Raw genomic sequence first — 52,623 nt, 5'->3', positions numbered from 1 at the left:
AGAGACATGTGGCACTCTGTAGGGAAAACAGTCGTACCGCTTTTCCATTGGTGAGTGGATGGCATGTTGAGCTGGGTGATTCACACTGAATACGGCACAGGAAACCTTCTCCTAGGAGACCTGGCTTAACTCTTGAAGTTGGAATCTTTCATTACAAATATGTATGCTTGTTTATCATCACTTCCACAAATGGAAATATCAGCTCTGGTTATGAACAATTCTCATAAGAATTGAGCCATTTCTTTTCATATTCACCAGAAGTTTTCTTGATATTATTGTAAAATAGTGACAACTATGATCATGTTTTAATGTTTGCTAGTGGAATTTATAACAAAGTATTTATTTGAATGTGATGATCACATAAGTAAATTTTAATCATTTTTATATATTGCAATTCTTCTTTGATTAACTGTTGTGCCATCTTGTGAAACTGAAGTTTTTGTTATTTTTATTTGAGATGATATTCACTTTGTTATTTTCTTATAGGTCGGACTTTTCTGAGTTTGGCTAGGATGATGTATAACTATTATGGAAGAACTCTGAGGAACAGAGGGCTTCGCAATAATCGGATTCAAAGATTTGCTTGTGACATTTGTTCGTATTCTTCTAACGTTAGCAGTAATCTGCGTAGGCATAAACTAAGCCACTATGGTGAATTGCCATTCAGTTGTGAACATTGCGGTAGAGGTTTCAGGCAAACTTCTCATTTGAAAAAACATATGTTGATGCATGCAAGAAAATCTTTGAAATCTTAGTCTTATTGCGTGCACCCAAAGAGATGTAAATTTGTTAATATATTGGTAAATGTAATAACATTTCTGTAATGTGTCTGGTGTGCACGTTCTGTCTTCATGTTCAAACATATGTGCATATGATCTTTCTTTCGAATTGAGCACAACTCAGGTTTAACACCATCTATGGGCAATTTACTACCTAGTGAGTTGTACTGGAAGTGTAACTGCGGGTGTACCTAACAGTCTGAGTGTGTATGTAGTGTTGTGTTTGATTTATCAGTGGTGTGAATATGATCACAATCTTGAAAGTTTGAGGTGATCTGTTGTGTCTATGTTCAAAATACAATTACAGTAGCCACATTTAGACAAAAATAAAGATGGCTTAGAACAAAATGGTTAAATATATACTTTGTGGGGGACAAAAAAAACTGTGGGAACATATTAAGTGATGTGCACGAAATAATCTACTTTCTCTGATGTTATGTCATTCATTTGTGAATTAAGATTTTGGTTGCTGCTAAAAGTAACCCATTACTAATTTGCAGCTTACATATTGACTCATGTATAGGTTGCCATTTTTGAATAGCATGTTTCCCCTCCCCATTTTTAATTCCTTATTCATGTTTTTCTTTATTATTCAGAACTTTTGATATTATATTTTCTAGTTTTAAAATTAATGGTTTTCCTACTGTTTTAGAAAAGTTGGGAACATAAAAATACAGATACAATAGAAGACAAATGCAGTAGTCTATTACAAGTGTAAGAATTATTAATAAGGTAATGCAGAGTTGAGTACGGACATCAGTAAGGGTTTGTAAAAACTAACACAGACTGTATTCTATTATGAAAATTTGTAATGGACAGTTAACTAAAATTACTGGTTGATTTCCTATTTCCCCCCCCCCTCTAGTTAAATGCACTGGGGGAGCACTGCTTGTGTATGGATTCACATGTTTCTGTCTCCAAAGTACTTACCCATTATGCCATGATGATTTCTTTGTCAATGTATTATCATGCGTTCTGTCATTCAAGTCTAATTTCAAGGTATCTGATTCATGATTCAAAGTTATAGTTATTTTAAGTTTGTCTAACTTAGCAGAAAGCAGTGCTGCGCCATTGTCTGCAGGGGCATTGCGGAAAATAAGTATGCAGACCTGGATGTTAATCTTTCCACACATAACTAGTGTACCTGGAGGCTCCTTTGGAGCTGAAGACCCTGTTTTCAAATTGTTGAAATTTTTTTTTGCAGTGATGTGTTAATCAAGTACTGCCCAAAATTTGAATACAAGTCTTTTTTGTGAAACACCAAGGAACTCTATAAAAAAAGACAAAACTGAAAGAAGACTTAAAATGAACAGCTTCAAAATTGGGTAAATGAAAACTTACAGGAAGCTGAGGTACTGAAGATTTTACACTGTGTACTCAGCCAACCTAGTTGAGTTCATAGGTGATTCCATTTGTGATTTGGTCAGCTCATTTATGTTTCTTATACTTGAAAATAAGCTCCTAGTGTCCAGATTGTTCAGCTTGATGCTAAGAATCTTTCTCTGAAAGAAAGCTTGCTCTGAAAACAGGCCCCCTTTCTTTTCAATGCATTTTCTATCTGCAGAATCTTCGATATTTCATGAAATATTTCAAATAATTTAAGAAGTACAAGTGAAGGTACATGTGGAAAAAGATTCTGAGGTAAACATTAGTTAATTGGGCTCGAGTGAAAATAATAATGGTGATGATTAGTGTTAAAATTCAGTTCATTACGTGACAGTTTTATGTAAGCACATGCATTCATATCAACAAAAATGTTCAGAAACTCTGCTTGGATGCCTAGTTATAGCATATTGACACATATTCCAACACACTTCATTTTTTGTACCAATTTTCAAGTTACTCTTTTTTTATTTGTGTGCTACATATTTGCATAATTGTGTGTGTATTCTTTGTGAACATAGAATAAATTAGAATGGTTTATAAAGGCATTGTATATATTAAGAAGTCACTCATATTTTGTTTTTAAGTGGATCTGTTGAAACTGATTAAATTCGTTGCAGTGTAAAATGATCAACTTTTTCCCTTTCAGTGATTTGAAAGTTTTTAAACAAGTACAAATTACAAAGTAAATTTACTTTGTAACATTGTCACTGTTTTCATTCTTTTATTATATTAAATGAGAAATATCTTGCAAGATTTAGTCTAGATTCTGCAATGAAGGTATGTTGAAAAAAAAATTTTTTTAGTTAAATATTTATTGAACATTCAAATTTTATCGTGCTGAATACATTTAATGACTTTAATTTTCTCATGTCTGAAGTTTGTTTCATTTGGAAAGTGCTTTGTGGAAGAGTTATAGAAACATTGGGAGGCGCCAATTTCAGGTGAGTTTCATGTGATGTACATGTGTAGCAAAATCGAGTACTATAAAATGTGTTCATGATTTAAGTATTTAAGATTGTATCTAGATGCAAGTATTTATGATTGCTCTATTTTATTTTATTTAAAATGCATTGTTGATTTTTTTTTTTTAACTTTTGTGTTTTCTTTCTATTTTTTCTCAAGCACATTATTTTCATTTCTTTACAGATAGCTCTATGAGGGGCAAGTAGTTCCATTGATGTACAATTTCTATACAATATCAATTTGTTATTTACTTTAATGAAAAGTTGTGAAGAAAAAATTTCTCTGACTCTTGGGGAATTTTGTTCACATGCACTTGACTTGAATGTTAGACCACACATATAAGACTGTAGTTTGAAGCATGACAGTTTTTAGAATTTACTTAAGACCTTTAATTTTTTTTCACCAATATCATGACTGGGTTTAGTTCCACAAATGTCAAAATTTCAATTTGAGAACAATTTGGCAACCTCTTTTTATAATAAAAACAAAAAAATTTTTAAAATGAAATGGTCCTTCTTCTTCTCTTTTTTGTGCCGCACTTTCTACCATATTGAAAGCTTAATTTTCTGGATTTTTCTAAATTTCCTCTATTTGCTGCTTGAAATTATTAAATTTTGTATGTTATTTGTGCATATAAATAGGCCAATTTCTTAAGTGTGATATTAATTGCTATGTTTTATCTATATATATATATATAATTGATTTTCTGTCTGTATGTGTGTGTTCTCTATACAAATCTACAATTTTTTATCGATCGTCAAATTTTGCATATATACCAAACAGGATCTGACTTGAATAATATATATATATGCTACTTTAAAATTTTGTCAGCAGAGCAAATGCTCCAAATGGGCAAAAAAATGTTGGGCAACAATGGTTTCTGAGCTTCAACAATTACTTTCGGAGGGTTTATTTTGGTTACCATGGTTTCCTAGCAATGCGTTTCAAACATTCGTACGCCTTTACAATGGTTTGTCACTTCTAACTATTGAAAGGTTGAACTATGGACAAAATCATTTGTTGTTTTGAAATTTGGAATTCAAGATCCTTTTGCATGCCTATACACAGATCAACTTTGAAATTTGAAGAAAAAAATGTTTTCTTTATTTTCCATGGTGTTCCATAAATGGAACATTGGCACTTGGGGGCAGGTGGAAGCGGAAACTGGTATCTCCTATATTTTCACGATTTTTTTATTTCTAAAGTACAGTTATCACACGAAATTTTCTACTACAAATTCAAATTTGCAACACATACCAATTTTTTTTACATAAAAAAATGTGTGTAGAAAATTCAATTTTTTTCCAGTGTCCGTGATAAGAGGAAAGCATCTTTGGACCCATTTGTCACATTGGTAGCATTTAGCGGTTTTCGGCAAACCACACCCCATCCTTGCATTGCAGACACAATATATTGGCCATCAGATGACCTGGCATCTTTTTCAGTTGACAACGTGGTCCTGGATGAATAATTAACTCCTCCTTTATTTGTAAAAGGTTCATTGTCACTTCTTTTCGGAATTCTAACTGTGAAATACGAACTGCTTCTCACAACTCTGAATGAATTATCCAAAGTGTTATGGTCATATGGCAGATCTTTTCCAATGATTGGATTCTAGAAAGCATTTTTTTATCCCATTCAATTGGTTTTTTTTGGGGGGGGGGCATTGTTAAAAACTGTTCACGTGCATGTTTCACTTTTTCTGCCGTACATCTTTTGAACCCGTTTAGGGAGTTTCTAATACGTCATCCTCGTTGTTACAAAATATATCTGGCATTCCACATTCATCAGTTGGAAATGTTGTCACTAGATCATTTTCAACAATAACATCTTCATCCGTGATGTTCCCATTTTCATTAGCAAGTAATTGGCATATATCTGTGAGTTATAAATATCCTACTAGTTATAGCCCATGTATCTAAAACTTTCTAAATATTCTACAGTTTCTGATGTGAGATATCTTTTGGGCATGGTTAAATACAGCTGAACATAACATTGCTGCAATTTTAATCAAATGGGGGAAAAAGCCTAAAAAATGTCATTTCAAAATTCTGTCAAAAAGTTTATATTAATCGGAAGTTTCCAAATTTATTTCAAAAATACTTTGAATTCTTTTCTACATACGATAAAAAACCAGAAATGTTTGAATCAGTTTTTATCTAATATTTTTGTAAATAAAAACTATGTTCCATTTATGGAAAATTGGCCTTTAAATGGTTAATGCTGTATGTATTTTGTATGATAGTTTATTCTTTTGTAATGGTTTGTCACTTTTCCAATCATTCCAGTAATTGAAGAAAACCTGGGCAGCGCCAGGAATTGAAGCTAATTTCCTATAAATTTCAAGTTTATCCCATGACATCCCTAACTAAAGTGTTTCAAATATATCTCAGAAATTCTACCATTAATAATTCTACTGAACAAGAAAAATATTAGTATATGATATACTGATAATATCATATGATAGGCCTCTGATATCTATTCAAGATGAATCTACTTTTAATTTTTTAGGGGATTTAAAAACTAATTGCTTTGGTTAAGGGGGTTTTTTTTTTTTAGTGACAAAAATGAAAGCAATGTCAAATTTTGGGAAGAGAATTTTAGTAATTTCAGATTTATTTATTTGTTATTGTATGCAAACTCTTGTGTCTTTAATAAAATGTTTTCAATATGAAATTCTGGAATAAAATTTTAATGTGACTGAAAATTTTAGTTTGGCAAAAACAAAGAGTATTATTTGAATGCATTTATATTTTATTGTATAAATTTTACATCTTTTTGATTTAAAAACATGTTTCATGTAAATACTGTGTCAATTTTCTAGTTTTAAATTCTTTACAAAATTCTGATTTTACATTAATTTTCATGATGTATTAATGGATTAGTAGATTTTTGTTGTGTCATTGATCAATCGTTTATCTGTTCTTATTTCATGTGAAGTTCATGTTGTGTTTCTTCCTTTTATTTATGGTTTGAAATTATTCCGTTTTGTATGTTATTAATGTATAAATGTGCCAACTTTTTTTAAGTATCATATTAATTATTATGTTTGAGTTTTATTTCATTTTTTGTTGAAGTAATTGGTATAATCATATCAAAGACAGAATTTTTTACCTTGTTCATATGCTTGTATTTTTTTCAACTGAGTGTTTATCACCTGCCAGAATAAATTGATGTAATTAATATCCAGAAAATGTTCAGTCGAACCCTGTTATAACAGACTTTATAGGACCGAAAATTTTGCTCAGCATATCTGATCTATCAAAAGGAACATCCAGTGGGGCTGAACCAAAATTTTCATTTGTTATAGTGGAATTCGACTGTAGGTGTTACTTTGCAGTTGATATTTATGTTTATCGCTTTGTTCTTCTATGTTTGCAATGGGAAATAAACTTTGTGTTGTCCTCATTCCAGATTGGGAAGGTTATTTCCATAGTGAATCGATTCATGGATCTGCAGACAAAAATCTTTTTCGTTGTGATGTGTGCACGTATGTAACAGCTGTTAAATGTAATTTGCAACGCCATAAACTGCGCCATACTGGTGAGACTCCATTCAAGTGCCATAAATGCAATAAAGGTTTTCGTCAAAGAACACACTTGAAGCTTCATCTTGCAGTTCATGATAAGTACCAGATCCCATGTGATATTTGTGATAATCTGTTCAAGACAAACAAGGAATTACATTGGCATAAATTCCAAGCCCATGGGATCTTGCTCAAGTTGTGTTAATTTCTTTTTTGACATGATCATTTCAAATGTAAAAGTTTGAAATTGTATTATTCAATCACACAAAGTAGGCTACTGTCTGCATTATTCATTATCTCTGAAATGTTATTTAAAAAACACTATATGTCTGTTATTCGTGGGTTTTTTTAATAAGAATAAACAAGAAATAGACTTCAATTTTAAAGCTTATGCCTTTTTCAAAACCTGTGTGCACTATATTGCAGGACGTGCCAAATTACAGAAATCACCGGATTACTTGAAGTTTGTTTAAAAAGCCCATAAGTATTCAAAAAGTGGCATTGAGGGAACTTGCAATATACAAGGTGTTCTGTTAATGGACAGACAAAGTCAGAGGGTTGTTAGTAGGTATCAAGAGAAAGAAAAATTGCAAAGGAACATGGTATTGCAATCCATGTTGAGAGGGTGAAAATCGCAAAAAATATATGCAGGCTTTTAGTCCAGACAGAGGAGACGAAAGGTGGATGTCAGTTGATCGCTGAATGCGTTCTTGGGTTTGTGCACCATATCTGACTTAAGCAGCAATGCGAAATGCATGCGCTGGGGTAGGGTCACGTGCTGCAGACAACGTAAATTAACGCTATTGTAGTAGTAAGCACGTGTAGCAGTTAGTTGTCTGTTTCAATGAGTATCGTGATGGCTGACTACACAACCAAAGAATACGCTGATATGCATCTAATTTACGGTCGAGCAGATGGCAATGGGCACTTAGCGCAGTGTATGTACCAACAGCAATATCTGGTGAATCGTCCGCACCATTTTACCATACCCAAGGAGGTGGATTGGACATGTGCAAGACCTGTTGCTTGGCCTCCACGTTCGCAAGATCTCAATCCGTATGACTTTTCCTATGGGGTCATCTTAAATCACTCATTTATGCAATGCCGGTGTACATGGACATGGAATCCTTTTCACATCGTTGTAGACTATGCAATGACGTCAGTGGCTGCCACTTTCAACAACTCTTTGAATAATTAAATCAAGTAAATATTTTTGTAGTTATTATTGTACTCTTTGTCGTTCCAGCGTGATGTCAAAACCTGCATGCATTTGTTGTGATTTTACCCCTCTCAACGTTGTTTGCAACACCATGTTCCATTGCAATTTTTGTTCCTCTTGATGCCTACTAACAACCCTCTGAGTTTGTCTGTCCATTAACAGAACACCCTGTAAGTGTTTGAAGGCTTTTCACATTTGTCTTTTATTTGGAATATAGAACCCATCCTTACACATACAGTAGAATCTCACTAATCCAGCACATATCAGACCAGCATATGCCAGATTTCTGGTAGTTTTTTTAAACTACCATAATTTTAAACTGCCCATTTAAATATTAAAAATTTCTTCTTGCAAACAAACAGTGATACATTTTTCTCTTCTATGCTTGAAGAAAACCCACGTAAAAAAACACGATCACTGGATGAACCAAAAGCACAGCCAGATTATCTAGAGTCTACTGTATTTTATTATATCTCTAAAATGTGTGTTCTATCAATCTGGAACTTATAATAGGCAAAAGTTTAAGGGGAAAAATATTCAATTGCATGAGTAAGAAGAAGCTAGGTGACACATTGCATACTTCCTTAAACTACTTCTGTTTTTTGGCTTTGAGCAAATTTTTGCCACTTTTTGAACATCTTGAGTTGGGTTGTCATTTCTGTCTTCAAGTTTTGACTTAGAAAATTTTAATTTCCGGTGCCACTTAGATTTTAGGAAAAAACTAGAGGAATACAAAATTGCTCTCTCTCTCTCTCTCTCTGATGGAGGAGGAGAAAGGCTGAGAACAGACTTTTCATCAGCCATACAAATTACTCTACCTGAAGTACATTTTGACCCTGATCATCGGTATGATGGAGAATAATTGTGTGTTTGTGTTAATGGAATCACACATTTAGTCAAGTTTGTACTCCAGAATACTTTTGGTAAGGAATGATATCATAGCTCACCAGAGCATGTAAGAAATGATTTACTTTAAAAATGGAAAAATTGTGCCATTACAAAGCTCCATATCATGCATTACTGTTTCTTTTACTCTTCAGAATTTTGTGCCATACAGCATCTGATTCTTCCAAAAAAAATCAAAAGCACCCTAGATTGAGTTGCTACTTGGCAGAATTTTGGCACTACAGTGGAGCTCTTGATAACGGACACCCATGGGACAGGTATTTTCACCCACTAACAGTGACTGTCCATTAATGTGTAGTGAAAGACATTGAAGGTTTTTTCTGTTGGCTTCAAAAGAATTCATCAACAGGAGCTGTCCAGTATGTGAATTTCCACTGTATTTTTTAAATTTAACTCTGGATGTGAGGACAGCGATGATAGCACATCTCAAGGTACTTACAAAAAAGACTTCCGGAATTGTTTCAGACAATGGCAACAACAAAGGGACAAGTGAAAGAGGTGTCTCTGTCTAATATGGCTAAAGTACTAATAGCTTCTGAGAATCAAAGTGAAATTGATTGATTTTATTGTTTTATCATAGTACAAGTAAGAAAATCAGAAATCAGTTTAAAATATGTTATAGTTCATGAGCTAAAACAAATATTTGTTCTACCCACGTATTTCATTGTTTTCCTTTTCACAAGTAATTAAAAGAAAAGATGTATTAAATAGGTTTGGGGTTACAAAATATCAAAGAACTATTCATCCATGCATGTTATGAAAAGATTATATTGTTTAAGTATTTGATAGTATTTTTTCTACAATAAATGGAAAGTTAATCTTTTTTTTTTTTCAGATTAGCAAATATTTATGAATGATTATTTACCCACTTTGCATTTTGTATTGTTTAAACTATTTATGATTTTCTGTTTACTATCAACTAGTAAAATATTTTGTTTTTCATTGAGATTCATTGAAGTTTAGTTGTTGTATTGAATGCATTTTTTGGCTTGAATTATTGTTTTTTAATTTTCATTTTATCTTTGTCATGTTTTTTAATAAATTTGTTTTCAAGTTCGATTATCAAGATATTGAGATGTACAAATTTTTGCTTGAATGAACTATATTCTTCAAATTTGTTTTTTTACGCTATGAAAATTGAAAAGTTTTGTGTTTTTATGCTATAAAGGAAGCAAGAACGAATTACATATATTAATGGAGTCATTCTGTTTGCAGGATATATTGAAGAAGAAGTGTACCAAGATTCAGAGAGTTCATATGTTTGTGTTGAAAGGCTATATCCATCTTGCCATAATTCTTCTGTTAAGCCACATACTTGTATTTATTGTGGCAAGACTTTCATTCTGAAAATTCACTTGAAGTGTCATATGTCTTGTCATTCCTGAATGATGTTCTTATTTATGTTTATGTGCAATCATAGTCCACATCCAGATGAAGCTTTCATCTGGAATATTTTCATATGGCTATGGAGAATAGTTTTGTAATAATGACCCGTGTGAATAAACACTATCTTCAACAGCATGACTTTACAGGTCCTTGCACCATTAAAAAAATCTAAATCTTTGCTAAAAAACCAGTGGGACAGTGGGTAAAAATTAAAAAAAAATTTTAATCACTATAGTTATTTAGGTGGATAATTTATAATTTGAATTTTTCTCCCTTGTTTAGAGATAAATGTGTTATAGTATCTGATATGGTTAAAATTTGTCAACTGAAATATGTTCCCCAAAGAGTTTTTCTCAAGCAGAAATCAGTTTAAAATTTGTTATAGTTCATGAGCGAAAACAAATATTTGTTTTACCCACGTATTTCATGGTTTCCCTTATCACAAGTAATTAAAAAAAAAAGATGTATTGAATAGGTTTGGTCATGTTTCTAACCTATTGTATTACTGTTATGAGCACTAATAAAATTATTAGCTTAAAGTTAAAAGTGTTTTCTCTCTTTCTCATGGAGAACATTGTGAACCTGTTCTATTGATATACCTTCAACATCAGCTGCCTGAAGTAACTTCAATCTGTGATATTCCATTACGATACCATGGACTTTCCCTATGATTTCCAGAGTGGTGGCCTGAACCGGATGCCCAGGATGCTATTCTTCAGTGGATGTATGGCCCGTTTAAATTCATTGATCCAGAAATAAATGGTCTTTAACTCTATATAAATTCCAAAACGGCTGAAGACTGCCCAGATTGTTTTGGATTTGTGAAAAGTGAAAAAGAAAATGAAAGAACTCGTCAGAAGTGGAAACCTGAAAAATAAGTCTAATGAGTACTGATAATTTCAGATGTTATGAAGGACTGCAATTTGACCATTAATCACAAAGGATATGTTTTCAGGGTATGATAATGTGCCATAAAGTGCTTTAAATTGTGATAGCCTATAATTTTTTTAACCTTCAAGTATGTTTTCTTGTTATTGTTACTTTCAGCTCTTCCAAAATTCTTTTTAAATAAAAGAAAATTATTTTCTTAAGCTAAAAAAAGCAGCAGCCTGTATGACATGTATCATTCTTTTTACTAATTGAAAAAAAAAAATCTTTTGCACAAATGCTTTTAAAAGCTTTTTCTAGTGGTGATGGTATTCATCTCATGGACTTGTTATTTTTATTTGATTGATATCCATGTATCTATTCGAGGATGTTAATTTCACATTTTCATTCATATTGCCGCTCTTTTTTTTAGGTGCTGAGTTTGATGACACAAAGCCTATCTTTCCTGATGAGATATCAAAATCAGATACAAAAAGTTCTAAATTCATCTGTGGAGAATGCCCATATACATCTAATGATAGTAGTAATTTCCGTAGACACATGCGATGTCATTGGGGTGAAAGCCCTTACGAATGTAGTTTGTGCGGAAAAAAATTTCGTCACAGTTCTAATTTGAGAAGGCATTCCTTAGTCCACCAATAATGCATCTGTGTCTGAATTGTTATTTCTGTTGTTTTAGATTGCTAAATAAGGATCTCCCTGGTGCCTAAAAATATGTTTATGAAACATATTTTTTATTTTTGATTCAATAAATAATATTAAGAATTTCTTTTATTCAAAAACAATGAGTATATTGTATGTTCATGAGATATATTCATATATATATATATATGAAAACTTTTTGTTGTTATTAATTGTAAAGAATAAGGAATGAAAAGGAATTTCCATGCATTGTCATGATCCAGTATTTGGATTATAATGCATCTTTATGTAAATACATTTCTTATTTCAATGTCAGCAGTTCAAAACGTTCACTTTCTTTTAATCTGTACATACACTTTTCATAGGATTAAATTTTCTCACACTGTCTTTTGTTTACTACATTTTGCAAAAAGTTGTGTTCAACACATATACCAATAAAATGTATTATGTAATTTTTTGAGATTATGTATTTTTTTAATGATGAACTTATTTAGCTTGTTGTTGGGCTTGTTGTTTATTTGCCACATATCTCATGCTTTTGTAATGATATGTGAAATTTTAAATAAAATAGTTATTGACTTACTGGAATGTTCATTTGTAGGTTCAACTAATAATTCTGTAGAGAAACAGAGACAGATCTCATTCTTATCCAATGTTAATGTGACATCCAAAGACAACCTGAGACCATTTTCCTGCCAATATTGTGGAAAAGGCTTCCGACGGGAAAGTCAGTTAAAAACACATTTGACTAAGCCCAATGATGATGATATCTATAAGGCGGTCGAGTTTTGCAAGCTGTATCCACCGAGTAAGTAATCTTCCACACCAGGTGATTGTAATACTACATAAATTCCAGCTGCTAATTATGGAATATTAGAGATGAACCTTGATTATCTTTCATCTATTTTCCTTTTGTGGTGGTTTTTTCCCTTGGTGATCAGGAAATTATCTCCAGGTTAGAAATTTCCCTGATGATGATAATGAATATGAAGAGAAAATAAGCAATAAAGATGCTTTTGGGGAATTGCTTGGTTACAGTAATAAGGTCATTATGCAACTCAGCAGAAATAATATTGCTGAAAAACTTTGTGATACAGCTGCGAAGCAAAGGATTATCAAATCTTCTATATGTTTGTTGAATGTATATTTAATTATAATTATTATTGATAGAATTGAAACTTCAAATTGATGCACATTAAATTATCTGGAAATTTAAATTCACTAGCAGAGATTTGTCCCATTTGATAATCAAGGCTTCATTTTGTATAGGGAATAATTCTCTATCCGGTAGGAAAAAATATGATGCATATTCTACATGGAATAAAAAATATCCCCACCCTTAATCGATAAATCAGTATTCTGAATGTACTAAGAATAAAATGAGACACTGAAACACAGAGCTTTCTGATGATTCATCATAGCTTACAAAATAATTTTATGAAGGACTAGCTATAATACCCGGCGTTGCCCGGGTTTTCTTCAATGAGGCTTTATGAACCACGTGATATCTCCCTCTTTCTTTGAGGGACATGCAAACCGTGTCTAAAGATAACCAATATGGCGACGTCCTGCACTACTCATGAAATAAATCTAAATTTAAAGAAACATAGAAATGAATAGTCCCCTCCTCCTTCTTTTTTGATGGGTGCTAGGTATTTCGATTCCCTCCCCCTGAACTTCAAGTTATCCATCTCTGCCTGTTTCAGCTTCCAAAAATGCTTAATTAAAGCTGTGGCATTTTTTTTGGATGCACTTTACGGGGCCCATAACTAATTTCAAAAGCTTCCTAAACTATGATATTAATTTATGCAAATAAATATCAAAAGACAATACGGAGACATTAATTTTCATGCTTGAGAAGATATAAATAAAAAGTTGAAATCAATGTTATTGCCTGGATATCCAACTCAAAAGTAGATCTGGCTAATTACTTCATACTTAATTTTCTGGGCTTCGTATCTCCAAGCGAATTCAATATTTCAAAAATCGAGAATTCAATTTAATTAAAATTATTGATGTGTCAGGAACCCCCCCCCCCCCCCCCACTAAATTTCCGTATTTATGCAGTTGAATCGGCAATTTTAATACCGATTTCTACGAGGTTCACCCTTTTCCTGACCAAAGCGATGATGGTGATGATTATAACGTCTATTCAAAAAGGCTCATTACTGAGAGTATTGAAAATGTGGCAAACTATTATAAAGGCATAAACTATTATACATAACTGGCAGCATTAAAGAAGTGAGAAACCATTGTAAAGACATAAACACGTCTGAAACTCATCGCTAGGGAACCACGGTAACCAAAGTAAACGTTCGGAAAGTGATTGTTGAGGCCCAAAAACCATTGTTGCCGGACAGTTTTTTGCCCATTTGGGGCATTTGCCGTGGTCTGACGAAATTTTAAAGTAGCCTATCGTTCAAGTCGGGTTCCATTTGGTATATATGCAAAATTTGGCGAAGATCGATCTAAGATTGGAGATACTATGTGGACCATTGGATCTGGGACAATTGGTCTCTGTATATATAAACTGTTTACTGGTGTGTATAAAATTATTTTAATTTCTTCTGTAAACTGGTGAAATTCTTCAATTTTTTCTTTTTTTACTATTTAGTAGGACAATACTCAGCAAGAATAAAGTATTTGGTAAAAATCAATGAGAAAAAAAATCGAATGAATTGCTGCTTTCAATAAGTTGTTAGAGCCTAAGAAAAGTGTGCAATACTATTATATAAGCCTTCTTATTGAATAACTAATTAAGGAATTTCAATCTGGCTTAAAAACAAATTTTGAGAAATACCATGCATTTTTTCTAAAAAAGCAGAATGTGAAATTTCCTGTTGTAAAAGAAATCTTGTATCATGCTTAATAGCAGTCATTAAAAAAAGTGTTATGAGCATATTTTTCTTTTAGTCCTAAAAATTGATCAATTCAGTTATTTAAAATCACCCCTCACTCAGCTGTAAGAACCAAATGAAGAATGAATGAATCAAAAGAAAATATTAAAAATGCTGAAGACTGAAACGCTTCAATGTAATTATTAATAGCAAGAGAAATAAGCCATATTTTTTTGCGAATGAAACAATTTCTTATCTTTTCAGACCAGGATTCTTCGATCAACGATTCTCAGAATGTAAGCAAACAAGGCAAAAAGGCAAAATTGTCACTGAGCAAACGTAAGTTCTCTGTCTCTGAAGATGAAGAACCCATTGCGCTTTCCTCTAAAGATAAATCATCTGTGCCAGCGATTTCTCTTGATTCTTGTGTGACCAGTATGTATAACTTATATTTCTTGTTTTACCAGTTGTTCTTTGCAAAAAAAAAACATTATATTTCAAAGAATTTTGTTGAAAAAAGGTTCTATGTGCCTTAATTGTTTGCTCTTACTTCTGTAATTTAATATTTTCTTGCTATTTGTTTATATTTGTATTGTCTATCATTTATAGCCTCTAAATCCATTGCTAAAGGTACTGATAATTCAACGGATGCAGGAAAAATAATTGAGAAGACACGGTCTCCCCAGAAAAGGCGAAATTCCCCACAAAAAAGGGAAATTGCTAAAACAAAACTAAAAAGTTTGTATTAGTTTATATTTGTATCATAAGCCATTACTTGCAATTCATTGATCAAATCTATTTTTCAGAGCATTTTTTCATAAAAATAGTTAATTTTTAATTCACAAACAAGTTTGATTTTGTCCACGGTCTCCATGTGTAATTTGTACAGAAATCAACTATGTGGAAGAGTAACACACCCAAAGAGGGTTATGAAAATTTTTCATCGAAATTCTCAAATTAGCAAAGGACATAATATTACCCACAGCATATCAAATCTACAGTGTAGATAAAATAATTATAGGTAAAGCTTTGATTACTTGACACCCCAAGAGTGTTGATAAATTTGTTGACTTAAGCTGATGATGTCATGTTAGCAATACATTTATCTCACCATCTTTCAATATCATTCATGCATGCAAGTTTTCTTGTACATAGTTGAACACAGTTCTCTTCCATCATTTACAAATTAACAAAAAAATAAATTATTTAACTTTTTATGAAATGTTTTAGAATATTCTTGAATCATTGTGAAAAAAGCATAGCATGTCAAAATATCTGTCACTTGTGAATGAGCTGTGTGACTTTTTTTTGTTGAAAATTTAGAAAAATTTAGATCTAGCTCACTCAACCACCTCTCTCATAAGTGTCTGATATCATTCACACCCATTGTGGCAAGGTGTCCACAGGTTGAGTTTCCAAGTTCCAAAGAGTGGGAAGTGATGCCTATCCCAAGGTGTGAAGGAGAATCTTCATAAAAAAAAGAATAAAATGAAAAATGTGTTCAAATACCTGAGAGCAACGTCATGAAAATTTATGGATAATAATAATTATTAAAAGAATAAAATGAAAAATGTGTTCAAATACCTGAGAGCAACGTCATGAAAATTTATGGATTTGACTAACACATGGTAATTTCAAAAAATTAGTTATGATAACACAGCACAAATATTGTAGTCAACTTAAGCAGGGTTTAGCCATCTTGTGTCGAGTTAGAGAGGTTTCTCCCCATTACATTTAGTATTTTGCGAACCATAAGCATAAGAAATGTTGAGTTATCTGCATGTGGAGCTATCAAGGTTTTACTGTATAATGAGGTCTTGCTGTATTTGTGTGGATTTAAAACATTTGTATAAAAATGAACCTCTTATGGTAATTGAATAATAATCACTACATTGTAATAATAATATTACTGTGTTAAAACACTGTATTAACATCAAATTTTTATTTTTTCAGACATCATAGGAAGATTATTTACGTGATTGCATAATGTTAATTACTGTCAATTCATGATAAGTTGAATATCTGTTTATGTCAAAATTTTACGATTGCATGGGCCCCAGTCAGAACCTTCAATGTTATAGGAACTTTTAATGAATCTTAAACTAGTGATAACTCTGAGGTTTTCGTCAGCTACTGCTTATTCGACTAATTAAGATTTTACTATGTATAGACCATGTGTTTGTCCTCACAGTGAGCATAAAAAAGGCTGCCATTCGGAATCAGCAAATAATATTAGATTCTGGTCTCATTATCCCTCGTGTGCAGAAAATGACTGTGCTATGACAAAAATTATCACTGATCACAACCAATGGGTTTACTCAAGCTGTGGCCAATCTGGCCCTTTTGAGAATCACATCAAGCTTACAAAACAATAATAAAAGATATTCTGTTGTGTTCAAATACCATAGAGAATGTTGAGTTAGATATGATATTAATACAAATAAATGATGTTGATGCAAAGAAAAGGCCTCTGCTCCAATCAAAATGAATATGATCACAATGATTTTATGTGTGTTTCCCTTATGTTTTTGGCCCCAAAAAATATAATGCAGCTCTTATACATCCTGCTGGCATGAAAGTTTGTGTGCCAATGATTGTAGACTGAGTTCTACTTACCAACCTTTTTCTCTCTTTATGTTCCTTTTCAAAGGTCATATTATGCTATAAAAGATTTATTAAAGTTCTTTTATAGAACTTCTGTAGTTTAATACTGGCTTATAAGCATCAACTAGTAAAGTAAATTTTAAATGAAGTTTTTTCTCTTTTTTTCACGTTTTTAAATTATCTTAAACACTGGATACATTCATTAGCCAAGTCTTGTGGCCTCCTCTTCATGCTGAAAGCTATTCAGAAGACACAGCTCACCCAACACCCCCCATAGATAAGAAAGCCTTCACACTGGAGTCGTGACATTACGGAATAAAGGCTGATCACTGGGAATACATAATATTCCTTTATAATATCTTTCCTTTCAACCCTACTGAATCAATTTTTTTCACAGATTTCTGAAGTTCATGAAATCATCTTAATATAAAAAATGAAATCATTTACTTGTACTGATTTTTTTTTAATTAAAAAAAATATTTGCTCTTAATTCCAACTTACTACCTTAATCATGAAAAAAAAAAAGTTTAAGACTTTTGTAGTATATATTTCACTCTTTTATTCTGAATGGTTCAGAAAAATATTTTAAAAATAAATACAAAATAATTATCTGCAGAGCTAGACAAAAATTAATATAAATCTGAATAAGATGAAGTATAAACATCACTTTTTTTCTACAGCTCTTATAGTTGAACTGATAACTTCAGAGTAAAAGAAGGAAGCAAAGAATAAAACAACACACAACTTCAAATTACAAAAATTTTGCATGTTTATTCAAAAAAATTGATAAAATTTATAGAAAATGGCCACAGACATCAAATTGGAGGTAGTTTTCAGAAAGTAGTGAAACTTATAAAAATTTCACATTTAATATATGGAAGTTAGAGTATATGGCAATATTTAATTGTGTAGCTTGATTCTTCATCATACAATTTTCTCAACATTGCGAATGAAGCACATTTGAGATTCTTTGATGCTCCCCCTCCCTATTTATCTGGTTGATCCAGTTATTTCGGACCCAGTTCAAAATATGTGACACTCTCGTAGCACCCCCTCCCCCCCCCCCCCCACTAAAATCAAGGAATGTTTCGAGATTAATTTCATACTTTCATACATTAGAAGCTTGTTCTCTCAATTCATTCAAGTAATAAACTTCTCACGTACAGTAGCAATTGGTCATCAGATTGCTCTGCACTAGGACTGATGATGATATCAGAAATTAATGTTGGAATAATTTGTACATTAGGAATTACTACAGGTTAACTACTGATAAATATCTGTATGCATGGGAAAATATTTAATGCAGAAGTGAACACATACAAAATTATAAAATATGTAGAATAGCTATTTAGAGTTTCAGTATATTTAATCAAATTGATTAGCTCTTTAGCAAAGGCTATTGTTTTTGTTTGTCTTCAACATAAACCATAGGCGGAGATAGACTTGAAAGTCTGGGGGTAAATACATTATATCAGTGTTGATTTACCTTCGACACTGGGACGTGCCCCCCCCCCCCCCTGTATCTCCGCCCATGACATAAACTAACAATATTCGAAATATCCTCACATACATCAAATAAGTGATTAAGACATTGCTCACTATCAGATTCTTTTACATTTAAAGTGCATTTCAAAACACCAAGATCATGTATATGAATCAAAATATGAATGTAAACTAGCCTAGTTCTGTTAGTTTGACATTTTTATGAAAGCATTTCATTAAGGGTTTCATATATGTATATATTTTTCTTATTAATCTTGAAATGTCATTAACTTTATAAAGATAAACGCAGACTAGATATAAGAGTGAACCAAAAAATTCAAGATATTCTATTACAAGGCTGGACAAATCCCAGGTCACCATGCCAACTACAAAAATTGGTATTAGCACCTATTTTTTTTTTTTTTTTTGTGTGTAGTCACTGAATTGCAGGCTGAGTGTAGCGCAAAAATCTGGAATTTATAGCAAAAATTGTTACAGTGCCTAATTTTTTTTTACAATTTGTCCAGCCCTATCCTATTATTTGACAGTATAAATTATTTTCTTATTCATTTAATAACAGTTTGCAAACATGGTTGATGGCTCACTACTTCATCTTCTTTCAGCTTCCACCTGGCCTTGTCACTAGTTGTGACATTAGCAGTGTGGAGGCTTTCTTATCTATAGGGGATATTGGCTCACCCTTCTCGGATGGGGTATCACAGCAGTAAATTTTTTATAATATCATGGCAGGCCTGTAGTTATACTTGGATGCCTTATGTTTGAGTTTGAAACTAAGTAAAATTGGAACTAAATTGTAAAAATTCATTTTCATGGCAAATATATTGTATTTTGTAAATATCTGATACTGTTTGCATTGATATGCTTTATATATTTGTAGGTATTGATTCTTCCACACAAAATAATGAAAAGTATACTGATAAGGCAGATGAAAATCTTCCAACTAAATTGCCGTTGAAAGAGCAAGATTCAAATAATGATGATAGCGGCAGCTGCTTACAGAAAGCTGTCACTTCATCCCCTAAAGGTGAGCAAAGAAATTGCTATTTTAAAGTTAAAATGCTAAAATTCTGGAAATTTTGTAAAAATATGTGATTGTACCAAAACATTTTAATCCATTTAAAACATCTAATGAAACAATGTCTTTGTCAAGTAGAATTAATCCATTAAAGGCAGTAGATCGCAAAAAATTTCTTCATTGTTAAAAGGTGAATTACTGTTGCCCTTAACATTTTATGCTGCATTAATTGGTTCATACTATGGACTTCAAATTTTACAAGACAAAATTTCACATCTAATTTTCTTTTCATTCTTTAAAGAAAATCCTGAATTACACTCGTTAAAAGAATATCAAAGTTAATGTTTTTAGGAGCTCTTATATGGCTACCATCCAGATATTAGCCCTACAGTGCATACCATTACCAATTACCAATATCTACTTTAAATGTGTTTCTTTTCCATGTGCAACTGGCAAATTCGCATTTCAGACATTTATTATTGCTATTTTATCATTTTCGTTCAAAAATCATTCAAAGATGGCAGTACTCCTAAATTAAAAAGGGGAAATGTAAATCATCTGTAACCTGTCAAAAAAACATGCACTGTGGAGTTGAAATGGTTTGCTTGCATTTCTTTTTTTTTCTCTCTTTACATTGAAGTTTGTAACCTGAATTTTTTTCTTTCTATAGTTTGAATCACAAAAAAGGTATTTGGAAAGTATTAATATTTCAATACATTTATTTTATATGCGATTTTGTATCCTGTTTAAGATCCTGTATAGGCAGTACAATTTGAAGTAGATTTTTTAAAAATATTTTTCTTGGCTTTCTGTATGCTTCATTATGTTCCAGACTCTGCCACGAAGCTGGACTGGAAGAGATCTCGGCAACAAGATAAGTCCAGTGGCAAAGTTCTGGCTTTCATTCATTCATGTATGCTTCATTAACTATGAACAAAGATATCGGCTCAAAAAAAGAATTGTGCACTGTATGTAGGGTTAATAAAAAAAGTTTATATGAGAAGTAATTGTTGGAAATTAAGATTCTCAAGATTGATTAAGGGTGTGAGATATTTTAAATTAAAGAGATACTTCTTTGCTCTCATTCATCAGTTAAATCTTTGAATTTCATATGAAGGACAAATAATAATAGTATATAATCTTCTCAAAATCAGGCAATCGTTTTTAAATTGGTTTAGTGTCTAATTCCCCAACAGTATGATATAGCCAGTAATAAATGCTACCTCAAATGTGTGAGCAGTTTATACATACAACAAAGTATGAATTCTCTGCATTAACTTCCCTTTTTTCCATTTTCATTCTGTGTTTTTAGGAAATGACGGCTCAATCAGTAATGATGATTCAACTAACACAGATAAAAGAGCTGGTAAAACAAAATTTTTATCGAACAAACGGGATATGCCTAAGGCAATAAATAGAAGGGACGCTGTTGTTTTACGCAAGAAAAGTAAGTAAAAGAGCTTATGCATGCTATATATTCCATTGAATTCCTTTTTTAACGTATAATGCATAAGTACCTTAATTATTTTTTGGATGATTGAAAGAGGAAAAACTTATGCTTGCTTGTCATGGAAGAAATACAGAGAAATTATGAATTTATTATGAATTCTTTTTTTTTAGCACGGGATCGCACAGTCAAAAATAGCAAGGGTTTAACTAACACAGACAAAAGAGTTAATAAGAAAAAGTGTCTGTCAACCAAACGTGATCCCACCAAGGCAGTTGATGCACAGGAAGCTGTTATTTTATCCTCAAAAGGTGAGCTATTGCTTGTTATGATTATGTTATACCACTTTTAGTTTGTAATGAGGCTGTTAGAAAAATATGTGTGTGGAAAATTCCTGATTACTTTTTTTTTTCTTTGTTCTTGGATAGAAATTCTTATTTCCGTGTTTGGTTTGTCTGAATTAATATTAAAATGAGGATTATTCTCCTTAAACTTTTCTTTTATGGTGTGGAGGTCAATATTCATCAATCAATTATTTGCTAGTAGCTGATTAGACAAGTAAATGACAAGAAAAATACTTTTCACACTAATGAAGCATATTAAAAACTGCTAACATTTTTCAGAATCAATTTGCATATCTAGGTGTTTCACAGAAAATAGAATTTTAAAATTTAAAAAATGATGGCACTTTTGCCATCTCTATTCTCACTTATACTTCATTTTCACACATGAGTTCCCAAGGTGATATTTTAAATATAAATATTCAAAATGGTGATATTAAATTAGTTCCTGTAATATTTTTGGTGTGTTCTTGACATGAGGCTCTGTATCAAAAAATTTCTTGGTGAAGGTGCTCATCTTGCTCTTCTGAGTAAGTACCCAAGCTTTCCTTTCTTTTGTTCAGAGTGATATGGTGTGGATCACACTTTGAAAGACATTATACATCTTATTATTCTATAAAATTTCAACATTTATTCCCAAACTTGGCATGGTTTTTAACCTGATGATTACCTAAGAAGCTTTCAATCCTACAACAATGTCCTAAGCTTCTTATTCAGTCTTTGAGCTTTTTTGGAAAGTTCCTTGTGTTTTATGTCCTTCTCTGCAGTCCAATAAAGATCCATTTTACCCTTCGCCACAGAAAACATAGGGAACATGTCTTGGAGGTGTTTTAATGTTGTAACAAGTTATTTAATTAGACTGATTTCTATGTTTAATTGTGGTATTAGACATTCTTCAGAGCTAAATAAATGGTTACCATTTGACATTGTTAGTCCAGATATGGAACTCAATATTTTTAGTGTTGCGAAATATTCTTGCAGTAATGGAATTCGCCACTGTGCGGTCATGTGGGCATTATGCTGGATTCTTATTGTGATGATGCAGGCTCGAACCTTATTGATGCACAATGGTGGTCGGCTGAAGTTGGGTTTCTGCAGTTTTCCAACTTCAACGTGTGAATGCGACTCAGTCTCCTATTTAAAAATTCTAAGCAGAGAGCAGGCAGACCTTCTACATGATACTTACATAACATGAAAATTCAAACATTTACCATCTTCACTTCAAAATATGGAATACAGATCACAGCACTGGCAAGAACACGAAATAAGCTCAACTCTAACAGCATAAATACATTAAGGGTTTCACCCCCCTAGAAAGAAGTTGAGCTTGTTTCACCCCTACTGTATTTATTTTTCATACCAAAAGGGGGAAAATTATAGCCATACATATATATCAATCACACAACACACATTCCAACATGTGCTGATTCTCAGAGATTCCACTGAGAAGTGTGTATGATGTGCATTTTCAGTTAAGAAGTAGTAGTAGTAGTAGTGGGCTTCGGTATCTCTTTTGTCCCTGAGGCAGATATAACTAGAGATTTTTGAGATTTTTTAAATTCATTCAAGTCTCACAAGGACATCATCAGTTAGTGACAATTGATAATATGTTCTGCTTCAATTTCATTCAAATATGGCTAAGAGGGGAGTCTGCATAATGTGTGAGAACAATAACCACTACTATTTCACAGCTCACCAACTCCAGTCATATCGCCATCCAGCAATTTACTAGCCATAGAGTTGGGTCGGAAATGAATGAAGGTGTCATCTATTAGTGGTCACCTCGGGTTTGTCAGGAAAGACTTGTTATCCATGTTCTTCCCCCCAGGATCAAACCTACGGACCTGACTGAAACTTTCATGGTAGTAGATGATCATCTTACAACAGTACCGCTCGAACAATAAGAACAATAACTGGCAATCCAGGTGAAAATCTTCAGTTACCCATATAATATTTGCTTGATATTTTGCTACAACTCGCATAATCCTACTTTCTAGGTGTTTGGCCTCAAAAATAATAATCACCTCCAAAAGTTATGGATGAGTTTTACTGATGCCATTAATATCATTGTTAGAGTCGTGGAAACTATAAAGATGAAGACAGCCAATTCATATTGGAAAAACTTTTAGCCATAACATGTGTCGGAAGACACATCCATTTCTACAGAGCCAGCCCAAGAGATCATCATGTTAGTGAAGCAGGTGGATGGGGAAGGCTTCAATGATATGGACATAGAAGATATTGGAGAGTTAATTAAAAGCAATTAGGAAATTGGCAGGGGGGGGGGATTAATTTAGCTGACTGCTCTTGAAACTGAAATGATACCACATGATGGATGATCAAGATTAAGGAGTGGAAAACAAATTCATTATGAGTAACATTATAGTGCTAAGGCTTCTTAAATTGGCAATGGATTTTTTCCATGGCATAGACCATCTATAGTGTTTTATTCACATGTAGAAAAAATTGATAGACAAAGCCTTGTCACCACACTCTTAACATATTTACTGAAATGAAGAAAGGGCTAAAAGATATTATAATTTTCTTTCAGAAAATGTCACAGAAAGCCATCGGATGTTTTTCTTCTTATGCCATATAAGGGAAATATAAACGAGATGCCTAAAAAAACAAACGTTTAATGGTTTGGATTATTTTTGGATTTTCAGTACTTGCTGCGCCTCCCGGAATGTGACCTCAGTGAGTACAGAGGATGAAATACTGTGATTGTTAATTAAGTTTTTTTTTCAAATATACAGAATATGTGAATTACCTTTTAATTTCTTACAATAATAGTGTAGAGGTAGTAGGAGGCGAGTTTGATAACTGAGTGTCAAGATAATCAAAAATTTACTGTATATACAGTCAACTGCTTATTAAAATCACGGATAATGTTATCATTCAGGTATTGTTATCACTTTTTCAAAAAAAAGAATGTGCTAATATCATTTCCCCCGTGTTAAATATCATTTAAAAGGGGGGGGGGGAATTGCACCCAGGGCACCAGAATCGCCTGCTCTCACCCTCCCCTAGTTGTGACCCTGTACACACACCAACACAATTTGTACTGAAAGAGTAATTAGGGATAAAGTAGGTAAGGTAAATAAATTAGGCAAAAGTAGTTAGAGGTTTTAGTGGGAATATATTACACACATGATCACCATATCAGTTATCATATTCTCAATTACCCTCTCTGCAGGATCTGATTGCTCAAACAGAAATGCAGATGATTCAACAAGCACGGGTAAAACAGTTGATAAAACAAAATCATCACGAAGCAAACTTGATCCACCAAAGTCTGGAAATACACAAGAGGATATCGCTTCAACATCTAAAGGTGAGTGAGGGAAGTATGCATTTTAGCTTGGGGGATTAGGAAGCTTTAGAAGAAACTTCTGATATTTTAGGCTTTTCATGCATAAAAAATATTACATTTCATTTTCACATTTGTTTTTATTTGCATTGGTTTCCATTCATTTTCTTGTAAATTTAGAACCAGAATGCTTGATTGAAAACAGTGAGGATCCAAACAGCAAAAGTGAAGGCGGTAGTAAGACAAAACCATTGTCAAGCAAACATGATCCACCAAAAACAGTCGATATACAAGAAGCTGTTGCTTCATCTTCCAAAGGTAAGAGTGTTGATTTGTGTAATTTGACAGTTATTTCTTATATTGATGCTAGAATTATTGACAATTATTTCTTATATTGATGCTAGAATTATTGACAATTATTTCTTATATTGATGCTAGAATTATCTTTCATTAATTCTAAAATTGATTCTTTCATACATTATGCAATTTCTTCATGGCAAACTCTTGAAGCGTTTACACGAGATTGGAATTGGGGGCAACTTGCTGAATTGGATAGAATCGTGGTTAAGAGATAGGTCGCAACGAGTTATGGTGAACGGGGAATTCTCTGGTTGGACAGACGTCACAAGTGGAGTTCCTCAAGGAAGTGTCCTTGGCCCCATACTTTTTTTACTTTTTATCGATAAACTCGATCAGGGTATCGATGGGATTACTAGCAAATTCGCAGATGATGTGAAGCTAATGGGGGTAATCGGGAATGAAAGCGATAGGGAGTTGCTCCAGACCAACTTAAACAAGATTGCAGCATGGGCAAATGAATGGAGCATGACGTTTAGCATTGATAAGTGCATGGTCGCTCATTTTGGTTTGAACAACCCACGGTTCTCTTACGAGTTGAATGGTGTCACTATCCCGTATGCAACCGATTTCACCGATATCCACCGATTTGGGAATTCTCATTGACGAGCGACGTAGGTTTTCTGAACATTGCTCAGCGGTGGTCAAAAAAGCGAATAGAATGCTTGGTCTCATTTTCAAAAAAGTCTCTTCGATTCTCCTAGAGTCATTCTTCCGCTTTTTCGAGGATTAGTTCGTCCTGGACTGGAGTATGCTGTAAGGTTTTGGAGACCATACCTACAAAGGGACATAAACTTGGTTGAAGGGGTGCAAAAAAGAGCTACGCGTGTTCTTATTGGCACGCGGGGCTTGGGTTATGAAGAGAGATTTCATTTTTTGAATATGTTTACATTGGATGAACGCAGGTGTCGAGGAGATATGATCGATGTGTTTAAAATTTTCAATGAGATGGATAGGATGGACCATGAACTTTTAAAAGTACACCGCCAATCAACTGCTTTTACAAGGGGACACCAGTATCGATTGGTGAGGGACAATGCAAGGTTACAGTGTCGCAGGGAATTTTTCTCTAATAAGGTTGTTAATGAATGGAATCGCTTACCCCCGGAGGTATTAAATTGTAACACAATTGACACGTTTAAAAAGAAATATGATAAACATGTTGGGGTTAATCGAGAAGCTATCCATTCTTAGAATAAGACAACCATAAGTATTCTTTATGGGCATTGTATAATATTTTATCATGTGTATATATTGTTTATAATTTGTGTTAATTGCATTTTTAATTGGGTTGCTGTTTTTTTTTTAAATATATGACATCCATATTTTTATGGGCATCTTTTTATCAGCCACCTCGTTGGGCATTTTGCCTGTTGTGGCGTTGTATTTGTATTTGTAATATAGCATTTAATTAATTTCTAACATGAGCACTGTATAAAAATATTTATACCGTGAAACCTATGTAAGATGACTGTATAATTCATTGTATGAGACGGAAATCCGTCTTCAGCAGAATCAAAAAATAGTCCCTTTGTGAGATTTTTGCTTTTATGTTGCTTACTTTACTGTTAATTATTTAGATGAAATTAGATTTGAGAACCATTACAGTGTTTACGAAAATATCAGTGGTTGCATATATGCATATGTTTGAAATATAATGAAAATTTCAGATTACTAGAAATGTGGTTTGGAAGTCTTTTCAAAGACAAGCAAAATTTTTATGAATTTTGACTTGATGAAACAGTGATATCGCACAATATGAGTAATAGGTGTACCAAACCTCCCCACCCTTTAAATTTGGACTTTGGAAGCCTTTTGTATTGGTGCTGCTTGCAGAGTATCACATGATCACAACCGAAAAGTGCACAGTTCTTTCACTGTTTGCAAGGTCATCTCAGCATGTTCAGCCCTGAAAAATGTCCCAAGCACATTTTTCAAGACTTCTTTCATTTTAATGGCAGACCAAATTTAAAAAAGGGTAATATTAAGTGCACTAGAATTTGAATACTTTGCACTTGGTACATGGAACTGTAATTCAAATATTTTGCACTTTAAAATGGATACTTATATTTAAAATGCAAAGATCCATTCTATAGTGGATATCATTCACATTAAAGTGCCGTTAATTCCCTCCCTTTAAAATTCTTGCATTTAACTTCAATCAAATTAAGAGTCTGCTAATTATAATTATTCAATAATTAGCTAATGAATGTGGCATTCATGGCACAAGCCCATGAAGACTGTCTTGCCCTCTTGTTGTGTGTTGATGCAGGCAGGGATTTCAAAGTGAAGCCCCCGCTCTTTTGAATCATTCTGAAAATACTCAAGCCTTCAATGTAAAATAATTAGAAGCACAATAGTATGCAATAAATCGACCTGCCCATTATATTTATAAATAATTGTGGCTGGCGTAAGGGAAGCAGTTATGGAATGTCATTCAAGTTTGTCATTTCTTATAGGGAAGTTTGCTTTGATAAATACAAGTGTTTCAGATTAAGAGTACATTTACAAAACAAATTATGCTCACAAACCATACATGATTGCACTGCACATGATTTTGTTGGAAGAAATATTTTTATAATTTGTGATACATGAAAAATTTCATTTTATCCATGTTTGATTTATAAAGTGATTCAAATGTATACAGATAAAACCTCACTATAATGATACTTGATACATTGATGAATGCCTCTACAGTGATATGCCTATACTCTAATGTGTAGCTGCTGCTTCTCGATATAACAATAATTCCCTCTATGACAATATTTCTTAGTTTGCAGAGTATCCTTACATTGAAAATTTCCTATATACTAATGTGTTAAATCATTGAAATAAATATAGTATTTGTGATAAACTGAAAATTTAAATGGGGACATTTTTAACTATTCTATTGTGACTAATAGTCACTTCTTTCTTCTTTTTTAAATCATTCTTGCTCTTTCAGATCATGATCATTCAATTGAAAATAATCAGGATTCAGCTGAGTCAGTTGTCGAATCAAGGTTATTACCTATTGTTGGAGACAATCTTGCAAGTTTGAAAGTTGACCAGGAAAAAATTCTTCCATTTAACAAAGGTATATTGCTGTTTTGCAGGAAGGCATATTTTAGGTGGCAGCATATGTCATTTCTAAATGTTTTATATTTTGTTTCATAGAGTTTATAAATTCAGCTGTAATTTAAAATTTCCCATTTTAATGCATCTTAACTGCCATGGGCGTATTTATACGTCTTTACTCTTTGTAATCAAAAAAAAATATAGCAGTGGAGAACACAGCTCCCCACTGCTATACTTTTTTGATGTGTTCATTCAAGTGTTCACGCATGATGCATTCACGTAATCAACCCTATAATGTACCACAATTCTTGTAATAGTGCCTAGCCTGTTGTTCAAAATCTCTATTTCAGTTTATAGGTAGATCATATTTTTTTTTTTCCAGTTAAAATCTTGTCGATTGGCTACCTCAGATATAAATTTATAAATTGACCATATTTACAACAATAAGAAGTCTTCCTCAGTTGAGTCAGAGTTCATCAATTATATTTATTAAAAGAAATGTGATATACTGTATTTACGTGCATGTAGCACTGGGTATGATTTTAGATACAAGAAAATGAAACAAAACTAGATTTATTAATACCACTCCTTATCATCTGCAATCCTTATCATCTCCTTATTTCATCTGCAATTTTTTTTCCCATTCTCATCCCCCAACTCAAGCCAATACACAGGATCCGATCCTATTTTATACCCAAGGCTTCAAACCCTCCCCTCCAGAGAAAGATATTGCCCACTTTGAGAAACACTCTATTCTACTCGGACTCTCCCTCTAAAGATTTGCTACAACCCCCCCCCCCCTCTTTTTTTCACTCTCACTCTACAAAGCGTCCTCTTCCTATCCGTCGAGTGAAATGTTGCATATCCCCATAAAGCATGACTTTGATATCAGCTCTAGAGGTATTTTCTTTCACGTACCTGGCAATCAGTTGTTGTTATCAGAAACCGAAGTACAGATGTGATCACATTAAGCGGGATGCACTGTACGGAAAAAACAATGAACCCTTCAATCGTGCACATAGGATGACATAAGTTTTTGAAACAGTGAAAATTGAATAAAAACCTTGTTCTATATGCGAGTAAATACCGTAAGCTGTTTTCTTATATTTGTGGCATTTGAGAGATGCTCAAGTTTTAGACTGCAGTATGGATGACAATCAGTAGATAAATCCTGTTGAGGAAGCAAGTAGTAACATAAAATGTTAGAGAAATTGATAAAAATCAAGATGACCTGAATATAATAAACTATTTTCCTTCTATCCTGTGACTGCTCATAAGGGAAATACATACAAAGTACATACTGGAAAAATCATTGGTTTATGAGCTGTATATATTGTGTACGGAAAAAATAACGCACACAAAAAATGAAATTTAGAAGGAAAATCAGTTATGAAAATATTGAAAATAAAAAGTAAAGGTCTGTGAAGAAAAGATATGGATAAAAGTTTTTGCTAGAAAGGAGCAAGCATGTAATCATGTTATTTACATTGTTGAAAATGTTGGGAAAATTTTTTCTTCTCAAATTCAAATTAGTTTGTTGCATCATTAACTTTATATGATAATATTAAATTTTCGTCATTGGTAATTTTTTTGTTAAGAATAATCTTATATGTACTCTTTTAAAGGTTGGACGAGGGAAATTGTTATCAGACAAAATTCTAGCTCTAGCTCAGCTGATATTTATTACTATAGCCCTGATGGTGCCAAATTAGTAAGTAAAGTCTTTCACTTTAATTTGAAAGCAAAAAAAAGAAGAAAAAAAATACAGTAAAACTTCAATTAACCATCACTGGTTTAATCGCCAGTTTCTGTTATCTATCAATCTAAAAAATACAGAAAAAAACAGCCCCAGATTTTAAGGTCCAAAAAGATCAGATCATTGCTATTTTCTGTGCAAATGCCACTGGCAGTCATATATTACCCCTGCTTGTAATTGCTAAATCCAAAAAATCTCATGCTTTAAAAAATTTTTAATTAAAATTTAAATTAAAAATTAAATTTGAATTAAACATTTAAACGCATTGCCTATGAACTATTATGCTCAAAAAAGTGCTTGGATGGACTAGACAATTTTTTCAGAATGGTTCCACAAAGGTTTCAGGTCTCAAGTTAGAGCGCATATGACGGAAAAGCAGCTGTGTGCCTCAGGAAGCACTGCTGGTAATGGGCAATGCCCGACACACCCCTTTTGTGAACTCAAAAGTGATGAACTATTTTCAGTGTCGCCACTGCTTGGGCTGGCCTTATATTGAAGTTTATATTGATCGTTTTGTAAAATTAAATACGATATGTATGTATTATTCACTTTCAAAGGGTTTTTTTTTTTGTCCCAAGCCTGCAGTGAAATCTCGTCACTGTGCATATGTATTAAGAGATTTCTCTTATCTGTCACTGCCCTGGTCCGGATGGTGACAGTTAATCGAAGCTTCACTGTACTAACTTTATATAGTGAAATAAACAACCCATCATCGCCTAATTCCCTCCTCCCAATGTAATTCAAATTACTGTGGATAAAATGTGCATAAGTCAGATGTTAGCCATGGATATTGTGATTAAGATCAGCTGTCACTTTTAATCTGTATATTTTTAGCAATAAGACATACATAATAGGATTTTTTTTCTTTTTGTCTTCTATAATTTGAAAGTTGGTGAGTTATCTCTTCTAGACATATTTTTCAAAGAAATAGATTCCTAAAAGAAATTACGTTTTTTTTTTAATATTTAGTAAAACAAAGTTGGAACTTCTTAAAATTCATAGTCAAATTTTGGCATGAGAAAAAAAGCTTGTCTTTCCATTCTAAATAAATGAAAGTTTTGGAAAACCCGAGTTCCTATCAAGTACAGTTGATGCCGCTTATTATAATCAATATACTTTGGTTATTGTTATCACTTTTACAAAAATGGAATGAACCGCCGTGAGGGAAAATTCATTTATAGTTATTGGGACTTGGATTTATGTTTTATAAAAAAAATTTCAGTCAAAAGTTTTTCTTGCTCATTTTGAAACTAAGGTTTAACCAAACTTTTTTTTTTCCTTGCACATTATTGATATCAGTGTGCAAAACTATGTAGGAGGCTAGGAAGTGTCTTCTCCCCTCCCTGGTTGATGAACATTTTCGTATGTCATAATCAGGTGGCAGTTTTTGCTATAATTCATATGCATGAAGCTGCTTTTGCAATGGCTTTCCTATAGTGAAACAAATGTATTATTTAAAAAGAAAAATGTCCTTTTCCTCTTCATTTCTTAGTCATTGTCTTTCAATTGTTCAGATTCAGTTTTCACCTGAAAGACTTCCTCAATATCTATTGATGCATCGTACATCATATAAGAAGTATCGTAATTTGTGATACATTAGACAGTTCCATTTTAACCCCTCAGTGACTGAATAAAAAAAATGCAGGATTTTAGCTTAAAAAAATATGGAATGATTGAACATTTTGTAATGAGTTATATGGGAAAGAAAAACTGAGTTGTCCCATTTTTTCTGATATCAAGTATGACAATTTGTTTGACAGACGTCATTCTTGCAACCAGGATTTATTTTGGACGCCGTCAACTGCATTAATTTAATTCTCATCTTTTGCCAGAATGTCATGTTATTGATGTGTTATAGCATGTCAGCAACTTCATCTCAATGTGACTTCATCTTATTATTTAATTTGTGTTGAGTTTGGTTTTTGAAACACATTAAGATATGAGATATCAGTTTTTTATGCATTTCATCTTTGTTTTGCTTGAAATTAAATGGAATCATTTTTAGCTCTTAATAGTTTTTATTTCTTCTTTTTTCCCAGCGTTCTACAAAGGAATTGGCAAAATACTGTAAGTTTATGAAGAAAAATTTATGTATTCGGTTTTTCTTAAATCATTTCCTTGAATGTCTTTTATGGTGTTCAACTTTTCTGGTCTTTAGCAGTTCTTGAAATCAATTTTCTTTTTTTACTTTGTCATCACTGTAGTTATTATTAGTGAATCAGTAAAAATAATATTGCTGCCATTAATAAATGTGAATGAGTATTCAATAAAATTTTATAATTTGGGATAAAAGGTTCCATTCTAAAATATCTGAAATATATATACAGTCTGCACATGTTATAAAACTTCTGCATTACTGCAAAAATTTCATTACAACAAGTTTAAGTTCCAAATGTTTTCAGGTAACAGCCGTCCCATATGTTCTCCTTTTGATATAACAACCATCTGAGATGTAACGTTCATTTTTGACAGAATGGGGGCGTTATAAAGAGTGTCTGCTGTTTATTTTTTAATCTTTACTAAAACTTAACTACACAACTATTCTTTAAGAGCTCAGTTAAAACTGATAAATAATTAAGATTAGTAAAGTCATGCTATAAAGAACTGGAATTGTGTGTTTAGGTATGACTGACAAGCCAAGCAGTTTCAATTTAACTAAGAAAATTTCATGGCAGCTATATATTATTTATTCATTTGTTATTATTGTAGGTTTTTTTTTAGTTCTGCAAGGGAAATTCTAAATCAATGCTTTATTAACCAGTCATCTGGGTAATTAATTTCTCTGTGTACTACCTAAGGTACCCCTTTTTCTCATGATGTGCATCCCCTTTTTTTCCCAAAGTTTAAAGCTATTAAAATATATATTTTGATTGAGTTTTTCATAAAAACATTAAAACTGATGTTCTTTGTTATATATTTAAAATTATAAAAATAATAATAATAAAAGTTAATTAGTAAAACTCATTATTTTTCTAAATAGGAATGCTGAATTCTTAATCAATTAAATGTAATGACAGCATGGGTTGTTCCAGTTCAAAATGAATGCTGGAAAATATTTATCATTTACAGTTTTCTAAATAGAAATGTTTAATTGAAATTCATAAAATGACATGTAGATCTTATATTTTTTCCTTGTATGTTATTAATTATAAGATAGAATATATGTTTTAAAAGAAAAAACTTGAGGATGCAGCTTTGCAAAGCAAATGGCTAAGATAATACTAATAATAACCCTATACCTTTTAGTATAATTGTTCATCTCCATCTAGTGGTGAGATTATGAAGTAGAAGGATACCTAAAATCTGTTTGGCAGCATACAGTATCGTAGACACCACCGTTACATATGGCCATTATGGCAAATGCTATTGTAGTCAGATGACTGGTTAAGCATATTACAATTAATATGTTTTAAAACATATACAGTCTTAACATAAATTAGCAAAGTTAACTAGTGAAAATAAATTCTCAGTCTATTTTTGGCCTATTGTCCGATTCATGACCAAAATGCTCTCAATTTTAATACATGATTACGGGCATCCCTCGCTTTGCGTGATTAATTGAAGTTAAATTTAAGTTTAGTTAGTTAAAGTTAAATTTTTTAGTTAACTAAGTTAAAGTTTTTAGTTAAGTTAAATTTAGCGTGAGTAAGATAGGGATTTTCTTCAGAATGATGGGGAAAAAGTAAGCCCAACTTCCAGCAGGAAAATAAAATTTTTCAATGAATTATTTATTTAAACTTATAAAGTAAGCCTAAATTTGTCAATGAATTTGACTTATTTCATGAAAAATGATTTAAGCTTATGAATAAACTTAATACTTTTTATTCTTAGTTCTGTATTCGCTACTTCTGATTGATACTAGGGACTGTTTTCTTTCTTGAAGTACCTGATATGATAGGCTGTAACTTTTTTAATGAAATCTACTTGAGAGTCAGCTGATATGCAACATTCTTCGTCTCTTTATGAAAAAGTTTTGAAGCAAAGCTGGAGAATTCTGAATATCCTTTCCAAGTACTTACAAAAATTCTAGATTCATTGGGATCGTTTTCTTTGATTAAAACTCTGTCGGCAGTGTCGATATGTTATCAAAAGATGTTTGTTTGTGACATGGATTTGAGCGTTTCTTCCACATTTGTCTCATATTAATTAACAAATCCAATGGATTTTGTCATTTTAATTTTGTTATATTTCTAATGTGCAAGTCTATTTTCAAGATTAAAATGAAACAACAGACAAAATTTTGCTGGTTGCAATTTTTAAAATTAACTTTCTTAAAATTAGCGAAACCGCATAAAGGGAGGTATACTCGTACTGATTGCGTTAATAGCACATTTAATTTTCAAGATATTAGACATTAATCTAGTATGTTTTTCTTTTCAAATAATGTAACTTTTTTTTCTGACCAACTTTAGAATTAGCACAAAGTAATTAACTTTTTTAAATATTAAATGAAACTAGAGTGAGTAATGTTGATTATAGAAATTCTCATGTACCATGTGATGAAAAAAAAAAAATTTTGGTAAAACTATTCTTTTCAAGTTTTGAAACAGTTATTTTTCTGTTTATGGTCAGAACAAAAAAATTCTTAACGAAAATCATAAAAAATTAAATTTTATGGTAAACAAGTAAACAGAATTTATAAAATACTAATGAAATCAAGAGCTATTAGCTCTTAGCCTCATTAGCCTCTCCTCAAAAGATGTTTCTCACAAAAAATGTAATTAAAATTACTTAAAAAATTTTTATTAACAAAGAGCAGTGCAAACGCAACGTCAGTCAAAAATGGGTCTTAGGATTGCACTATAAAAGTTTGATAAAAGTTTTTTTTATAAAACTTGAGCAATGCAACCAATAAGATTATTGGTTGCATTGAACAAATGCAACGGATAATGTTATTGGTTCCTTTTGTCAAGTTTTATGGAATAACTTTTATCAAACTTTTATAGTGATAGTGTCATTCCAGCCTTAGTAAAATCTTTCGTTATAATATCATTCTAAGTTTTATATATTTACTGTTGTTTTTTTTCTCCATCTATTAGTATCTGCTTGTGGGAAGGTAGATCTAACTGTAGCAAATTTCTGTTTTTCTAAAAAACGAATATATGAAAAACCCTATGAATATGTACGAGAAGCCAAACCAGGTGTTGGAAGACCTGTTGATGGAAGTTCTGAAAGGCAAAAAAGAAGATTGATGGCAAAAGATGCCTCTTCCAAAACCTCCAAAATACTGCGATCATCTAAGCCTCAGGTAAGACTATTTCGGTCGCTTCCCCCCCCCCCCCAATTAAGTTTGTTCTTTTTTAATTCCTTTGTCTGAAAAGTAGAAATCTTTACATAGTTTTTGTTTGTTTTTTTTATTTTTCACTTTCAAACTCTTAACAACTGGATCCTTCCCCCCCACCCCAAGCTAAACGGTACCTTTATATCAATATTATAACATAAATATGTCATTATTGTTATGTAGAACCTTGTTATAGCATTATAGTATTGTAGACATAAATACGTTCCCTGTCATTTTTATTAAGTTGGGAAATATATATATATCCATAGTAAGCAGACAACTAAGTTGAAACAGAAAACTTTTTTCCACCACATGTTATTTACTCTTAGAAATTAATTTTTTTTTACAATGACAATAAATTTCTAACATGGTTCTCAACAAAAAATTTAAGGAAAAATTAACACATTACTCTAGGTTAAAATTAATTACTAAGATTGATCAATCATGGCCTGTCAAATAAAAATATTAAACAATCTCACCAAGGTCGAGTCTTCTTTTCACACTGGCATCAGTCATCAATCGCACTAGGCAGTTTTTTTGGGTTTTTTTTTTCAATTGTGATCACACCTCCATCAACACGAGTTTATTATGTCATGTCATCACATATGTTGAGTTTCCATATCGAAGTCTGACTCCATGGTCGCATTCAGATCGTCAGTTTTGCCCAGGAGTCAAACACATTGTTAGATCAAATCCTCAGATTTTGAACTTGATCAATTTGGTCAACAAGGTCACCATTAGATGACAGCAATAATGTAATTACTCAACCTTTTTGTAGGACAGAGAAGGCAGAATCGAACCTCTAGCAAAAGTGCCTAGGCACAGACAGTTAATTATGATTTATTCATTTTAGTTAAACTTTTAACCACCCAACAGCCAAATGTAAGGTGCAAGGGTACAACCCAAGTACAATGCAAGGCTCAAGACAAGTGAGAAAGTGGAGTGCAAGAGGGGATAACTTCAGTTACAAGCTACAGCCGCTGTGGTGGTCGAGTGGTCATAGTGACGGACTCGCATCGCGGGGATCCGGATCCGAGCCCCACTGTCGCCACAGTGGTGGTCGGCTGAAGTTGGTTTTCAGTGGTTCCCAACTTCGAGGCGCAAATGCGAGCCGATCTCCCCATTAAAAAGTCTCGCCACAGAGAGCAACAGTCCTACAAACACTACAAATATTCAGTCATTACACTTCACTTGTGAGATATAGATGGCCGCACTAAAAAATCATACACAACACTAGATACGCACTCAGACTGTTAGGTACGCATACTTACACTTTCGGCACAACTCACTAGGTAGTAAATTGCCCATGGCGATAGACCTGAGTTGTGGCTGGCTTGGAAAAAAAAAAGTCACAAGCTACATTCATACAATCAAGCTTATATTACTAGAGAGAGTATGATGTCAGCCATCACTGCCTTGCCAGTGCTGAGAACAGTGTCCCCCAACATCATTCGTCAGAAGATCATGTGACTCGGTGAAAACACACACAATCCCCCGTTATTTTCTTATGGCATCCACAGGAATTTAAAACAATAAATGAAAGAAAGAATTTCAGCATTGATGAGATAATTCCAAAATTAATGAAACAGATGATTCCAGAATTAATGTAGGAGATAATTGCAGAATTAATGTAGGAGATAATTTCAGCATTGACATAGCTGCCAAGTCTCCCGAATTTTAGCTTCATCCCTCGACCTCCCGAAAAGTTCTTAAATCTCCCTAATTTTTACGAAAATCACAAAAAAATCCCTAATTATCCCTAAAAATTCCCTTCATTTTTAAAAAATCTTGAAAACAATCCCTGAAAACATTCTGCTTCTGAAAACAATCCCTGAAAACATTCTGCTTCTGAAAACAATCCCTGAGGAATTTCTTGTGGGGCATGAAGTCTGTTGCCTCTGTTTTTTTCCCCCTTTCGAAATGATGTCACACGTCGTAAATGGGGAAATTTCTTTTACAAGGAAGTTTTACAAACCCTCTGATGGTAACAAGAAAGTTGTTTGTCTTATCGTTCAGGGAAATAGCTTAGCAGCCAATAGTCCTGGATAATATTTGAAGATTATAGTGCCGCGCATCTTGTCAAAATTTCTTTCGTTGAAGTTACATACGTGCAATATAACAAAACATGAATACACTGATAAGCAAAAACATATTTAATTAATTTTAAAGATACTTATTCCCCCCGATGAATTTCCTTTCATCAAACGTTCCACAAAAGGGCCGACTTTTCCTTTTTGTACAAGTTGTGTTACAGACATAAACATCGGTCATGGTGGAAAGACTGACATCATCACCCATATGAAATGAAAAAACATCAAGCAAGTGTCACAAAAAGTCAGTGTTCTTCAAAAAAATTGATGCTTTTTCCCCCCTTCACCTTCCGATGTTTTTGCGATCATTCGCGCAGAATGTCTGTTCACATCGTTTCTGATTGCACACCTTTTCTTTTTTTTTAGATCACCATTTTGAAGCTTTGGCCCCAATTTCACTTTTTTTTTGCATAAGGATTTTATTCCCGAGGGTTTAACTTCCATGTGTGTAAAATCTCTTATTTTTTATTTGACTTCAATTTTTAAGTACTGATTTTATTCCCTATGCTTTAACTTTTCTGTGTGAAAAATCCCTATTTTATTTAGAAAAATCCCTTTTGTATTTATTAGGGGTGTGGTTTTAGCATAAAATACGGATTCACGCGAAAACCTCCCTAATTTTCATTTTCAAAAGTTGGCAGCTATGCATTGATGAAAGGGATGCTAATAAAATTGATGAAAGATAATTCCAGAATTAAAAAAAGATGTAATTTCAGCATTAATGAAAGATAATTCCAGAATGAAGGAAAGAGATAATTCCAGAATGAAGGAAAGAGATAATTCCAAAATTAATGAAAGAAAAATTATAGAATTAATTCCAAAAACTGTACATTTCTATGGGCAAATTGCCAGGCACGAACTGTGTTTTCACAGTCACATGATTTCCTTGCATTTGATGTCACTGCCGTCGCGGCGGCTGGATGCTCTCTCCAGTAATATAAGCTCAATGATTCATACCAAATTTACAAATAATTTTTTTAGGCACAACCAACCTACTGCAACACTTCGTCTCAAAACAAAACAAGATTGTCACGACTGTCACAAATGATTTACATATTCTTACATCACTAAAAACCTTAGAACAGAAATACTTTAGAATGGCAACAGCGCAAATCAGCCACAATCACCAAACATGTTAACAAAAATTAAAATATTCATATTTTCAAAAAATAATTTGACTATATTAAGACTTTTCTGCTGGAGGTTCTACACGATATGTTACACCTTACCCTGGTAGACATGTATCCACTGCTCCTCCCCCTTCCCCAGAATTGTCTAACAAAAACCTCTTCATTGTATTGAATAGGCACACTAATAAGGACAGGTCATCGCAGCGCCCCTGATAATAGTTGGCGGTGCCCCAAGGAGCTATGCCATCATTTTGAGAACCACCTGTGTAGCCTATTGGATTGACATCATGCTATAACGCACAGTAATCAATCTCTTTTGATACCTGCATTATTAAAGGTTCTACAGCATGACAGTATGACGTTCATATGTGTTATATGTTACGGTAAATGTGATAAAACAGTTATTATACCTAATAACTGGTTATTACTCATACTTACCAGTCATCTTGGTAAGTATGATAAATTATAGTATGTCTAGTGAGCTTAGTCAGGCCCTGATATAATGATGACAAAGTTTACAATCCAATATAATGATACTATAAATGCATGAATTATCATAAAGTATGATTTATCATGTATAGAATATCATAAAGTATGATTTATCATGTATAGAATATCATAAAGTATGATTTATCATGTATAGAATATCATAAAGTATGATTTATCATGTATAGTATATCATATAGTATGATTTATGTTTACCAACGACATGACGGTTGGGTATTATGCATAATCACTTGTAATCACTTGTAAATGTAATGATTTTTTAGTACTTATTAAAATTGCAAACAGTGCTTTGGTGCTATGCATAATCACCGATAAAAGTGATAAATTTGGGGAAATTCATTAAACGCATAATAACTGATTAGTATGTATAATAATGCTGTATTTATTGCATTTACCGTAACATATACATAATGCAGGGATGGGATTGCTGCGCCATTAGCAATTTCCTGCTACATACTGTGCCATAACGTTAATTTGCCGAGAAAATTTGGCGCTTCTGCGCCAATCAGGGTTCTCTGATATTGCGACAACCCAACATAACTACCCAGGATTCTGGTCTGGGGAAATCGGTGCAATCGATACACAAAGGAGAGAGACAAATGATTTCAAAGAAATTTCTGGTTTTAACAAAAGTAAATTTATTAATTCTTTAACAATTAAATAAGTTAGGAATAACAGAATTATTTCTCAATTTTCATACCGTGCACCAATGCAAGTCCGTTGTCTCGTCAATCTAGTCCGATTGCAGGAGTTAGGCGATCTTTATCGGATCACACGTGCCGTGACGTCATCGACCTTGGAGGAAGGTCACGATCCGAGATGAAACCTCACGTGGCGGGAAGAGCTGTAAACACAACGGCCGAGATGACGATCGGAAGCAATGATCGATGCGGAACCATTCATCGACCTTGTCGGAAGGTCACGGCCCGAGGCGGGAAGAGCTGCAAACTCGACGGCTGGAAATGACGATCGGAAACGATGCGGAACCATAAGACGGACGGATGAACGATGACAGCAACCGGGAATGACAATGATTGACTAGAGATGTGGCATGATGGGTCCGGAACCAGCTGGCGATGTAATAGCAACAGAGAGACGAACTATTTCATACTTCAGATGACTCACCCAAAGGCGACCACCTTCACCTAAAGTGATGTATCTCAATTTGAAAGGCGAGAACGAATGCGGCTTAATGCGAAGTGGCATCAGGAATTTATACCTATAAAAGGAAATACGGAACGATCCAACTCCTGGGACCGACCATCTCAGAAAAATACACAGAGCACAGCCAATAGGAAAATACAACGTCTAATTTAAATAAATAAATGGCAATAGATTTTTTATAGGAACTTTTACAAAAATAAGAATGGCAACAATAAATTAAAATGGCGATGTGATCAATATCGCACATTTTACCAGACTATGAGCAATGAAAATATCACAGACTAATTGAAGTAACCGTGCACGGTTATAAAAGGTAAGATAACATAAATTCTATTAAAGATTATACAATTACAACTATATAAACATGTTTCAAAAATAAGAGATAGAGGCAGGTTTGGCAAATTCCCCAAAGGTTCCCAACTATTGTTACAATATTTCCCGCTTCAACTTTTGCTTTCGATGACGTCATTTGAATCAATCCGTGACGTCAATCTCGGCGTTGCTACTGTACCTTATAGAAAACCTTTGTGTATGTTCCGGTTTTTTTTGTAGAATTCATCAAGATGACCTGTTCTGCCAAGGTTTCCTGCATTTGGGTATAAAAATAGTGCGTCCGTATTTCAGATTCCGAAAACCCGTGTCGTCTCCGACTGATTAAAAAATCAAATTTTCGAGCTAAATAAAGTTCGGGTTTTTAACCAATCGGAGACGATGCAGGTTTTCGGAATCTGAAATGCGGATGCACTATGTTTGCACCATCGAGCTGGAGAGAGTATGACGTCGGCGGTCTTCGCCTTGGCAGTGCTGAGAACGTCGTCCGCAACATCATTTGTCGGAAGATCACATGACTCGGTGAAAACACGGACAATCCCCGTTATTTTCTTATGTCTTAAATAGGAGTTTAAAACAATAAATGAAAGAAATAAATTCAGCATCGATGAGATAATTCCAAAATTAATGAAAGAAAATTTCTAGAATTAATGAAATAGATAATTTCAGTTCCAAAATAAATGAAAGTGATAATTCCAAAATTAATAAAAGATAATTCCAAAATTAATAAAAGATAATTCCAAAATTAGTAAAAGATAATTCCAGAAGTAATGAAAGAGAATTTCAACATTGATGAAAGTGATAATTCCAAAATCATAAAAGTGATAATTCCAGCATTAATGAAAGATAATTCCAGAATTAATGAAAAATAATTCTAGAATTCATGAAAGAGATAATTAGCGTGAATGAAAGAAATATTCTAGTTTTAATGAATGATAATTACAGCATTAATGAAAGAATTTTGGAATTAATGAAAGAAAAATTCTAGTTTTAATGAAAGAAAAATTCTAGTTTTAATGAAAGAAAAATTCTAGTTTTAATGAAAGAAAAATTCTAGATTTAATGAAAAAGAATTTCAGTTCCAAAAATAAATGAAAGTTATAATTGAGCATTAATTAAAGATAATTCTGTAATTAATGAAAGGTAATTCCACCATTAATAAGAAATAGTTTCAGCATTAATGAAAAAAGAAATAATTTTAGCATTAGTGAAAGAAATAATTAATAAAGGAAATAATTCCAGAATTAATGAAAGAGATAATTCAGCATCGATTCAGGAGTAAGAAATCCAGATCAGACTCATCTCGACTGCATCAAATCCAGGAAGTCCTTTCAGATAAAAGTGTTTTGGTGAAAGCTTTATTTCTGGAAGAAGCATCAGAACTTTTGAATGGCTTTCTGACATTATTTGAAAAAGAGGAGCCCCTCATACACATTTTGTATGACAAGCTAGGAGCTCTTGTTAGAAAAATTATGGCACATTTCCTGAAATCTGAACATATTCAGAATGTTAGAATTGCTGAGCTTCAGAATTTAGCTATAGAAAGCAGTGAGAACTGGAGGAAAAATGTGGTTGTTGGTGCTGAAATAGGATCCAATCTTGCTGAGTTGGGGGATTGTTCTCAACAAAAAATTTCTCTATTAGGTGCTAGAGATCACTTGCACTGGTGCCAGATCATCAAGCACTTACTTAAAGTTTTACCTTTTGAGAACACCATGCTGGAAAAAGTGAAGTGTTTGCATCCCGTTTTCTGACTAGAAAACTCTTCATTATCATGTACATTGTTTCAAAGCTACCGCAAGTTGTTTGTCCTTCAGATGTCCCTGTTCTCTTGGATGAATAGATTTCTCTACAGTGTGAAGATATACATGTGAGTTATCAAAGGTTAGATAAATATTGGGGATCTATATTTGTGATCTAAAAAACTTGGAAGTGCAAAGTTCAAAATTTTGCTTGTACTCGTCAAAGCCTTATTATACATGTCTTACCCACATGGAAATGCAGACTGCGAGAGGGGCTTTAGTGTAAACAAACATTTCCTGCAACATAGATCAAATCTTTCGATTGAAAGTATCAATGGCATTAGGCAAATAAAATTCTCGAAATGCTAAAGATATTGATGTCGATGCCAATCTTCTGAAAGCTGTTCACAGCTCGCATCAGAAGTACCAAGACAGAATTCAGCACCAAAAAACTTTTTTGATAAGAAAGTTCCACGACCAGATGAGAATCAAAGACTAAAAGCAGAAGAAAGGGATTTGAAATTCAGTTATTATCAAAAACTCTGCTGAACACTGCAGAGAAAATGATAGAAGTGTGGATAAAGAGAAAAAACTTTGTAGACATCGAAAGTGAGGAAGTTTGTCTGAAAACACTGAAAGAAAAAAATGTGTAGTGTTCTTGAGAAATTGGAGGAAAACAGAGTCATGAGTCATCAGAAACAGAGTCAACAAAATGTCATGAGGTTTTTTTTTAATGTATGCTTATTTGTTTGATTTGTAAACTTTTTCTTCCTACGCCCAGCTTGGATTATGACTAATTTTTATGTCCCTACAAGTGGATGCAAGTTTTATCAAACATATAAAACTGATTTTTGATGCTGGAACCCTATAACTGGTTAAAATGTTCAAAATTTAATAATCTGATTATTTCGGTTCAAAAAATTTTCATTTTTGTCAAAGGTAATAATGATTCTGCGCACTGCTCCGAATTCACAGATTGCTGCTTCGAAACACTAAATTTACTGCTCCGAAGAGAGTCAACAGCAATCCCATCCCTGCATAATGTAAATGGGCGCAGTAGCACAGGTCTATAAGATACTTGCACTCAAGTGCCAAAGGATGCTTAGAGGCGCTATGAGTTTGACACCAGGTTCGTCTTTTTTGGAAACTTTTCTGACACCTGGGTGCAACAGAAATGGCGGCATGACCACGGAGAAAGATTGCTACTGCATGCTTTTTTGTAAGACTGAATCGTTGACTATAATGATTGTTTGGAAAGTGTATGTATATATTTCTTTGATGATTTTTTTTTTTTTTTTTTTTTTTTTTTTTTTAGCCTCCTGATGCTCAAGTGAAAAATAACATTAATCAAAGATTCGCAAGGCCAGATATTGTGCGACATTTATGGAATGCTATATCAACAATTCGCCAGCACAAGCAAATGGCAAATCTGGATAGAATTTATCACACTATTACGCGTCTTCATGACATTAGCCTGGAGGAGATGGAAGAGCAGTTGAATTTTGCTGCAATGGACTCGCTTATCGAAGTTAAGAAACGAATGAAACGTAAAAGCTTGGAAATTGGTGTTGAGCAAAGCTCTTACTATTTTCCTGAACAAAAAATGGTGAGTGCATGGGTTATTGTTTTACAGCAGTGTTTCTCAAGGTGGGGTGTGTCATGGTTCCTAGGGGTTTTGCCAATTTTTGTCAGGGGCGTTGTGACAAGCTGGAAATATTTATGCATGTGCCTGTGCCTATTCATACTTTTGTGATTCTTATATGTATTCCCAATATCTACTAAACTAGTCTGGAAAACTGCAGATTAATGATGGAAGCCACGAGTGGCAAAATTTCGAGAACCACTGTTTTACAGACTGGTTTTCTTATATTCAAGTATATTGTATACAGTAAATTCTTCTCATAACACTTTTCAAGAAACCATCAGGAATAAATGCTGTTAGCGAGAAAATGATTTAAATGGTTAATCTCTATGGGTAAAACTGGGACCACAAAAATAAGTTGATCTAATTTTTAATATTATAAATGGGATCCCCATTGTATAATATTTATATATATATATATATATTATATTTTTTTTTTGAGAAGAGAAGATAATTTGTTGTTCAAAATTTTAAAATTTTGTTAAAATGTTCTTTGTTGTAAATTTAAAATTATATGAAATGAAGATTGTGTAATACAGTCGATATTGTTAATTTAAAATGTGGCAACACCTCCAGAGGATTGCTGAATTTTGACTAGCTATTTATGTTGTATACATTTAACAGAAAATTACTACCTATACAGTCTTTCAAGGAAAAAAAATAACACTAAATGAAAAGGAAATGAAATTTTACTGCTCCCACACACACACACAACTAAATAAAACTGAATTATAGTTCAACTGAATAAAGAAAACGGGCCTACCTAGAAAATTTGTTCAAATGCATGCCAGAAATCTGAAGCAGCCACATTATTAATGGTCAGATTTTCAAATGTCAGCTAATGTATATAGATGAAATTAAAGGTTTTTACAGTTACGGAAGCTTTAATGTTGGCATAAGCAGGGTTGTGTTTTTAGTAGGTGCCAGAGTTGTTGATTTTTTAACAAAATATATATACAGGGTGATTTAAAAAAAACTATACCGACATATGGGCCCCTAACTATCATACCATTCACAGAAACTGAATGAAATTTCAGAGCAACTGAAAATTTTGAAAATATCAAATGGCAACACCAAGTTTTTTGTATTGGAATGTGATCTCCATTGTGAAAAACCCTAAATAGCATTCGAACGGCAACTGTAGCATGAAAATCACCGGCGGTAGATAGGCTAAAAGTGAAGACAACCAATAAGGACAGAGAAGCAGCATAAAATAAAGCATTTTATTGTGCTTCACAAATTTTCCACATGACCTTGTGGAGGACTAATCAGGCTGGGATCTCAGCCGAAGAAACGGTGTGACGAATGAAACGAACATTAATGCTCTGGTGCACTGCAAAGTCCTTTTTACTTTTTCCTTGCCTAGCTCCGGGGATTTTCGTGCTACAGGTGCCATTCCAACGCTATTTAGTGTTTTTCAGTATGGAGATCACATTCCAATACAAAAAACTTGGTGTTGCCATTTGATATTTTTGAAATTTTCTGTGAATGTTATGATAGTTAGGGGCCCATATGTCGAGATAGTTTTTTTATAATCACCCCGTATTTATAAATATACAGTAAAACCTCGATAAGTCGTCACCTCATGCTATCGAAAAATTATGACGGCTTAAGCGGAGTGACGACTTAAGCAAAATGCCATCAGTTTCAATGTGCAGTATTGTGAAAATCATAAATTTAAATTAATATAACATTTATTAAAATATGAATCTAATTTACAATATTAATAAAATTTATAGATAGCAAAAGAAAAATAATAGAATTTTTTTAACTTTTTTGAGCTCTTATTATTTATTTTACTATGGTAAAATATTCTGGTACACTTTATACTAGTAATTTTTAATTCAGAGCAACTGTTAGAATAGTTGGCTTTTCTTTGCAAAAGAATTATTGTACATTAGTTTTACAAATACGCTTAATTTAATTTTAGTGTTTTAATTCTTCATCAGTCGTTCATGATACCACTACAAGATAATCTCGAACACAGAATTCCCTTTTGTCTTTGGGGGCCCTGGGTAGGGGAAAATAAGCATTAAAAGACTTTGGAAAGAATGTCTGGTTTTTAAGCAAAGATATTTTGTTTAAATTTGAAGCCCTAAATTAGTTGGGCCCAGGCAGAAATCAGATCTAGCTCGAACAGTCCCTTACGTTTCAAAAACCTTAGTAGAAAATTAACTTCCCCAGTGTAACTTTCGTTACTTAAACTGTTCTGTTTTGGTACATAGACTTTTATGGTGACTCTTAAGCATATGGCAATGCTGTTAACAAGCTCTTTTTTTAAAGGAAGCGATAAAAACAATCTGTCCCTCTCTCTGAAACTTTTCCATAGTGACGAGTTAACCGAAATTAGTGGCGAATAAATGAGGGTTTAATAACATTGTTGTTTATGAAAGCTGGAGGGGCCTATAGAAAAATGACGACTTATTAGGGTTATGACTTAACGAGGTTTTACTGTATTACTCAAACACTAGTCTAATCTATATTTTCTTACAATATACAATTAAAGAAATCTTAATTTATAAAAGTAACAACGGCTATAACATGTAAATTTATGTGATGTCACGCAGAAACATTCGCGGAGATCTTGTTTCTCAATGTGTTTGCTGTCACAATGATGATAAGTTTATGAGATCGCACTTTCTTGGTCAAATTGTTTTACCAAAACAGCAGTTCTGCAGTAACTGCTCTATGGAAATATCAGACTTGGAAGAGGATTCGAAAAGGTCCAATGAATGTTAAAACATTCGTAGTATGATAACGAAATTTGAAACCACAAGATCGTTGACTGTTCATTCTGGAAGAGGAAGAAAACCCGTTTCTGTAGACGCAGTACAGGAGGTTTTGCTTCGGGTGGAAGAGGACAGAGCTTCAAATTCTCGTGTTAGCAGTAGTGTCAGGTATGTAGCACATGCGTTGGATAGATCAAGTGTCCATAAGATCATGTGGTATATCCTCCAATATTATCGGTACAAACTTTCTTTCCTGAAGCAGTTGCTTTCACATGATTATGATGCTCGACTCCCGTTCTCACTGCAGTTTCTAGCACACATTGAGGTCGATTCAAAATGGCCTTGGAATATCCTCTGGACAGACGAAACGCATTTTCCCTTGGATGGTGCAATCAACACTCACAACTGCTGAATTTGAAGAACCAGAAAATCCGCACTCTATCTTAGAGGTTCTGTTGCATTCACCAAAAGTGATGGTATGGGGTGGATTCACTGCATTTATTCTTTGCCCCCCCCCCCCTACTTCTACAAGGAGTTACATTCTACAGGTCCAGTGACATGTTCGATCACCAGGAATCGATATGCATTGCTGTTAGAGAATGAAATTGTTCCAGCTCTGCTGACACAATCTTTATGCAAGACTGAGCTCCTCCACACATTTCAGTGTGTGTTAAGAATGTTCTTAAAACACATTTTACAGAAAAACGTGTCATCAGCTGGCACTTTCCTAATCTATGGCATCCTCGGAACTTAATCCATGCGATTTTTGGCTTTGGAGGCATTTGAAACGTGTGGTAAGTCGTGACAATCCAAATACTTTACCTGATCTTAAAGACAGCATTTCATGCCTTGTACTGATTATTTCCCCTCACACACTTTGATCAGTTGTGGAACATGCTGTCTTGCAATTTCACATGGTATCTGAAAATGATGGCCATCATGTGGAACATGTTTTGTTGCAGTAACAATTGTAAAAGTGTTTAACAATTATTAAAATTGTAAATGTTTGCCTTAATGTGTCATTTCTTAATGAAACGCCCTCTGGTAAAGACATGTGCAACTAATTTTTTCCCCTGAAACAAATTTCCATCACTTCATAATGTCCTCCACAAAATTTCAAAATTTTCTGATGACTGGTTTTGCCTGTAGGCTACTTTAAAATAGTGTCATTTAATTATGGACGCCCTGTATTAGAATTATTCCAAGTAATTTTTTAAAAAAGGTGAAAACTCATTTTAAAGCCTTTATTGGCAAAAAATGTACAAAATGTTTTTCTTACGTGTCATGATATATTTTTATCTGCTAATATGTGCCATGCACTAAGTAATTGTAATTGTTCTTAGTTTTTTGATATATTTTCGTATCTTTTAGTATAAATAGTAAAAATGAAAATATAAAAAAAAAATATTTGACATTATTTTAATGTTTTCAAGGTGGAGAGTGTCCATGATTGGTATTGCTTTGAATGTCATGCAGAAGGAGAAGTTATTTCTTGCTCCACATGCTTTAGGGTGTACCATGAATCTTGCATGTCTGGATCATCTGAAGATTTTGTCTGCTACTGGTGCAAAGTTAGTATCAGTTTGTTTTTTTTTTTTCTTCTAATTAAATGAGTCACTAGGTATCTAACAGGTCAACAAGTCTGATAACTCTTACCAGCATGACGTCACATGCTAAAGCCCATTAACATGCGATGTATTGATTAAAGTACTCAGATGACGAGAAGAGTTACGCGAACCCCCCTCTCTGGAGAAAGTCCATTTTGGCGCGGGAAAAGGATTAAAATTATCCCGGGTTGCCAGTAAAGGCTGTCTTGGCGCAGATCGGTATGCGGGTATTCTTCACGCTTCAGTGAACTCCGTCAGTCTTCACGCTTGAGTGAGCTGCGCTTTTTGTGTTGGCATTTGTTAAAAGATGTACTCAAAAATTGTTGTTATAAATTTTGGAAGCAAATTAAATTTTTTAATTTAAAAAATTTGAATTTTTATTAAATTTAATATTTTGAACTAAAATATTTGATACAGAAAAAATTCGAAGGGAGTAGTGATCATTTAGTAATAAAGGGAGTAAAATTACTTTAAATTAATAATTAAATTCCTAAAACAATAAAATAAATTAATTGTTAAATTACTTCAAATTAAAACTTTAATATAAAAGGAGTATTATTTAAATATAATAATAATAATAATTTATTACTACTGTAAATTATATGGCATTTTCTTCAGTTTAATTTCTATACTGCAGCAAGAGAATGCCACCTGCTAGCAATTAGCCATTCTTCTTCTGTTTACCTTCTTTTATTGCCATATCATCGTCTTTTTTACTTTCTCGACAGAAGCTACTCATATGGGCTTTTTAAGGTATCCGACTACCTTCCTTGTCACTTTTCTTTAAAATGGTTCTGGAGTGGACTTTAAATACATTTTTTGATAGAAAGTGTCTCGAAATGGTCGAAACAGTGACAAATTTTCGTCTATTTATTATAGTTTCTATGGAAAAGTCGTTTTTATGTCAAATTTTAAGCAAAATTCCTGTGATATTCGAAACACGATTGCAAAAAATTTTATTAATGAAATGCTTTGTGATTTTTACAGTGCATTTGGCTAGTAATGTTGCAGGTTATTAACCAAAATTTAAAGGATTGCATGATATGTTACACCAAAATATGTTTAAGTATGTTTGAATTTTTTGAAATTTCATCCTACATTTTGTCTATAAAACACTGTAATTCAAAAAATATATGTGATAGACCTTAGATTTTGGTTCATAACCTCAACAATATATAGCAAAATATCACATTAAAATTTCATAAGGATGCAATGAATCAGTTTTTACAAATCATGTCACAAAGTCAAGTAAAATGTCAAAAATAGCATTCTTCGTAAAACACGTTTAAAGTCTTTATTCGCGTATTACTTGTATGTAAAAACACAACACTAAAGTGGACGTAACTTTGGTTCTAAGCATCATGTAAACAAAGCAAGGCCTGTTTTGGAATCACAACAAATAGAGCTTTTATAAAAAATTCAAAAATGAAAATCCATATTTTCTTCGAAAATGACGTTGCAACGTAGTCGGATACCTTAAATAGGTGACAAATGCAGTGGTGACAAATAAAAAGATTGAGCATGCCTGCTTGTCAAGTTTGCAGTTACGTCTATAGCCACCTTAAGGGCATGTCCCCCCAAGGGCAGGGCTGACAGGGATCCAACCCTGGGGCCCTGGCTGATTCTAACTATAAATTCATTTTAGAGCGACCCATCGAAAATTCCAATCTGAGAGCCCGGCTGCAAGATGTGGAGGCCATGCTTAAGGGCATCGGAAGAATGGTCCTCTCATGCTGCAGCAGGGATCTTGGCTGGGATCTCTCACCGGCCGTCCATTCTGAATTTACAGTGTGGAAGAAAAAAAAATTATAAGAATTCTCCTATAGGCTGGATTTTGTCAGCCCATCTTGCTGGGGGCCATGGTCGAAAATGTTTTATACGAGCAGTGTTCGGCTTCAGCTTGATGCATGGAACTGATTATTAAAAAAAGGCTGGAGTTTTTGATCCCTTCTGCGGAATGAAAAATATATTTTTTGTATTAAAATAATGTGCCGTAAGTGCTCGAGCAGCCGGGCCGTCTTAAGAGCATCACGGGCTTTCCCGGGCCAAGTGATTTTTCTGAGGCCCTACCACGTAAATTCGGGAAAATTTCAACCAGATCTTATTTTTGTGAATATAATGCGACAATGCCTTAAGACGACACTGTCGAACAACCGGTGTTTACGCAACAAAAACACTGCAATGACGACGTTATCGAGATCACTGCCGTGGCGCTTTTAGTGAAATTTCTAGGAGGCCAAAATAGCGCTAAAGACGCCAAACGGGAAAGCGTCGTTGCTAATGCGCTATTCTTGATGGGCAGTTGCTTTACCTAAAAGGATATAATAGAATCGTCCGGCGTGACGTAACGTGACGTAGCCAGTGTTCTTCTCGTGGTCGGTGGACTATACCCAGGATGACAAATTGTAAAATTTTTTATTAAAATACGTCAATCAACTGCTTGGACGAGGAGCACCAGCATTGTTTAGTAAGGGACAATTCAAGGTTGTGGTATTGCAGAGAGTTTTTTCCTAACAGGGTTGTTAATAAAGTGAATAGCTTGCCTCCAAAGTAGTGAATTTTAACACCATTGACACGTTTAAAATACAAATACAAAAACAACGCCACAACAGGCAAAACGCCCAATGAGGTGGCTGAGAAAAAGATGCCCATAAAAATATTGATGTCATATATTTCAAAACTACAGCAACCCAATTAAAAATATTATACAACGCCCATAAAGAATACTTATGGTTGTCTTATTCTAAGAATGGATGATAGCTTCTCGATTTACCCCAACATGTTTATCGTATTTATTTTTAAATGTGTCGATTGTGTTACAATTTACTACCTCCGGGGGTAAGCTATTCCATTTATTAACAACCCTATTGGAGAAAAATTCCCTGCGACACCATAACCTTGCATTGTCCCTCACCAATCGATACTGGTGTCCCCTTGTAAAAGCAGTCGATTGGCGGTGTACTAAAAGTTCATGGTCCATCCTATCCATCCCATTGAAAATTTTGAAAACTTTGATCATATCTCCTCGACACCTGCGTTCATCCAATGTAAACATATTCAAAAAATGAAGTCTCTCTTCATAACTCAAGCCCCGTGTGCCAATAAGGACACGCGTAGCTCTTCTCTGCACCCAAGTCTATGTCCCTCTGTAGGTATAAAAATAAATATGATAAACATATTGAGATAAATCTCGAAGCTATCCATACTTATCATTTATGAGCAGTGTTATAGTATCAGTTATTTTCGAGATATATGTTTTTATATTGGGTTGCTGTATTATAGTTTTATTTTAAATCTATATTTTTTATGGTCATATTTTTCACTCACCTCGTTTGGCAATCTGTCTGTTGTGGCCTGTGTGTGTCTGTTTGTATTTTGTGTTAGCAGTTTCATACTTGGCCATGGATACCACTTGTTAAGTGCTTTTTTTAACACGCATGGTAATATCTGCGAAAAAAGGCCCATAGAACTTTCCCCAGTGATATTTCCGCTGAATAGGTCAAAACCATTTAGAATGATGTATCATGTCGGACACACTTTCATTGATATTCACAAATACCACTTGTAAAGTACTTTTTTCATACTTTACATGGTAATATCTCAAAACAGGAGTCAATAAAACATTTTCATGGATGTATTAGTGTTCAGCAGGTCACACACACACACACAAAATCATTCAGAATTGTATGTTTTCATGTTGGACGCAATTTTATTTTTGTCCATTGTTTTTGAACTGAAATGTTAATGTGTGTTCTTGGAAATTCATAAACATTTTTATATTTAATCAAGCTTTAGCAAAGAATAATCATACAAAGATTTTTATCAGCTGGCTGATGCAGAGATGAATTTAGGAAAGAGAAAATTAACATGCCCTTGTGGGAAATTGAACCCACGTCCTCTCACTTTCTGGGTGAGTGCCCTAGATCACTAGTCTACAAAGGCAGTGGACATCTCAATCTTTCCTTAGAGCTTGTGTGCACTGTACAGGACCATACATGGACGGTCTGACCTAATTCACGCTAAAGCTGACACTGCCACCAGATAACAATTTATTCCATGATGATGTCCTTCTCCGCTATCCATACGAAGGTTTTAACAGCTGGTTGATGTGAAGATGAATTTAGAAAAGAGAAAAATTCTCTTTTTGCAGTGAATCAACCCCCACGTCCTCTCACTTTCTAGTCGGTAGTCTAGTGGTCTAGGATGCTCACCCGGATAGTGTTGAAAATGTAGGTTTGATTGCCCGCAAGGCAGTTGAATTTTCTCTCCTTTCCTAAATTCATCTTTGCATCAGCCAGCTGTTGAAAATCTTCATATATGGATAGCGAAGAGTGACATAATCCTCAGATAAGAATAATCATTCTTTTTCCATTAATTATGCAAAGAAATATATTTTACTCCACAAACTTACAATTTCTAAATTTTTCATAATTAAGCATATAATGGCAGTAATTTTGCCTGTCAGAACTCAACTTTCCA

At 33.4% G+C, this 52,623-nt stretch overlaps 1 protein-coding gene across 1 annotated transcript; it reads left to right on the top strand.

Annotated features, from left to right (window-relative positions):
- Positions 1–12,128: 12,128 nt before the first annotated feature.
- LOC149065949 (uncharacterized) lies at positions 12,129–48,108 on the top strand (the record flags this gene model as incomplete). Its single annotated transcript, XM_089253304.1, has 14 exons — positions 12,129–12,503; positions 14,797–14,967; positions 15,142–15,270; positions 19,517–19,663; positions 20,967–21,101; positions 21,275–21,412; positions 24,639–24,776; positions 24,933–25,070; positions 28,054–28,185; positions 29,792–29,877; positions 31,962–31,989; positions 34,962–35,170; positions 43,482–43,772; positions 47,971–48,108. Coding segments are annotated over exons 1-14 (2,211 nt in total), but the record flags the coding sequence as incomplete, so codon positions are not given.
- Between the last annotated feature and the right edge of the window lie 4,515 nt (positions 48,109–52,623).

This window comes from Pholcus phalangioides, unplaced genomic scaffold (assembly GCF_987345545.1).
Source record: "Pholcus phalangioides strain wild (caught in Gottingen) unplaced genomic scaffold, Ppha-v1.0 ptg000036l_1, whole genome shotgun sequence".
NCBI lineage: Eukaryota > Metazoa > Arthropoda > Arachnida > Araneae > Pholcidae > Pholcus > Pholcus phalangioides.
Note: the sequence above shows the minus strand (reverse complement) of the source record. Positions and strands in the feature narration are given on the sequence as shown.